The sequence below is a fragment of the Alosa sapidissima genome, chromosome 4 (genome assembly GCF_018492685.1).
Source record: "Alosa sapidissima isolate fAloSap1 chromosome 4, fAloSap1.pri, whole genome shotgun sequence".
In the NCBI taxonomy this organism is placed as follows: domain Eukaryota; kingdom Metazoa; phylum Chordata; class Actinopteri; order Clupeiformes; family Clupeidae; genus Alosa; species Alosa sapidissima.
Genome location: NC_055960.1, coordinates 12,249,815 through 12,319,365, shown reverse-complemented (window position 1 = coordinate 12,319,365; position 69,551 = coordinate 12,249,815). Strand labels below are relative to the sequence as shown.

General features: G+C 42.0%; 7 protein-coding genes and 1 long non-coding RNA gene across 17 annotated transcripts in view; 5 read left to right on the top strand and 3 right to left on the bottom strand.

The window, feature by feature from the left end:
• col7a1 (collagen, type VII, alpha 1) overlaps positions 1 to 7,316 on the top strand; it is a 77,638-nt gene extending 70,322 nt beyond the window's left edge. For 2 of the 3 annotated variants that reach the window (XM_042089573.1, XM_042089574.1), the window contains exons 113-119: positions 61 to 109; positions 1,763 to 1,771; positions 2,243 to 2,332; positions 3,301 to 3,426; positions 4,921 to 4,977; positions 5,326 to 5,493; positions 6,809 to 7,316. In XM_042089573.1, the coding sequence (XP_041945507.1) occupies positions 61 to 109; positions 1,763 to 1,771; positions 2,243 to 2,332; positions 3,301 to 3,426; positions 4,921 to 4,977; positions 5,326 to 5,492 (498 nt within the window). In that variant the 3' untranslated portion in view covers position 5,493; positions 6,809 to 7,316. The remainder of the gene's footprint in view (positions 1 to 60; positions 110 to 1,762; positions 1,772 to 2,242; positions 2,333 to 3,300; positions 3,427 to 4,920; positions 4,978 to 5,325; positions 5,494 to 6,808) is intronic. The other variant, XM_042089575.1, reaches the window with a different exon arrangement.
• A 2,683-nt stretch (positions 7,317 to 9,999) lies between these two features.
• krt18b (keratin 18b) lies at positions 10,000 to 15,352 on the bottom strand. Its single transcript, XM_042089576.1, has 7 exons — positions 14,826 to 15,352; positions 13,427 to 13,509; positions 12,850 to 13,006; positions 12,151 to 12,315; positions 11,753 to 11,878; positions 10,745 to 11,022; positions 10,000 to 10,178 (listed from the first exon to the last, which is right to left on the bottom strand). Exons 1-7 carry the CDS (start codon positions 15,249 to 15,251, stop codon positions 10,136 to 10,138), a joined length of 1,278 nt encoding a protein of 425 aa, XP_041945510.1. The 5' UTR covers positions 15,252 to 15,352; the 3' UTR covers positions 10,000 to 10,135.
• Positions 15,353 to 21,332: 5,980 nt separating this feature from the next.
• On the top strand, positions 21,333 to 25,783 carry c4h1orf159 (chromosome 4 C1orf159 homolog). Of its 3 annotated transcripts, none has more exons than XM_042088925.1 (9): positions 21,333 to 21,678; positions 22,207 to 22,283; positions 22,558 to 22,642; positions 22,801 to 22,896; positions 23,046 to 23,087; positions 23,383 to 23,517; positions 23,653 to 23,681; positions 23,826 to 23,856; positions 24,085 to 25,783. In XM_042088925.1, the coding sequence occupies exons 2-9, from the start codon at positions 22,218 to 22,220 to the stop codon at positions 24,186 to 24,188; spliced, it is 588 nt and encodes a 195-aa protein (XP_041944859.1). In that variant the 5' UTR covers positions 21,333 to 21,678; positions 22,207 to 22,217; the 3' UTR covers positions 24,189 to 25,783. The 3 variants fall into 3 exon arrangements, with proteins under 3 accessions (XP_041944859.1, XP_041944861.1, XP_041944860.1); XM_042088927.1 differs by having other exon boundaries at positions 23,036 to 23,087; XM_042088926.1 differs by lacking the exon at positions 21,333 to 21,678 and adding an exon at positions 21,740 to 21,973.
• Positions 25,784 to 27,451: 1,668 nt separating this feature from the next.
• Positions 27,452 to 29,610, top strand: LOC121706865 (RING finger protein 223-like). Its single transcript, XM_042088924.1, has 2 exons — positions 27,452 to 27,967; positions 28,478 to 29,610. The coding sequence occupies exon 2, from the start codon at positions 28,482 to 28,484 to the stop codon at positions 29,190 to 29,192; it is 711 nt and encodes a 236-aa protein (XP_041944858.1). The 5' UTR covers positions 27,452 to 27,967; positions 28,478 to 28,481; the 3' UTR covers positions 29,193 to 29,610.
• A 536-nt stretch (positions 29,611 to 30,146) lies between these two features.
• Positions 30,147 to 36,780, top strand: LOC121706864 (PPARGC1 and ESRR induced regulator, muscle 1). The gene is made up of 4 exons (XM_042088923.1): positions 30,147 to 30,426; positions 32,067 to 34,765; positions 34,994 to 35,110; positions 35,342 to 36,780. Exons 2-4 carry the CDS (start codon positions 32,074 to 32,076, stop codon positions 35,425 to 35,427), a joined length of 2,895 nt encoding a protein of 964 aa, XP_041944857.1. The 5' UTR covers positions 30,147 to 30,426; positions 32,067 to 32,073; the 3' UTR covers positions 35,428 to 36,780.
• Positions 36,778 to 51,168, bottom strand: rereb (arginine-glutamic acid dipeptide (RE) repeats b). Of its 4 annotated transcripts, none has more exons than XM_042088919.1 (17): positions 50,742 to 51,168; positions 48,213 to 48,261; positions 47,400 to 47,524; positions 46,869 to 46,968; positions 46,591 to 46,689; positions 46,378 to 46,458; positions 46,043 to 46,190; positions 45,106 to 45,198; positions 44,491 to 44,693; positions 43,948 to 44,169; positions 43,529 to 43,639; positions 41,895 to 43,156; positions 41,341 to 41,548; positions 40,477 to 41,218; positions 39,476 to 39,637; positions 38,886 to 39,066; positions 36,778 to 37,612 (listed from the first exon to the last, which is right to left on the bottom strand). In XM_042088919.1, exons 1-17 carry the CDS (start codon positions 50,765 to 50,767, stop codon positions 37,579 to 37,581), a joined length of 3,846 nt encoding a protein of 1,281 aa, XP_041944853.1. In that variant the 5' UTR covers positions 50,768 to 51,168; the 3' UTR covers positions 36,778 to 37,578. The 4 variants fall into 4 exon arrangements, with proteins under 4 accessions (XP_041944853.1, XP_041944855.1, XP_041944854.1 ...); XM_042088921.1 differs by having other exon boundaries at positions 39,476 to 39,616; positions 50,742 to 51,167; XM_042088920.1 differs by having other exon boundaries at positions 44,497 to 44,693; positions 50,742 to 51,167.
• Positions 51,169 to 51,452: 284 nt separating this feature from the next.
• Positions 51,453 to 61,224, bottom strand: eno1b (enolase 1b, (alpha)). The gene is made up of 12 exons (XM_042089786.1): positions 61,083 to 61,224; positions 59,518 to 59,606; positions 59,075 to 59,170; positions 57,577 to 57,635; positions 57,303 to 57,372; positions 57,031 to 57,164; positions 55,955 to 56,177; positions 55,503 to 55,700; positions 52,851 to 53,052; positions 52,535 to 52,643; positions 52,091 to 52,149; positions 51,453 to 51,904 (listed from the first exon to the last, which is right to left on the bottom strand). The coding sequence occupies exons 2-12, from the start codon at positions 59,600 to 59,602 to the stop codon at positions 51,838 to 51,840; spliced, it is 1,302 nt and encodes a 433-aa protein (XP_041945720.1). The 5' UTR covers positions 59,603 to 59,606; positions 61,083 to 61,224; the 3' UTR covers positions 51,453 to 51,837.
• Positions 61,195 to 68,496, top strand: LOC121707318. 3 transcript variants are annotated; one of them, XR_006031299.1, is made up of 6 exons: positions 61,332 to 61,436; positions 64,577 to 64,697; positions 65,179 to 65,664; positions 65,791 to 65,993; positions 66,945 to 67,352; positions 67,525 to 68,496. It is a non-coding gene; the product is annotated as an uncharacterized LOC121707318 (long non-coding RNA). The 3 variants fall into 3 exon arrangements; XR_006031298.1 differs by lacking the exon at positions 61,332 to 61,436 and adding an exon at positions 61,195 to 61,276 and having other exon boundaries at positions 65,179 to 65,993; XR_006031297.1 differs by having other exon boundaries at positions 65,179 to 65,993.
• The last annotated feature ends 1,055 nt before the right edge of the window (positions 68,497 to 69,551 follow it).

Here is a 69,551-nt window from a genome sequence, read left to right as displayed (position 1 = left end):
CCCATTCATAATGCCAGCCTCCTATTAAACAGGGGATGTTCATTACTCTTTTCCCCACAGGAGGATGAAATACGCACATATGTTCGCACTGAGATGAATCAGCACTGTGGTAAGTCTACTGAGGCCCATTTCAATATTATACCTCAATTGCTAAAGTAAAAACAATGGGCCAGACTCACTGGGCCAGATGTAATAATGCTTTTGCGCCCACTTCAGGCGTATTTTCTTCGCAACGTGCACATAAAAACATGGCGTGGTATGTACAAACAGGTCACAGACTGCCTGTCGCAGGAGCTGAGAATGGCAATTTGCACTTTACTGTGTCATGCATATGCATAGGAGGGTCAGGGGAAAGTGGGAGTTTTGTGTAAAAAGATGGGAGGAGAAGCGTAAAATGCACCTAATTAGATATTCCCCTGTATGTACCAAATCTTTCCATGAGAGCGCACATCTGTTTTGTGATGAAATATTTCCACCTTGTAAAAGCAGGTGTTAAACCAACTAGCCTACGTGCGCAAGTCTTTGGAGTAGAACTACTGCTTTTCATTATCTTCCTGCTTGTTGAGGGCAACTACACGCAAAACTGTCACATCCATAACACCAACTAAATACCATGGCATTGTGTTAGCATTATTGATGTGACAGTTTTGCGGGGAATTGCCCTTGACATCTTGTCATCTATTGTATTATTTTGATTCCGTTTGATTCCTTTTTTTATTCCTTTTAATGTTAACTAAACATTTGATTCCTTTTAACGTTTGATTCCTTTTAATGTTAACTAAACGTTTGATTCCTTTTAACGTTTGATTCCTTTTAATGTTAACTAATGTTAACTGATTGTCATCAGTTAACTTCATTCAACTGCGCTTGTAATTGCGGTAGGGGGTGAAAAAGGCACTGATTACCCGATGAACTCCAGGTTTGATAAATACCACGTAAATTGAAGTATCACAGCACTCGCTTTCTGCGGGTTGGCCATAGAGCTGATAACGCTGTGTTCGCAAATGTACATACATCTGGCCCACTGAGTCATGTTTAAAGGAACACGCGAACCTTTCGGGAAATTTGCTCATTCGCTGTCTCCCTTCTCGTCTCTGTGCGTGCAGTAACTCACCCTCACCATTAGCCTAGCTTAGCATAGTTCATTGAGGTGATCAGAACCAACTAGCCTATAGCTCCCTAAAGTGACAAAAGAACTTGTTGTTGTGACTTGTATAATTACAAGCACCAATGTAAAATGAGACACACTGATTTTCTAAGCATATATACTTGAAACTATGTTCTCATTCAGGCGAAGTACTGCTACTTAGGATGAATGATTTGGGATGAATTGATATGCAGCACCTGAAAAGCTCCATTTTTACTTCTGTAAATCCCAAGTAGCAGTGCTTCGCCTGAATGAGAATATCGTTCCAAGTGTGTAGACTAGTTGGTATGTATCATCTTATCTAACTCTGTGGGAAACGGCGAATTAGCTAATTTCCCAAAATGTTGGCATGTCCTTACCCCTGCTGCCCACTGACCAAGTATCAAGCAATACAACCAACTCCACCAGCGAACCATTATGCCTCAAATACCACTGGGCTGTTCAAATGTCAAATGTTGGGCCATACATTTAATACATTTAATGTTACTGAAAAGTCAGTAACTGCTAAAAAAATCCAGATATTCATCTGCAATAAAGATTTTACAACATATTGGGATACATCTAATGAATTTCATTTTTATCCTCTGAACCCACCCACCCCTTTCCCATCTCTAGCGTGTGGAGGTAAGTACCACCGAGTCCCTGTATATGGTTGATTTTCAGTCATTTCAGTCATTGACATAATATTACTCATTTAATTAACATTAACAATAGTAACAATTACGTTACTGAAAGTTTGAGACAGTGTTGGTCTCATTATAACATTGGTCACAATGTAGTTGAGACATTGTGTTGGTGTGACTGAATGACTCTTTTTCTGCAGTCACACCATTGTGCATGCATACACTCAGAGGGATTGACAGGTGTATTGTCTAGTCCAGTGTCCATGTGTTGTGAGGACCCCCCTAACTGACTAATCATTGTTTAATGTTGCTAATTTACGTGTTTGTTTTGTGTTTACGTAACTGTGTCTGTTGTTGGGTAACTGTCAGTGGGCTCTGCACTGTGCCACACCGAGGGCAATGTGTGTGTGTGTGTGTGTGTGTGTGAAGTTCGGTGGGTGTTGTGTCTAAGGATGGGTTGTGTTGGACTCAGGTGGGTTGGACTCTGTACCCCTCGTGCCGCCTCAGTCCTATCGGGCTGGCCGCATGCCAGACCACACCCGGACTCGGCTGGGTGACGAGGGTGAGTTACTCTGGGTTCCTCTCCTAACCCCCTAATTGCTAACGCCTGCCGTGTCATAACCCACCACTCTCCTCCATACCCCTCATTCCACTCTCAGGGGACAGCGTCCCTTCCATTTTGACCATAGATATTTGGGACCCATGCCATAAGTTAAGTGTGTGGGTTTCAGGCTTGTGCAAAATTCCAGAATTTATTTGAAACTGCCTCTTAAATTCCAATTCAATTCTTGAATTTCACTTGCATTTTAAAGGGGAACTTGGCAACTATTTCAACGTAATAAACCCGTTTAGAAATCATTTGGATGGTTAAATGACCTGTTCCGGTGAAAATGGTGACTTTCCCCGCTGCGCCTAGCGTCCTCAGGCGAAAAACCAACCTTGCAACATTGAGACTACCGTCCCGGAAAGAGAAGTGAGAAACAAGAAACTAGTTTTAAATCGTGTTTCTTACCTTGTAACATCCACATAGTTCTGCCAAACTTATGCTAACCGTTCGCTAGCTTGTAAACAAATCCATGTGCTTTATCGTTACCTTTTCCCACAGTTTGAAATAGCATAATGCACAATTTCTCCAGCAGAGGGGGAAATCCTGCCAAGTTTCCCTTTAATTGAGGTAGCAAACAGGAAGCAGAATTGCAATTCGAATTGTGCACAACCCTGGTGGGTTTGTATGTGACTTACACCCTCTCAATGAGAGAACGGTGGGTTGGGTTAACAGTTTCAAAATGTTAACTGTTTAACATTATTACTACTAAACAACACATATAACACTGCTGCTGTACCACTACTATAAATGTGTGTGATTATGTGTCTCCATGTGTTTATTTTTGTGTGCTTGTATTTGTGTGTTTGTGTGTGTGTGTCCCATGTGTTTGTATGTGTGTGCATCCACTTCTCTGTGTATGTGTGTGTTCATGTGTGTGTGTGTGTGTGTGTGTGTGTGTGTATACTTACATATTTACCTGTAAGGCCATGAGCTGCGTGTGGTGATGAACACTAACGACCCAGACTATCAGCACATCTACTCCATAGAGAGCTACGACGACCCACTCGCAGAGGTCGTCGACCTACCCCCCTCAGCCAATCAGAGCAAAGGTACACCTCACACTCTACCAATCACATCATTGCCGAGTCACACACTAAGCGCTTTCAGATATAACCTCCGGAGTATATGCGGAGGTTTGTCAAACGGAGCTCCTACCCTTCGGATGATTCAGATATGATGCTAACCTGCGGACCTTATACTGACCTTATACGGACCTATGTGTGAACGACATACACGCACATTACAGAATATCCGTGTGGTTGTCGAGTGAGGGGTGGGGGCTTGTAGAGTTCACAAGAGGCGAGATATGACGCAGAATATATGCGGCCGCTGTCATAACTGCTGTTTGTTTATAAAGTGTATGCATTATGTAGGCTAAAGAAGAAAAATCTATTGTGTGTAGGCTAATACTTGAAGTAGTCACGTAAATGCGCACTTGAAATTGACCTACATGTGTGCTTCGAATAAACACATTTATCTGTTTTCAACGTTATGTAGCAGAATTACTTGGCTATGGAACCCCAAATCTGGTTTGCGTTGGAGAGCATGCACAAACTTTATGGTAGCCTACCAGCCAATTCAGACTAACTTCAAGGCCGTCATATACAACGTTTTTAAGCAACAAACAAAATACTAACATAACAGTGAAATGGTTTATTTTTCCAAAAGCATCCTCTCCCCATGTGTCTATTGCATTTACGTAAGGAGCTTGGAACAAAGTTTAGTTTTCTTCGTTTTCATTTTCTCTAGGCATATTTATGCTCAACAAATATCATCAAGCTCAGCAGTGGTCATGAGAAGGCTATCAATGAACAGAAAAACTGACCGTGTTGGCTAACAATTTATTAAATACTCCTGTTATTGTCGTCAACGACGTCGCTGTAGGCTACTGCCTTTTCAGCGCCTTCTGCTTATGATTTGGTCTTTTGAATTTCATTTGGCCTTGCGATGCATTTGTAGGCTACATAAACGTGTATCTTGCCGTTCCCTTCATGTGTTCTATCACAATACTGTCTGCCCTCATGGACAGTAGCTCCGTGATGTCTGCATCTTTCCAGGTCGGAGATTTTCTGGACAGCACTAGTCTATGACACTCCATTATAACACTGGCATTTAAGTCAGATTTAACCACATGGACGCACGAAATTAAACGTCACCGACACGCCCTCTGAAGGTGTGACTTTTAACCGCATGTTCTACGCTTCGTTCAGACACAGTACATTTACATAATGTCCGGAGGAAATACTAGGGGGGGAATAGTAGAACAACCGGCTAAATTCGGACTTCCATATGACCGGTTATGTCATTCAGATATACGGCCCCACCGTTTAACATCCGCAGAACCTCCGGTTTTACACGTATGTCTGAAAGTGCTTAATGCTGCTGTGATGTTTATTTGTTTGTCTGTTTATTCAATTGATTAAAATGGTGTCCTGTTTATATGTGTGTTTTCTTTGTGTATTTGTGACTACTGTGTGTGTGTGTGTGTGTGTGTGTGTGTGTGTGTTACCGTTTGTGTGCGTCTGTGTGTGTGTGTTTGGTAGGTGAAGTAGTTTCCGTTGATCCCTTGAAAGTTGTGAGACCCAAGCGGGAGGCAGAAGGTGAATGTTTTGTTTTAAAGTTTTGGATTGTGGATGATGCACACCATCATCTTGAAATATTTATTGTATTTTATGTTTCCATCCTTCTCCATTTGAAAGTGCATTTATTGCCTTGTAAGAAACACTTACAAGGGTAGTTTGGTGTTGGTGGTTGGTGGTTGGGAAGCCCTGGTAAAAGGAACAGTGCACATGTGGAGGTCCTTTTCTGCAGATCTTCGGTCTGCTTCGGTCTGCCGCTTGTCATTTTCTTGTCATTTTTAAACCCCATGCATGTAAATTAAGTAACGCCCCTCTCTCTCTGTATCTGTGTGTGTGTGTGTGTGTGTGTGTGTGTGTGTGTGTGCACAGACCCTTGCCTGCTCCCTCTGGAGGAGGGGAATTGTTCCCGCTTCACACTGCGCTGGTACTTTAACTCTGCCGTCCGTGCCTGCCGACCCTTTGTATATAGCGGCTGCGAGGGCAACGCCAACCGCTTCACAGAGTTAGAGGAGTGTGAGGAAAAATGTCTGCTATGAGGTAAACACACACACACACACACACACACACACACACACACACACACACACACACAATCACACACACCAATCATAATTTGCCGTTATTTTTGGAAATCATGGACTCATCTGGGCTAAAGAGGAGAACCCAACAGCTACGATGATGTGGAGGAGCATTAGTGCCTACAGCATGGGCATCTTGTAAATTTGGCAAAGCACAATCAATTCTGAGTCTATCCTAAAGACTATTTATATCGTCCACTAAAAGATACTGTATATCCACGTATAAAGTTGAATCTACTATTATTTCAGTCATAATCGGATGCTATACCTGAGGAATTACAGCTAATGTTATATATCAGTTTGGAGTGCTAGTCACCACAACAGACTTTTAAGCGCAGCAACACTTAATTTGCACTTGACAAACTGATCAAATAGCGACTGTCAGAACAGCACACAATGCCAGTAGACATGACATGAAGTTGATGACCGTGAATCCAAGTCCATTGACTTGCAATACTAGGTATAGTGGACAAACAAGAGGGCAGATAGCGTCACACTGGTAGTAAACTTTTACAGTAAACACTTTTAGGGCCCTATTTTCGCGATGTAAAACCTGGCGCAAAGCGGATTATTATCCCAACGCAAGGTTTAAAATAGGGCTGTTAATGTCCTTGGGCCCTATTTTAGCGATCTAAAATGCATGGTCACTAGCGAATAGCTTAATTAAATTTAGGGGTTTGTCCAGTCCACATTGGGGGTGGTTTTGTTATCAAACGTTATCAAACGTCGGCCAAAAAAAAGCTCACCGAAAAAGAAGAGGGGGTTCGCTGGCCTGGTTCGCTGTTCGCTGGTGGTTGTTGTTCTTCTTCAGTGAGTTTTTTTGGCAGTATGCAAACGGAGTGCATTACCACCACCATCTGCTGGACTGAGGTGTAATGGCAAGTGTACCCTGTAGCCTCGTTCTGGCCAGCGGGTGAATAAGGCGAATTGCCACACCCCTGAGCACATTGTCCAATAAAAGAGACGCGCATGGCACAAAACTCGAGTGTAAGATAGGAATAAACTTTGCGTCAGGATAATAATCCGCTTTGCGCCAGGTTTTGTGTCGTGAAAATAGAGCCTCTTATCTCTGTTTGTTGGTCAACATGCTGTAAGTCAGTATTCTTATAGGCATCATTTGGAGCTTGTTTTATTGTGTTGGTCCTTTATGACCAAACACAATAAATAAAAATTGACCCATACGATTTGTTTCACCATGGAGGGCCACATATAAAAACATATACACATAGGAGCATAAATGTATGCATTTCTTATGAGTATGTGTTGTCTTGCAGGGGTTGAACAAAAAGGATATGGCTGATAACTGGCTGCTTGTACATGAAGTACTTCTTTCATCAAGGTGCTAAGGAGTTCCACATCAGAATCCTCAGAACCTCCCTCAAGTTTTCCTATCTTTATTTATTGTATGATGATAAACATACCGTATTAGGAAGAGTCAATAGCATTTCATATAAATACAAAGAAACACAGTCGTGAAAGACCTCCAAATACATGTCAGAGACTTGCACACTTTAAAAGCTAAACTTCTGAATGGCCATTGATGTAAGTAATGGGTTTGTTGTCTGGCCTCCATACTTCTGTTAAAATGGAACCAACCTAATCTTAACACTGTTTTGGGACACAGTGGGTCTATCAAAATAAAAAATGAGGCAAAGTGTTTTATGTATAGAAAGGATCTGTAATGTACATAATCAGAGAGAGAGGATATGCCTCATGGGACTCACATTTTTATAATTGCATGAAATTTTTTATAATAAAGTATCAGATGTTTTTCAGATGTTATTTTTTGCAATGATGTTGTGTGATAATTTTGTGCTCAACTTTTAACTTTTAAAGTTCATTATGCATTTAAAACTGGTACAGAATAAATGTATGTGTGTGTGTGCCATGCCTGTAAATTGGTAGGCTATAGGCATGGGCTACTCCTGGGGCCTATTGCACAAAACTAGGATAAGGGATTAAGCCGGGATATCTTGGTTATCCTGGCTCAATTTATCCGTGATCCAGTTGCACAAAAGCGGGATAGGGGGCAGCAGGATATGTTATGGTATAAGTTACCATGGCGATTTATTCTGTGGAGCTAGCCTGCTCCAGACCAGGCTAAATTCCAGGATCTATTTAATCTCATCCCTTATCTCAGTCAGCAGTCACCACAAACGGAAACCAATAGTTATTCCACTGCCCACTACACATTGTTATCACATATACCTAGACCCACTGTCATTATTTAAACGTTTGTGATCATTAAATAACTTTTACATACTCGCCATTCCCGACCTGTCATGCGACAATGTGACGTCACGGGAGTGCCTAACCATTTTGCGCGTGGTGGTCGTGGCACTAGTTGCAATATTCTCCTAAACAGAGGTGGTGCTGTTTGTTGCTGTGGTGAAAAGGCTATCGCTACCTACTTCACACCGTAGAAGAAGCAATGAAGCCCCTCTAGTTGCCATGGTGAATCAGTGAATCTGTGATCGGTGGCGGGGTCTATTTGAGGGAGCCGTGAGCGCGCACTTATCCAGGATAGGTTTCACCTGGCTTGGTGAATCCGTGTCTGCTCATCCTGGCTTGCTCGTTGTGCAACCAATTAAGCCTGTACGCTCTTGTTTTGGATTCATTGAGCGCAGCTCAGTAACTTATCCCGGATGTCTTAATTCTGCTTTTGTGCAACGGACCTCAGGTATTATAGCAAGGTGTTACCATTTTAGACAGTAATTGTTGCTAAAATGGCCAGATTCTCTAGCATTTCTGCAGTATGCCTAAGGAATTTCCATTGCCCACCATGGAGTTTGTCAAGTCTGAAGTATCACCTCAATGCAAAAAGTATTTTTATCTCCTCTTTACAAGAAGTAGTTTTATTATACAACAATGCAAACTACAGAAAAAGAACCAACATATAAAGTATATTCTAAAAATAATTACAGGAAAGAAATAAAATGAAATGTATAAAATACAATAAGGTCCCTACTCTAGCTCTGTCCTAAGCTCTGCAAAAAGCTGACAGACAGAAACTAAGGTGAAAAACGAGGGGAAAAAAGGGGAGCTGTGATTACGTCACTTGTGCTACTATATGTGCGTCGCGTTTGTGCTCTGCGCTTGTATGGGGGCAATCATTCTGCCGGTTGCTGTGAAACATGGCATGGATTGTCACCGATTTGGGTAATTTCCTAATAAAGTAGGCTAAGTGGAATGGATTCAATATGACAGTGCACATAAAATGACTGGATGCATAAATGGATTGTTACAGTGATTTCAACATTGGGGGGTCGGGGGTCCAAACTGGTAATATTAAAAAAGTAAGTGGGTCCTGTCCCACCCTCATATAATGGCTCCGACGCCCATGATCATATAATATGATTATATTACACATTTAGGGTAAGCCACGTCAAAGTATAGTAAAAGTAGATGATTTCAGATCAGCTGCTCTGTCAGTAAGGTTAAGCAAAGGGGCAGAAAGCAAATGGAGCCCGCTGAGAAGATGCCTAAGAAACTTTTGACTAACCTTACTTTTGCTAATATGCTAACAGTTCTGCATACTTTAACTTCCTTTCAAAAGCTTCCTCCATTGCATCTTCAAAGGGAATAGTCATCTTCACTTGGGTCCAAGTGCCCACAGGGACCCAGGTTTGAGTCCAACCTGCGGTCATTTCCCTATCCCACCTCTCTCTCTCTCTCTCTCTGTTTTAAAAAGGGAATACTTAGCTTGGCTTGCCCGTGCTTTGCCCCATCTTCCTGAATTTGCCCAATGTCTATTACTGCACTACTACTTTCTGCACAAAAGAAACACGACTTTCCCTGTCAAATTTGAACTTGAATTTCCCCATGGGGATCAATAAAGTATCGATCTATCTATCTATCTATCTATCTATCTATCTTTCTATCTATCTATCTAAATGTCATTATGTGTCCAGGTAGCGGCCCTGGGTTTTACAACCAGATAGAATATTAAAGAGCCAGGTTCATGCTACCAGCTTCCATCTTCACCAACCCATTTACTGTGGTTCTGTGGAGTAGGAAGAACATCATAAGTGGCTCCTACAATGAATTCATTGTGGTTAGCATCCATGGCTCATAGTTCTCTCCAGCTGATCTTCCTCTTCTCAATATCAAGCCAGTTAATCCAATGCCAGTGTTTTGCTTGAGACACCACTGTTGTTCATCAAGCTTCCTCTTTTTGAATTGCAAACAAAGTCAGTTACCATCTGTCACTTCTCCTGTGCTGTAGCATTGCCCAATGCTTTACCCATAGAACCCATATTCAAGATTGATGTAATACAGTACATCAATATGTCAATACAACTATATGTATATGTCAGGCCTATAGGCCTATGTGCAATCAACTATATGTACTGTAATTTGTAGGGGGATAGGGAGAAACAGATAAAGAAAAGAAGAAGGAAAGTAAAAGGATATGAATTGTAATCAAATGATTTTGATGGTCAATAAAACAAAACACACACAGTTCTACCATACAGAAATTTATTGTCTTCACAGGACATTACTGATTTGGTGGCTCTCTTTGATGTAGCAGTGGTTGTCTCCTCTCTTAGGCCTACTGTATGTGTGTGTGTGTGTGTGTGTGTGTGTGTGTGTGTGTGACTTCACTCCTCCAGACCTTCCAGCTCCCCCAGAGCATCTGTTAAACTGAAACAGATTTGCATATGTTATAAAGTTTCTTGATATTTAATACAATCTTTACCACAATATACATCATATGTCCATGTAATCATAAGGGCTAGGTTTAAAGTAAAGGTTAGTAATGTATCATAATGTGAACATTGCATATTAAAAGTCTTTATTTCTGAACATTATACCACTTTCAATAAAGTCCACTATCACGAAAGTGCCTATTTGGCACGGTAATGAGCCAGACATCTGAAACTAAGGATTAGAGCAGGGTTTCTGAAAGTGGCTGACGTGGCACTCTGTGGGCAATAAGGGGTTAAGGATTCCTATTGGAACCCCTGCAGGAAGCACAGAGCATATAAATCATCTAAAGGATGCACCTGCACATCTGTTGAAAAACAACAGTCAGTGAAAGACTTGCTGCTTTTGGTAAAGTTTTGGATTGCTGTCTGTTTGAGTTTGTTTAAGTAGATTAGGTTACTTTAGGAGAGTTCAAAAAGAGACTGTTGGATTTCTTTGGGACTGAGGACAGTGATCAGAAACAGGTGAGCCTAATAATAAGTGGATGTAACCAGCCAACTCACTTAAACTTGGACTTGCCCTTGCCCTGTTGTGGCTGAGAGGGCTGCTGAGGGGGAGGTGTGGTGTCTCCCCCGTCCAGAAGGTGGCGGTAGGTGGCGATCTCAGCCTCCAGCTTCATCTTCATGTTCAGGAGCGCCTCATAGTCCTGACCCTGCTGCTTGACGTTCGTCCTCAGCTGTGCCAGTTCTGCCTCCAGCTGACGGAGGACGTCGTTATACTTCTCCATATCTGCATTGGAGCGCAGCTCGGTGTTCCGCAGTGTGTCGTCAAGAGATGCTTTCTACAGTCACAACACATGGAAGACAATACTATAATGTTGTACCAACTTTAAAGGCGCTGTTCCTAATCCGGACACAAGGTTGTTGATATTACAAGGGCAACAAGGTTGTTGATAAACAGCCTATTACAGCATTCCCTTCTGGGAATGTTACTGATGGCTGGAAAAAAGAATGACTGTCCGAGCCACTTTCTTTGTTTCCCATTCACTGGGCCAATACTGTTCCCTAACAAAACACAGTTTTGTGAGGTTTTTGAGAGCACATAGTGTAATGTACAGACACCTACAGAAAAGTGAGAAGAATGTTACGGATTGTGAAGTGTGATGGATCACAGCCAATTTCGCGTTTAGAAAGCTCATAAAGTATGACATTTAATATGTTTGACATATACTGTACTGCAGTAAACCACATTAACACAGAAAACCTTCCACAATGGGCTGATCATGTATCCATATCCAATGTGTGTGTGTGTGAGTGTGTGTGTGTGTGTGTGTGTGTGTGTGTGTGTGTGTGTGTGTGTGTGTGTGTGTGTGCGCGTGTGTGTGAGTGAGTGTGTGTGTGTGTGTGTGTGATTGTGTGGGAAACTCTCTCTTGTTAAACCCCTAGAGGTTTTTTTCTTCTGTGCACATCACCTTTTGTTAGAGTGCCTCCCTTGTCTTCTTTTGTTTTATGTGTCACTCAGAAAAATAAAGGTGTGGGAGTGGGAGTGTGTATATGTGTGTGTATTTGTACCAGGCTCTGTTGTGACGCCAGCTCAATCTCCAGCGTCTGTATTTGCCTCCTCAGGTCATTCTTCTCCATCTGTGCTCCCTGTAGAGCCTCTGTGTTTTGGGTGACCTGAACCTGCACGTCGGATATCTGAGATCGAGAAGCATAGGACAAGTGACAAAGAGAAATGGTGAGAAAGGGTCCAGGAGAAAGGGTTTAAAAGCGATTGAACATGATGTTTTATGCCAGAAGATATTAGAATGAAACACAACACTGTGAAAAGAGAGCAAACATTGTGTGTGTGTGTGTGTTTGTGTGTGAGTGAGGGTACGTGTCGTGTGCATATGCGTATGCGTACCTGATCAGTATGTGTATGTGTATGTGTATGTGTATGTGTATGTGTATGTTTGTCTCATATCCACCTGGTTCTCATGCCACATCTTCAGCTCCTCTGCGTTTTTCAGGGCCATCTTCTCGTAGTTGGCTCTGATACCCTCCATGACCTGTGAGAGGTCCTGACCCTTTGGAGCGTCTACGTCCACCTGGACGCCTGACAGGGAGATCTGCCTCGTAAGGTCTGTTACTTCCTGTTGGATGCACAGGAAACATGGGTGAACATCTGAATAAACTGCTATTAATGTAATGTGTTGTTATTGTTGTTGTTGGATATACAGTGTACTGTATTACATTTATTGTACTACTACACCTCTTGAGATTAGGCAAGGAAAACTGGTCGGGCCAAAATATACTTAATATCTAGTGTATGCTGATGATGTTTCGACATTTATTTCTTTTAGCTTTTTAAATTCATGCTTTTACCAATAAAACAATATTACATTATATATTTACATAGATGAGACACTGTAGAGAAACATGGAATGAGTAGGAGAAAATGAGTTGGGTCAGGAAATGACAGCAAATCAGACCTAATCAGACCTGTAATCTCCAACCCTTAGACATGCTATTATTAGCATCTGGCTCCACAACATAAGCTATGCAAATACGTAAGCAATGTAATACTTTGTTGAGGTACTCGGATAGTGAAGATATTCCAAATGAAAGTCAAGTGACACATTTGTACCAGTAAGAGGGTTTATATCGCCTAGAGTGTTATGACTCACATTGTCATGATTCTTCTGGAGGAAGGCCAGTTCCTCTCTCACGGACTCGATCTCGCTCTCGATGTTCATGCGGCCAAGGTTTGTGTCGTCAATCACTTTCTTCAGCCCAGCAATGTCTCCCTCCACAGACTGACGAATGGCCAGCTCAGATTCATACCTGACACACACAAAACACATACTCAGTGTATCTGCACAATGGGAACACATACACAAACGGAGGCACTGTACATGCATGATAAAGGACATATAGGAACAGTATACATGGTACAGTTTGTGCAGGTTATAGTATATGTACAACTACTACACAACCAGATAAGAATAACTACCGGTAGAATTCAAATTAATTCATTAATCAATTAATTCATATCGCTGTACAATTTGAATGTGCACGGCATTGCCTCTCAGACGACGTGTGTCTCCTTTCCCAGCACACTAGAGAGATCATGTCTGCAATTAGTTTTTACTGTATACAGTATGGTCTCTAAGCATTCAGAGCATACATGCAAATACATATTGTACAAATGCATGGTTAGGGACAAGGTTAGAGAACAATATATTTGAATGGTGAGAGACTCACTTGACTCTGAAGTCATCCGTAGCAAGCCTGGCATTGTCTATCTGCAGCACCAGTCGAGCGTTATCCACAGTCATATCAAACACCTACACAACACAGTCATAGTAACACAATATCAGCAATCTACACGCTTTCATTTAGGCATACAGTAATACATATGTCGTATAGATACACATATATACATATAGACATACATAAACATACATACATAAATCAATAATGATAAAACAGAAATGTTGTGTGGTTTACTTAATATAAGAAAAATATATGTATAATACTTTATTTTGAGGTTCATTCCATTCAATTGATCTAATTCACAACTATTTCAGTTATATAGAAGTGACCTTTTTTTTATTAATATTTCAAATAATTATAGTTTTGGAATGATTTGGAGTCTCTGTGTGTGAAACCAAGCAAATTGAATCCAAATCCATGATTACTTTATAAACTTGATTTTTCTCAAACGTTGACATGCTGCAATCTTAGGTTTATCTAAGTCCACCATAAAAGCACAGTAGTTCATATCCAAACCTACTAAAGAGGTAACAAAGGAAAGAGTTGCATAACTCTGAAAACAGTGCAACTTTAAAACTGGTTTCCAGAAGTTCCTCTTAGAGATCAGATGACCAGCTGCATGGATGTGTGTGTGTGTGTGTGTGTGTGTGTGTGTGTGTGTGTGTGTGTGTGTGTGTGTGTGTGTGTGTGTGTTCCACATCTGTTTGGCATTACTTCCCTTAGTCAGAACTTCCCTTCACTTAGTCAGAACTGCATTAAACAGACCTGGCAACACAGTAAATGTTTGAGGAGCATTTTAGGAACAACAACTTTGTTTGTGTCTCTGTCACCATGGTTACTCAACCGAGTGAAGAGGAAACTGACACATTTGTGAAAAGATAGGGAGGCAAATGAGAGAGGAGGAAGAGAGAAACTACAGGGAGTTACACAAAGGGGGACCAATGGCTGCCACACCCTACATTCACCAAAGAGGAAATGTGATAGTTCACAGCTAGCCATGGGGGGAATAACCATGCCAGTCTCAGAGACACATAATTTCTTGTTAAAGTGTGGGGAGTTTTTTGGGTTTGAAATTTGGTAGGACACCATGTGCTCTCATGCTCAATGTTGCTGCCCCATGAGATAGTTTTTCCTTCTTGCTTTCCACTATTCATGCATAACCACGCACACGCACACACACACACACACACACACACACACACACACACACACACACACATTCACACACATACCAACACAAAAGCAGTCATACAAACACACACAAACACTGAAACTGTCGTATTGTACATGCACACAAGTACATTTAGGACATTCAGGAATTCATACACAGACAAGCATACCCCCCCCCCACACACACACACATACACAAACAAACACATTTCTGCACCTGCTTCCTGAGGTCGTCCAGGATGACGTTGTAGCGGCTGTAGTCTCTGGTCTCCGGGCCACTCTTCTCCAGGACCTCGCGGATCTGGGCCTCTAGCTTGGCGTTCCCCTGCTCCAGGCTGCGCACCTTCTCCAGGTAGGACGCCAGGCGGTCGTTCAGGTTCTGCATCTGGCCCTTCTCGTTGCCCGACGCCAGCCCCATGCCCCCCTGGAGGGAGGACGCCATCCCCCCTGCTCCCGGTGCCGAGCTCCGCTGGGTGAAGGCTGAGGAGGCCTTGATCCCCCCGCCAGGGGCCCCAGAGCGGAGGCTGGAGGAGGAAGAGGAGGAGATCCGTGCGCCGAAGCCCCCTGCGCCTCCGTAGACGCTGGTAGCCCGATAAGCCGGAGCTGAATGCCCGTAAGACATACGTTCGGACCTGTAGCTCATGGTGGCAGTGGTGGTTGAGAAGTGGACAGAATGCGTGAGGAGAGAGAGCGGCAGCAGAGGGTCACTCTAAAGCTGGGCTGCAGAGAGTAGGAGCGGTGTATGGGAAGGGCAGGGGTTTTATACTGGAGCATTCCCTCCCCACACCCACTACCCCCCGGCTCTCTCTCAGTCTCCTCCCCTCCCTCTCTCTCTCTTGTTCTCTCTCTCTCTCTCTTCCGCCAAAATACTCACAAACTGCCCTGTTGCCAAGACAACAACTGCCCAGAGTCTCAGAGTTTGGTGTCTCCCCCTCCTGATATCCCAGAGTGCCTCTCATGGCCCATTCCTGTCTCAACTCTCTGGAGAGGTTAGGAAAATTACTGGTGGTCTAAAAACTCCATAGCCTTAGGCTGGACGCAGCAAGAAGAGGTGACCACATGGACATGTGTGTTATAAAAACTTGAGGACAAGCTCACTGTCTCTGTCTATGTCATTTATGCAAGTATGTAGATGTTAGCTTCCCTCACTGAACTTAAAACTTATTATGTAGGAGAGAGGCTGCAAGAGTTTGTAACAGGTCTCTTAAAATTGATTTACAGTACTTTCTCTGCAGTGTGTGTGTGTATTTACGGTAATATAATTATAAATAACATCACAAACACATTGTTCTTTTTCTGGCATTGACCTTAATTGTTCCTTTGAATTCTATTTTTTTTCTTCAAAATTTCCAATTGCACTGAGGTTAGCCACCAAGTCTACCATTTGCTTGCATGCACTCACACACACGCACATGCACACGCACACGCACACGCACACACACAGTTAGTGACTCATACCCCTTGTGCTCATGCCATTTGTGAAAGTAATACTGAGTAGCCTACAGACACACACGCAATCAAACTCACACTTTACTGACTGTACCCATATCCCCACTGTTTGCCAACCTTACAGAGCACCAACACACATCACATGCTCTTTGTAACATGTCCCTCATAAAACATAGGCCACACTGTATACTGTAGACAGACATCACCCACACAAGCAGTCTCATATCAGGTTTTCATTATTAGCTTTTCATCACAGAAATCACCCACAGCTGTGTCACAGTTCCTGTGGCATAACCATAGCAACGCCTAAAAGGCTTCTTGTAAATACTGCCATTCACATTACATGTTGGGAGTGTAGAACTTTTCAATAAATATGCAGATGCATTACAGTATTACAAGAAGGCTTGAATTTGACTTATCAACAACAGAACATTTCATTTTTTTGAATAACACAAAATAGTTTGAATGACAAATTACAAAAGACAATGTAAAGAGAAAATAGCACACATAATGTGCTTAGTAAAGCATTCCAGGAAGACCACTTTTGACTCCTCCCACCCAGAGCCGGGCTCTGCTCCCACCCATCTAACGGTCCCCACAAACTGACCTTCAATCCCTGTGCCCCCTATCTCCTCCTTGTCTCCATGGTTCTATACCATTACATCACAACAAGCCTTCTTCCTAAAACTCGTCATGTGTTAAACAGAACCTCACAATACTGAGACATGGCACTGTTAGTCCCAGTGCTACACCCAGTTATTTAGATTTAGAACCTGAAAAACTGCACAGCTATTCTTTTTGCGCTTCGTTCAAAGAGCAAGCTAACCCTGCATACCTCTAATTCTGTAATACATTGTGTCAATAAATTCCCTGAATCTTGAATCTTGTCATCGAGTCTGCATTGGATTTAGTATCTAAATAGATAAGCAGCACAAAGAGGTACAAACTGCAAGAGTTCAGAAGAGTGAGGGAAAGATAGGGAGAGCAGAGAGAGGGGGAAGACGACTGGGCAGAAAGAGCCATTTTTTCCACACCACAGGAATTCCAGCTGCCTTCCCCCACTTCAGCCCACTTTAACATCAGTGCCGTGATGTCAGCTGAAGAATTTGCTGTCTGTCTGGGGCGACCCTTTTGGAGAAGATAGATGTCCGTTTGTGTATTGAGATGTAGTACAAGGAGGATTATACCAAACACACATTGTGGGTGCATTTTTTCTAACTTTTCTTACGTTTAAGTTCATCTTTAATTCAATCTATCTATACTCAGCACAGAGTCAGTAATACGGTTATGGAATACAGATTTCAATAAAGTAATAATACTGGATGTCTGTACAGAAATGCAACTTAGATGATATGTTCTGAGAAATACAGTTCCACTGCGCTAACATAAGGCGAATTGATCATTCCCAGCTGAATCGCTGCTGGGTTTGGACAGTGGAATTACTTAATTAGCATTTTTTGAGGAATGAGGACAGATGTAAGCAATTTCCTCATGCTTCATAAACCATTAAACAAGAACTGGTCAATTATAAACTGGTAACATGCAAAAATGGACTGGCACAGTTACTTTAGTCCTTGGGCTCAAAGACAAGTGAACTGAACTCCTCCTTCAATGTGCTTTTAGACATTGTGGCTGTTGCTGGTTAAATTTTTAACTTTTTGATCCATTTTTCTTCTCTGTCTTTTGACTTGCACTTCTACAGTTGGGGGGCAATGAAATTACAATAAATACTAGTAGGGAAAGAAATCAAAAGCATGAGTCACACATCCTATTTTTCTTTTTTCCCCCAGCTGCGAACATTCCTGCCACATAATTTGATGATTCCCTCATGACCGTATGATAGTTCCCAGCTCCATGAGGAAGACGAGAATAAACACTTACTATTCAAAGCCATACATACTTTCATAAATGTCATTATGAAGTGATAAAGTATGAAAGGGTTGGCAATGAAACAGTTCACTGATTTATGTGGCCATTCACACAACAACTAGGGCTTTCAGGGGGCTTGGACACTGGACTATTACAACAATCTTATCAGAGACCAGTAGGCAAGGGTGCCTAAGGCTTTAGTTTCTGAGACTGGGGTAGGAGGCAGGGATGTGGTCAGTGCAAAACTGGGGTGTAGCTGGCGCAGAGAACAGGAAACTGTCATAGTTCAGGACATTAGTAGTGGCGGTAGGAGGCCAGGAAGGATGTAGGAGTTAATGTGAAATGTGAACCAAAGTGAGTGAATTTTTGAAAGAAGAATAGGATAGGAGGGAATCCTGATGACAATCACAATCAGACAACGGTGATTAAAATGGTGGGATTCACAAATTGCTGCTACTGAATGTGTGTTTTTTTTTTTTCAATCTTTGGATCTTCACCTTGTTATATTCTAAATGTCAATATAATAGGCAGTGACAGACCAAAGAAGGTCAATCTGCAGCTACATGAACACCCATGGCCAAAGCAAAGTTAACATGAAATTAGACATTTACTTGACACTCACCTATACTGTATAAAACCTTACACCATCAACCTTACACATCAACATTGATTCTCAGTGCATAGCAAAATAGAACCAATGAGGTTATAGAGGGTGCAAAGAACTTCAGAAAACCCAAAATGACAGGCCCAGAGATAAAGACTGAATGGAGAAGTGGGACAAAATGAGAAGAGAGAGACATGTTGGAAATATGTCTCCAAAATGAAACACAATGCATGTGTGTGTGGGACGGTACTCTAGAGGGTGCTGTTGCATTTGATAGGCCTAGGCCTACTGTCAAAATAATTACCCCACTGTTAATTTGCAGTTCTGGACTGATACACACACAAAACCATCTCTGGTGACACCTGTTGCCGTCCCATATTTAACCAAACAGCTCTCATCACTCTTGTGAATAGGTGGACTTCAGCAGGATAGGTCACATATTTTGATAGGCTTATTTTCAAAAATATTGTCAAAATGTGTTACCCACTGTTAGATAGATAGATAGATAGATAGATAGATAGATAGATACTTTATTAATCCCCAGGGGAAATTCACGGTCTCAGCAGCATACAGACAACACAAACACATTCTTTAACAGCAGAAAGAGTTAGAGAGAATTAAAGTATATAATATAAAAACACAACTAAGCAAAGGACAGTAGAAGATAAAGAATATGCTAAATATACTAAAATACAAATGATACTAACTAACACTTAATCTAAATCAATTCTAAAAACAGTATCCACATAGTGGTGATTAATCAATCAGAGGCGCTTGCAATGACTGAGGCAGGGACTGAGCCTGTGATTCTCTGTGCATAGTAAGGTAAGGTAAGGTGCTCTGTGTGAATGAGTGTCATGGTGATAGTGCAATAGTGATAGTGGTCATGGTGATAGTGCGAATGAGTAAGTACAACAGTGCAACAATGCAGAAATAAAGTAAAGTAAAGTCTATATATCTATATATTTAACTATTTTAAGAAAAGGTATAAGTGTGGCCACAGTTCGGCTGTGGCATGGAGGGAGGGGTTATGCATATGTGCTAATGTGCTAATATAGCACGCAAACAGTGAGGCAGAAAGACAGTGGTAAAAGTGGCTAGTGGACAGACAGTATCCAAACATGGAGGGGGTGAAGAGGCAGACAGACTATGCAGAGAAGTCTATCTCTCCTCTTCCCTTAAGTGAAGCATTGAACAGTTCAATGGCCCTGGGGACAAATTACTTTCTCAGTCTGTCTGTTGTGCAAGGCAGTGAGCGAAGTCTCCAGCTGATCAGGCTTCTGCTTAACAATAGTGCTGTGGAGTGGGTGACACTAATTGTCCAGGATGTTGATCAGTTTGTTCAGGGTCCTTTTGTCAGATAGTGAAGTGATGCACTCCAGTTCAGCTCCCACTACAGAGCCAGCTTTCCTTACCAGCCTGTCAATTCGCCCCGCATCCTTCTTCCTTGTGCTTCCTCCCAGGGATGGATTACTGCACAGGCCTACTGGGCCCAGGCCCAGGGGCCCAAGGGGTCAGGGGGCCCTGAAGCCCAAGCCTTTGCATGGAATCATTGCCTCAATATCAACAAATCAGGATGTAGGCTATGAATCTGATTGAATTTAGTATTGGCCATCCCCAAACCCCCTCTCCTACATATACAACAATTATTGGGGGGCCCTTAATACATCTGGGCCCAGGGGCCCGAAAGTTCATAATCCGCCCATGCTTCCTCCCCAACATACTACTGCATAGAAGAGGACGCTGGCAACAACAGACTGGTAGAACATGAGGAGCTTGCTGCACACATTGAAGGACTGCAGCCTCCTCAGGAAGTACAGCCTGCTCTGCCCTTTCTTGTAGAGTGCATCAGTGTTGGCTGACCAGTCCTGTTTATTGTCCAGGTGGAGACCCAGATACTTGTAGGTGCTAACCACCTCCACATTGACCCCATCAATGTGGACTGGTAGCAGAGTGGGCTTAGACCTGCGGAAATCCACCACCATCTCCTTGGTCTTTGAAGTGTTGAGTTGAAGATGATTGAGTTTGCACCATTGCACAAAGTCCTCCACCAGGCTCCTGTACTCCTCCTCCTGCCCGTTCCTGATACACCCCACAATTGCAGTATCATCAGAAAACTTCTGCATGTGGCATGACTCGGTGTTGTAGCAGAAGTCAGATGTGTACAGGGTGAACAGGACTGGAGAGAGCACCGTTCCCTGGCGCTCCGGTGCTGCTGATCACAGTGTCAGAGAGACAGTTCTTCAGTCTGACGAACTGTGGTCGCTCGGTCAGGTAATCAGTAATCCAGGTTACCAGGTGAGCGTCCACACCCATCTGCAATCTCCCAATCTGAGGGGTTGGATGGTGTTAAAAGCACTTGAGAAATCAAAGAACATGTTAATCAGCCATAGCCTAGACTCCAATGCAACACTGCCCTCCAGTGTCACAAAATTCGACAGTTTCATCTGGTGATAGCTCCTCTGCCTTTGAAGCTGTAGCCTACGACGGTGAGAATAAATTAGCCTAATTCAAACCCCTGCTGTAATGCAATGCAGCATTTCATGTCCAAAATTGTGCATTTCCTGCATATGACCAGTACATAATTCCTCCAATTGCTTTGACACTTTAGTGCATTTATTTTTTGTGAAGAAAGAAAAATGAGGTTTGCTTTTGAAAATGTTACTTCGAACACACTGTCAGGTTACTCGATTTACTAGTGCTAAATCTATTTGCCAGACCAGTGTATCTTCGCAGATGTTTTTTCATCTGTTTTCACTGTTGTCGCGTGTGTGTATCTTTGGTGTATCCTAGCAACTCGGCGACAGGAAGTTTGATTTCATCCCCCTGCGTAAAAGTCCTGTTTTTATTAGTATTAGTAATATTATCTGGGTGTTTATAATATATCCATTATCTGATTTTCATGACTGCAAAGATACATTTTAAAACAACTTAACAGAATCGTGTTCAACAAAATTGCATATCGCTAAGCATTTGGTCACAACTGTTAGTATGCCGCATAAAGTTACTTGACAGGCGAGAAGGAAGTTGATAGCTAACAAGATATGTTAGCAAGGGAACTTTAGAGCTAGTAACAGCGTATAATCTTCAAACAGTGGGAGTTGTTGTCCTGTCAGTAAACTTCACTGTAGTTTGCTAGCAAGCTAAGGTAGGATAACGTTATTTTATTAATGATGGTAACTTCCATTATATTTCTGTGATCGTTGTCTGCATATGCTTAGCTGGAGTTGTCAGATGTGTGGTTGCATTAGCCTTGGGTTTATCATATCAGTGCCATAAATTCTGTTACCACCATCTAGCCTAGTTAACGACAGCTAAGCTAAGCACCACTGTGCTAAGTCAGCTACCTTTGTAAACAAAAGACCCACTTTAGTCAGTCGCAGTCTCATAATTATGTCTTTATTCCTCCAAGTTGTATTACAACAGAAAACGTTTCACTGATGGTAAAGTCAAGAAATAAATGAATGCTTTTTGATGACTGTCAGATTGTGTTAACGTTAGTTTTACTCTGGTTGAACACGGCTAAAATGAATCTAGATAGATAGATAGATAGATACTTTATTGATCCCCATTCTAATCTGCTGAATGTAGGAGAAGAATTAATGGATTTGGCTAGTTTACAATGTATTGTGTTAGGTTGAATGTTTCATTCTAACATCTATTTTTTCATTTGTAGGCAGGTTCGTCATGACATATTGTAACATCGTTACTGGAGCTGCACTTCTAATGATTTCGGAAAACATTTTAATAAAGGTGTGTAAGCTGCATCCTTATAAATAAGTAGATGCTCTTTCATGTAGCAAGGATACAGTTCTCTATATTCATCTTTGCTAACGTGTGTGTCATTTAGTTATTCTCATGTGTATTGTTTATCATTTCGTTAAAAAGAAAAAGCTACAGGCATGTATGTAGGAATCGGTCTTGTGTGGTCTTAAGGGGCTCTCAGCTTGTTACATATGCTTGAACATGCATATTCAACACGCCAACCTCTATCAAGTCTAACTGTCTTTGCCATGGTATTTTTTAGGCTGTTCTACAGAACTCCATCACTTGCTGTGGGTCCATGCTGAGAAGCAATGAAAGCTGTATGAATGCCACTCATTGTGATTCAGGTACTGCTCTTTTGTTACAGACACCATAACCTGTGTAATGAGTGTGTTGTATGGTGTAGTGGTAAGCTTTGTCTGTGGTAAGGTACTGTTAGGGTCACTGTTTGTTTGTGTTGAGGGATAGAGCAGTAATCCTCATATGCCTTGTTTGGTTCTCTCAGGCTGCCATTTACACATTCTGGAGAACAATACCTCAGTGTGTTTATCGTGTGACTCAGCGGTTCCAGAGCAGGGCCCCCCTACATCCTGCAACCACAGTGAGTCTGGAACGGCACAGTTTAGGCCTAATCAGTGATCAAAACATTTTTTATTTACTCTAAGGCTTTCATGGGTTTTAAACGAACGAACAATTGCACATTAGTTATCATGGCTTGTCTTTGTTTTGTTTTTTTATTGGAACTTACAGCAAGAAGCAATGTTACCACAAAATCTACAATTATTAATCTTGGTAAGACATTTCTTACACTTTATTGTTCACACTAACGCAAAAATGAAAATAAAAGTTAACAAAAAAGTAATTAACAAAGATTGAACTAAAACCACACCCAAAAGCTATGTCCCATGTTTGATGCACTGAATTAGTGAAAAGTGTGTACGCGTGTAATGAATTTGTCGTGTGTGTGTGTGTTTCTGTGTGTGTGCACGCACATACAGTGTGTGCATGTGTGTTCATATGTGTAATGAGTTTGGTTGTGGAGCAGTCAGGTTTTTGTGTGTTTATCATGTATTTCAATGTGGATTAGGTGGGCCAGGTGTAGCAGCCTCTCTCCTCCTTGGCACGCTGTTGATCAGCCTCTTCCTGATCCTGTCGGTTGCCTCCTTCTTCTACCTCAAGCGCTCAAACCAGCTGCCTGGGGTTTTCTACAGACGCAACAAAGGTGACTTCACTAAAGAGAGAAATATCATTCTAAAATATCATTCTTAGATTAATGGTTGACTATTGCATAATGGGTACACAAATAGGCTTATTGAAGACTTGTTTGAGCTCAGTGGAGTTTTGTTTTTAATTTCAGCGGCATTCATATTCCAGCCCAGCGAAGCAGTGAGTAGCAGAACCTGTTTTCATTCTTTACAATTATTATAAACATGGAAATCACTCTGCTATGAGCCAGCAGTGACTAAAGCACCATACCAGTTGTCTAACCTGTCAGCAAATACCTAACACATTCTTTTCCTGTGATTCAAGGCGGTCATGATGCCTTCTGCTGGATCCTCAGGTAGGAAAAAAGTTTACTAACATCATTGCCCTCTTGTGGCCTCTTTGAAGCTGGAGTTGTACTGTAGCATTTGCATTGTACTGTAAATCAGGCCTAAATAGTTGAATACCTGCCCTAATATGACAATAGCTTTCTGAATGATTCTTTCAATGTACAGAACCTGTCCATTTAAATTAGACTGACATTTCCTAAAGACATGAACTAAACAATAATATGCCTACTTCGCAGTAAGGAAACCCAGATATGTGAGAAGGGAAAGACCCTCTGCTGCCTCAGCCCCGCACAGTGCAGCCATGTCCACCGGGCCGATCACTAGGATTCACGACGTGTGACCAGCCCACTGAAGTCTAATGGGAGGTCCTGATAGGAAGGAGCTCTCATTTCAGGGTTTTCTCAGAGAGATGTGTTCCTCTCTTGTCTAGTTGCTTTGTTGTCCTCATCACTGTTAAGAATGTCCCATTGGCACTTAATTTTGACCAAAACCTAAGCTAAGTCGTGGACCGGTTCTCATTGTCATGCTTGTGCTTGATTTTAACGGTCACAGATTCATAGGAGCTGGAGTTATTTATTGATATTTATAGTGTTTCCATTCCTGTCTATGTTTGTATGTCTAGAAGAAGCAACACCATTTGATTTGGGTTTGGGTTCAGTTGTTGCATGTTGAGCTATTTATCTTGTGATTAGCAAGTGATTGTGTTTCTGTCAGTAGCTTATTGTAACCTTTTGTTGTATATTTTGTTTTTGTAGCAGTAAACCAAAATTAGTTATAGTACCAAGTTTGCACATTTGAATCACATATGCACTGAAGTGACCAAAAACTGTCCCTCTGCACTGGATAACAAGAAATCTCCATAGACCAATCATGAATGCTCATAGTGCAGTGGGCAAAATGACAAATTATGGCCAAAATAGACAAAAAAATCAGTCTTGATGGAAAGATTCCATACATGCATGGGTCTGAGTGGCAATTGAAATGAACACGTTTCACATGTATGCCCATAAGCATGCGATTCCAGGTGGGAGCAGGGAGAATGCTATCTCTTTCTTCCACTGTATCTTTAGCATTTAGTCCTACCCAGATGTGCCTATATTATTAAGCCATTACATGTCCACACCAGCCTTACATGCATTTGAAGAAAGGTCTGCTTTTCTCAACTTGGGCTGCCTAGTCAGATTGCCTAAAACCTTTGACATATAACAATGACCAGTGCCCCCCTCCCCCCCAGCTTAATATCTCCATAATCTTGAAGGCATTTTGTCAAAGAGCTGTCAGTCTCATATGAATGATGTCTATCAGATGGCTTTTTTTATTTGTTGTTAATTGAAAATAGCACTTTTAATGAATGCCAACCCTGTGCCAATGAAGGTGATATGCACTGTTTGACAACTTCATGGAAGGGTTGAGTAGGCTCCCGGTGCGAGTACTCCTTGTGTTTGAGTAGGCTCCCGGTGCGAGTACTCCTTGTGTTTGAGTAGGCTCCCAATGCGAGTTCTCCTTGTGTTTGAGTAGGCTCCCAGTGTGAGTACTCCTTGTGTTTGTATACAGAATCATTTTTCTTAATTCTTTTTTTTTTTTTTTTTTAATCTTTGAAATGTGATGATCAGCCTGTTATGTTTGGTTCACTCAGTTGTTTTTCTCGTTAAGTTACGTATTTTTATCAATAGCATGAACAGGATGTACCAACCAAACTTTACAGATTGCTTTTCACCAACATTTAGTTTGTATCTCGTTGATCTTTATCTTAGCTGTTGTACAGCCATTAGGAATCTTGTACAATTGTACATAGTCTTTTTTTAAATGCGGTGAAGTATGGGTTTCATTTTTAATGTCTTTAATTTTGTATGCTTAAATGCTGATTATGTGGATCATTATATGACAGAAGATTGTCACTAGCAAGGTATGACAAATAAAATTCTTCCATGATAATGTGGTGTATTCTGTCCATTACATTTGTATGCCTTTCTTGCAAAAGTTGCATTTTAGGAAGGACATGGCTTTAATGTTTGACAAGGTCACTCTTATTGCCGAAGCCGTTATTGTACAATAAATTCGGACATACACACATCAATAGATTTTCATAAGAATAATCTCTCTCTCTCTCTCTCTGCCTTGAAATGGTCATTTTGGCTCGGACTGAATAATAGTTAATAAACAACCCACAGTAACTGGAATAGACGTCAGATTAGAGATGTTGATTATTTACAGACCCGCCCTAGTGATCCACTAACAGGAGAACGATTTACTTCCTTTAGCTGAGATGCCCATGAATCATAAAACAGGACAATATCAACACAGCCACCCAGACAAAAGTTCTCCCACAGTGACACGCTTCTCTGTATCAATGTTCAAACAATGACAATGGTGAAAGACTTTGTATTTTGGAAGCAATTTTCATTCATTGAATCCAAAAGGTTAATAATTACCAGCAAGAATTCTTTCCTTAAATGAATTACACTTTTAATTACGGAGTAAGACTATTTTTTAGATCTGCTTCCTTTTACCTTCCAGGGGAATGCATGGGGCATTATTTATTTATTATGACCGCCGCTATATAGCGGTCATATAATGATTGTCAAAGTTTTTTTTTTCCCCCCGTCATCTACTTCCTGAATTTTTGGTCAATGATACCCGGGACACCGAAACACCGGTGCACATGAAATTTGGTGGGTATGTAGCCCCACTAGACTTTTACGGAAAAATTTTGTTTCGTCCCCGGGGGCCACCAACTGTTAGTTACAGTTTTGGCATAACTCCCTGATGCATTTTTGCATTTTGGCATATCTACGTTCCCGTCAAGGAATCAGGCCTGTTTCCGTTCCCATTTGACTCTAAGCCAGTGTTTCTCAAAGTCTGGTCCAGGGACCACTGGTGGTCCACAAGCTATCCCAAGTGGTCTGCGAGCAGACGTGATAAAATATAATATAGATGAGTATGTCACAAGGTAAAATCAAAGCCATTCAACAATGAAGAGAGTTCATGTGCCAGACTAGAAATGAATATCACTAATACGTTGGCAAGACGAAGAGAGTGCAATGATGACATTTGTGAATCCACTAACAGGGTGGGGAACAATGTGCTGGAAATATTTAGGACAAGCCAGACCTCAACGGTTTTACTGCCAGAAAGTCACGTTGTGTCTGCTGTATGAAGTGTCCAGTACATCCAATGCATCCTCATAGATATGGGTCAAGAGATTAGTTTGTCTTCAGCCTTTGACAGAATAGACAAATGTAATCATTATGTAATAATGGCTTGTTGTTAGCAGTCCCACATATACCATACTGTATATCCAGGCAAGTTTGGTCACTTCTGTAGATGACATCCTAAAATGGCACTACTTGGGCAGTAGCACTTCTGTTATCTATTTAATTCACTGATGTCCATGCTGACAGTTGCCTTTGGATCTGCACTTCATGTTTCATACCCCAACAGTCTCAGTCTGAACCTGTTGAGTGGACGGGCAAGCTCTCTGTTATCAAAAAAAAAACACTTGATATCTAGTTATTTCACTTTGTGCTGTTATAGATCTGACTTTGAGGATTAAATTCGAAAGCCTGTGGCTTCATGGTTTTATGTTTATGTCATAATATCCATCGCAAGCATAACAACCATTTTTTTCCAAATGTGCTTTCAGCAGGAGACAGAGCCTGCACTAAGTCCGCTGGCATTGTTCATGGGAAAACAACTTCTAAAGGGCAGGATGTATTTATTGCATTTTCAGTTGGCTATTACTTAGCAGGAACTTCCTGCATGAGTCCTATTTTCCAGAAATTCCTTCCTTCTTTGCTTTCTCCGCCTCAGAGGTGCATACAAAGGTGTGGCTGTGGGGTTTTAGTTATTCATGGACAGACAGAAGGATCACTACACACACACACAGACTGGGATCACTGTACCTGACAGAGACTGAGGATATCAAGGTCTGCATGTGTTTATAGCAACGTTTCTTGTTAAAACACATACTGTACAAAGGGATTGACAAGAAACTTTGTTAGTTAGTGTTTTGGCAAACGTTCATAAATATTCAGTGACCGCTGGAGACAGAGAAACAGGTCATGTCAACAAACAATTAAGACAGGAGGACAGTGGGAGGACAAACACAACTGAATTCAGGTAAGAAGGATTCGCAACTTCAACTTATCTCTCTCTCCTAAGTGACTCGGACAGGAACATAAGACTATGTTGTTAGACATACAGACATACACATTGAGAAACTAATTGGTAAATATTATGTTGTTTTTTTTTATTTAAGAGTAATGAGGAAGCACAATAAACAACTCTGGGCTGGAGTGAGTGCAGTATATGCTTCAGAGAACCCCACACGTCACTGTTTACTTCTCTGTCAGTTCAGGAACAAGCAGGAATGAACGATTCTCCATAGAAACAAGAAACTGTTTGTAGAAACTGTCAAGAATCTTAGAGGGAAAAATAATGATTGACTATACCAAAAACGAGATCAATGCTCAGCTTTATAACTACCCGATAACTAACTTTTTGACATGATACTACTGCGTCTTTATTTACACTGCTGATGCACTGGACAATATTGTTTTCCCCTCTTAATTTGAATTGTATTGTTGATAGCCATGCAGTATTTCAGATAGATGTTTTCTTTCTTTTCAGGAACATGTCTGTAAGGCAAGTACCCATCATGCCCACCAGTACAGTTTGGCACACGCAGGGGACACTAGGTCCCTCTGGTTACAGTGAGTCAGCAGAGAGCCCTGCCGACAACCAACCTGAGTGCTCCATCTGCTTCAGTAGATACGACAATGTCTTCAAGACTCCCAAGCTCCTGGACTGCACTCACACTTTCTGCCTTGAGTGCCTCGCACGCATCATGGCCGTGTCAGACGACTTTAATAAACCGGTAAAGAAGCCAGGGGAACCCGGCACCAGAATCTCCTGCCCCCTGTGTCGCCACCCCACCGCGGTGCCCAGGAGTGGTCCCCCAGCTCTGCTGACCAGCACGGAGGTTCTGCAATGCCTGCCGCAACACCTTCAGCAGGAGGAGCATGTGAGTATGATGGGCCGGAGGCTGTGCTACCTGAGTCCGCAGCAGCCCACCCGTATCTGCATCGATATCGGCGCCAGCAAGCCGGAGACGGCGGGGGAGGCCAGGCAAGATGGTGCGCAGCAGGCTGGACGGAGGTGTCCGCCTAGCTGCACCGACTGGAGGAGGCTGCTGATGCTGGTCATTTTCACACTGTTGCTCATCGCCGTGGTGGTATGGCCACTTCACTGCATTGTTACCAAACACTCTCTCTCTGACTGCTTAACCTGCACCATGCCACCTACGCAAACACCGATGACCTCTACGCTCAGCAAGTCACAGTGAGGCAGGGCAGAGACAGACACACGTGCCAAGCGCACTGAGCCCTTCCTGATAGTGTCATAGGTCATAGGACTCACACAAGGACAAATGGAGACAATTCCCTGTCAGTCCATGACAGTTGATGATTTTACACATTAGACACCACAAAGCCACCCACGCAATGGTGGCACACGTGTTATATCTATGAAGAAAGGTTTGTACCTTACCTGTGTTTGAAGTGACAAATGTTATGTTGAATCCTCCTGTCAGTAAATATTGTCAGCAATCTTTCTTCAATGATCTACTGGATAAACAAGATTTACAAACTGTACATTTGTACAGATTGAAAACTAATCTGATACACTGTTGCAACCATTTTTTATATATAATTTTGTAAAGAGAATATGCAAAAGAACAAAACAAATAAAAACTGTAAATATCACTATATACATGCCATATTGCCTGCACTGGACACACTTAAATGTGTGTGTCTGTGGAACACAAACACGTTTGAATCATGGTATTTTGAACCTTAGTAATTGTTATGATTATATGTTTCATGTATTGCTGTTAAATAGAATGCTAAGATAACAAGAGCAGTCAGATGGCTGAATATGAATCTTTATACTGATCCTGATCATCATTTAAAGTGGTGCTCTGAATATTCTTGTGTTTTTCCACGCGATAATATGAACTGTTGATAGAACAGGTATTGTTAAATTATGATTGAAATTAAAAGCACCTGTTGCCAAACAGGCATATCTATGGTGTGGTGTGGTGTGTACTCAGTAGGTCTCTTAATGTGGCACATGAGCAGGCCAAACTGTTCATATCTTCAGAAATGCCATCAAATGTAATGTATCCAACAATCTCACTACTCCTGACAAAATGATCTACTTCTAGCTCAAGAGAAAGTCCGGGGTACTTTATCTGTCCCTCTCACAGAAGTGACAGGTCATTTGGTGATTAGGGATCAATGCTGCCTGGCTGGCAGCACCTGGGACGTCTATTTAGGGGTCCTGAAATGGTACTCCTCTGGGGAGAAGAGCAGTGGAGCAGAGCGCAGTCCCTTCCATGTGATCGGACACAGGACTCTATTTATATCATGCGGACAGATAGGCCCCCCGACCACCCTCATGCAAGGGCAGAGGGACGCCAGAGGACATAGCCTACTCCTGCACATATACTCACCCACACAAACATACACTATGCCAGAGGGACACTCACACTACCTTTTGAACTACTTTTAAAGATTAAGGTGAGTTCATTATGCACTAACAAGCAAGATTGAAGTGTGGATGTGATACATTATTACTCACACGCTGTATCCACAGAAGGACTCCCTCTGTTTTCCGAGTTGATGTGTTCGATGACTTTGAAGATCTTAGGGCAGTTAAAATTGTTTAAAATGACCTTGTGGAGACTCAACTGCCTGATTTAATTCATCATTATTTTCATGTGTTGAGCAAACAAACAAAAACAATCTACTTTTGGAATAATTAAACTTACTAATCTAAAATTGAAGGGCATATCCATCATAAATGTGTATTTCTTAAATGTGTTAGATGCAATTCAAAATGCACTGTACCTGTACTTTAGCATTTAGCATTTTATTTATTTTTTAACAATAACTGTTGTTATGTATCTCCTAAGCATTGAGCTCAACTGAGGACATTGATTTGGTTTTAAACACTTATTTGTCAAACTGCTGGACATGTGCATAATACCAACAGCATAAGCCCAGATGTCATGTCACATTACCAGACAGAATCCTGAGGAAGTGTTGTTACTTGTTTTCCCAAGGGAGTCAGGACATGGGGGGGTGTTATGGCATGGGTATTTGCTGCAGTGTTGTCAAGTGTTTCAGCTGGGCACCGCTTGGTCACCCAAATCCAATGTAGTTCTAAAAGCGACAGTCAGCGGTCGACTGTATGTTCAGCTGTCTATTTTGACAGACAGCACCACCCAGTACCGATAGTGTGTGATCAGTCTTTAAATGCTCATCTTTATTTGATTTGATGTTTTTTGCAGTGTAGCTTATGTTTGAGTACTATTATGCGTTATCTTGAGCAGGCTTATGCTAGACGTGTTGTGAAATAATGACCTTTAAATGTCAACCTTAAAGTGCTGATCATTTGACATGCAGTATATGTACACACATGGTGTGGTGCAGTTCCTGTACACCGGTACATCTCATAGACTGAATCCTACAGCAACTAAAAGCTTGTTTATGGCTGGTTGGGATGACTGGAAAATACAAATGAGTGACCACCAACTAGTTTGAAACATCAGCATTTAAAATTGTAATGATGATTTTTAAAAAGCAAATGATGAAAGCAGCAATAAATAATGGTCTAAAACTAGCAAACTAGCAACCTACAAGGCATGGAAAATCTTGTAAAGACCAACAACAGCTACGTTGGCACACTAACTAGTGCCTTTTGCCAAACGAGTTGGCAATGTTGTGCAATGAGAGATTATCCTTCATTTTCATGGGCGTGTAGTTCTGGCCGACAGTGCTACATAGGCCACTGCCAGGCCAAAGGAAACAACAGGTGTGTTTCTCTGTCCTTCATTTGACCATACCTTCAAAATGAGATTGAAGGCAGACGGCAAACAGCTGCCCACAATAAGTCGAGTTGAGCAGATACCATGCAGTGGAAAACACCTCGGCTATAAACACCTCAAAAAGGAGCAAATTACTGAATATCATATAAGTACAAAACCCAGTGTCTTAAGAATTCTAAACACTTTAAGAAAGCAAGTTGACTAATTAGTGAAACATTGTATTTTTTCCACACATCTATGTTCAGATAATCCTATAAAAAGATAATAGTAATTGATGTTAAGTGTACTATAAAACCTAATTAATTGTCTTGGAATATCACATTCTCTCAGATGCTGGATGAATTTCCCAGCCATGGATGACTTGGACCACAGTGTTCACATTGCTGAGCGTGACTGGAATAGCTTCTACGAGGAGAGCGAGGAGTGTAACCTTGTCCAGGCAGAGCTAGCTGGAATAGATGACTCCGGCCTCAGTGACGATGATGAGCCTGCAAATCCACCCCTGGAGGTGTTCACCACAAAGTGTGCAGAGGATGCGTGCCTGGGTTGCAGCACTGCATCTCCACTAAACCACGAGGAGGAGGAAGGAGCAGCAACCGCAATAAATCAATCCCAACACGACATACTGACCTCCGAACAAGAGTCTAGCGTCAGCCTTGAAGAGGAGACACAGACACAAGTCTCTCATCCTGTCCCTGTGCCTTCAGAGGTCCCTAAAGAGGTAGATGGTGTGGATCAAGAGGATGTGGACGTGTGGACGTGTAGTCCAGACGTGACCCAAACATCAGAAACACAGAGCGAAGCGGAGAAGCGTGGTGGTGAAGCGGACTGTCCGGCCGAAACGGACCCCACGGCTGAGAGGAAGGAGAAAGAGCGCTGGTTTGTGACCGTGAACGACAGTCCAGTGCAACTCCGGTGCCGTCCTGGCGCCGCGTGTCAAAAAAAAAAAAGAAAAAAAAAAACTTCTAGGAGGACAGCCCGCAGCGTTGCCGGGTGGGAGCCATACTTATCGCAGTCTGAGACAGAAGCCGAGACAGAGAGATGTGAAGAGAGTAAATCAGACCTAACAGAGATGACTGAGAAGTGTCGTTCCACAGTTTCACAGCTCCCAGAAAGACTTGTGTCATCAGAAAACATTCACATTATGCCACAGGATCAAGCTCTTGATCTAAAAACATTTGATTTACCTGATCAGCAAACATTGTGCAAAAAACAAGAAAATGACTGCAGGTCAGCCAACCTAAGTGTTGACCATTTAAACCAGAACAAACAGTTCACTACCCAATCACCTCTTCTTTTCTCTGCCTCTGAAAATCCCCCCTCTATCCAAATTTCCAAATTATCTTCAGAAAAACAAAACAACCCTCTACCCCAAACACATAAGTGCATAGCAGATAATAGTAGCCCCAAATGTCCTGTAATTAGGTTGAATGAAACCACATCAGCTGACTCAAGCAAAACAGAAGAGAATCCACTAGGGAATCCATGTAAGACATGTGCCGACCCTTTAGATCCTCCTCACACTACTGACCCGCTTCCTAAGCGCTTAGCAACCTTCAACACTGACGGAGGCGAAGCCCCTTCTCCACTGCCAGAGGATTCTGAAACCAAAGCCTGGGTCAGCGAGGAGTCACTCACTGAGGCACTTAATCCTGCTCGCCCAGTCTTTGCTATTTCCTCATTCTGGGATGAGATGGAAAAGCTGACAATCAACGACATACTCCATCTGCGATGTGGGGATGACCAATCTCCATCAACAGATGCTTACCATTTGCATGAAAGTATAAGTCTCCCCAGTACATACAACAGTAGCCCTCTTGACCCTACGGATACCTGTGAACAGGACATGGATGCTTTAGACAATGCCGATTCCGACTATTTCACGCACCTGGATGACTCCAAACCAGACCGCTCGAGCTGCGAGTTCTCCACTTTCTCTGATTTTGACGAGGACCTCCTGCAAATGATCAACACCAGCTGCAGCGCCAGCCCTGAACCACAGGAGAACCTGAGGGAGCAAGCTCAAACCCTGACGTTCTCCGACTTGCCATACTCACAAGCAGCCCTGGCTGAAGAAGACATGGAGCTCGCTAGGCGGCCCGAGCCCGAGTCTGAGTTCCCACAACTCTACTTTGATACGGGCATCCCGCTGCTTCTATGTTCAGACGCAGAATCAAGTTCACAGACCATAAGTCCTGCTGGAAGTGAGTACAGCATGTCTGCTCTGGAGTCAGAGATTGTGAGGGAGGCTTGTTTTACGAATGTCCTGCAAGACGAAGGGGGAAACCAAATGCTATTTTTCCCCTATGAGGAGACCCAGGATACTTCCTTGCTCTTGGCAGAATGTGACATTATGATGGCAACGCAATCACCTCTATCCACTTCCAGTTTTCTGGAGGATTCCCACGTGATCTCCTTCACTGAGATGACTTGTAAAGATGCTAGTATATTCAACAGACCCAGTTCGGACGACTCCCTTCAAACGTACTCAGAAAAGTTGTCAGTGCCAGAAGCTTATGACTATTTTTTCTCAGACTTTGACGAGAGGAACCTTTTCTTCCCACTAAAGCATGGGCTAAAGGGAGGGGAAGCCCAAACGGTCCCCATTTTCTCCTGCTCACGCTCTCTGGTCAGAGACTTAACATTTCCGGAGGTGGAACAATTCATCGAATCAGAGGAGGAGGATAACTGGGCCCCGATACGGGTGATATCTCGCTTTAGCGTCCAGCAGGGCTCAGGAAGCTCTTCCTCGGCGGCTGCAGGCGTCTACCTCTACAGTGGACGGAGCTGGAAGAGCATGCTATCTCTGAGGAGGACCAGGCTTGCTAGGATGAGGAGCAGCTGGTGCCAGAGGGCCAAAGCCTGGATGTCTCCAGGGATGTTCTTCAGGGCGCTTCGGCGCTCCACCTCCGTAGCTGATGTGACCCGAGGCACCTGCTCCTCTCTTCAGGTGTTCCATCTTGGTGATCCCATCCTCAGGAAGCTAGCACTGGAGCAGATACGACTCCCAGACCAGCCTAATGCATTCAGTAAGTGCACAGCAGGATAAGTAACGGCTGCACTAACTACTAACAAGCCTGGAATGATAAAAAATCGAATGGGCCTGTTATCATACTCATCAAAGCTTTCAAAATCAAGGCATCTTGTTGCACCACAACATGATTTTACAAGACAAAAAGCAAACTATAACCTGAAAGATTGAAAAGGCAACAATGGCAGGTCATCTTAAGATAATGCTCCCTCTCTCTTCCTCACAGAAAAGAAATGTTTCCTTTTCTCTATGAGGCAATCGGACATGTGTTTAGTTTGCATTGCCTTTGCATCTTGGGTGCTGAAGTCTACAAATCTACAAAGCAGAGATACCTGGAAGGCAGGTAGGTGTCCATAATGTCCTCTTCACTAAAAGCGACTCAATAGCATCATGATAATTGGTAAACAAGCCACTGATTTTGTTCTTTCTTAGAATGAAATTATAGATCTTCATAACACTTACAATCAACCTAAAACCACTGCTGGCACTCCTGTATTGAAATGTGACCTGTGCTAAGGGAAATGGTAATAAGGGTATTTGAGAATAACTACTAATTCATCCACTTATATTTCAGCTCTTCTGGCAAATGTGAGTGCAATATCAGCCATCCAGTACTTGAGGCGTTATAAGCGTTATAAGACTGCTGAAGATGAGCCGTGATCCAGCAAGTTTTTTTTAAAAGGGGCCAGAACAAGGAAATCATTTTTCACACATTCGATAACTTCAAATCCACAGATAACTCCAAATCCACAGAAGTGCTGTACAATCATGTACAGTTTTTTAAAAATATAACTTTCTTATTTTATCTCAAGGATTCCCAGAGAATAAAAGAAAGTGAATCTGTATCTGCATTTACAGTGGAAATTGTATGGTCGCAAGTGTAATTTCCATGTAGAAGGTTGATTTGGACCACATTACAGCACGGTGTATGAGGGTAAGGTTGTGTGTCTGTCAAAAATGTTCAGGGTATGTCTAAGGATGCAATGTCAAATAAATGAAACACAGATAATAATGTCTGAACTACATTAATATATAATTAATATAAATATTAATAAATAATTCTATATAATAGAGTTTTTACAACCAAGGTTCCTGACATTGGTTGTAAATCCAGTATTGGTTTGTACACAAGGTCCAGGGAGCATAATTACAGGAGATGATTGTGTCCAGATTAAAACATAGCTGGGCAAGCTGCAAAAAGACAAATGAATGTTTCTGACTGATGAGTGGTTTTCACTGATCAATCTTTGTAGTCAATGACAGACTTATCTTACGGTTGAAGGTAACTTTAAGGTTGATGTGTAGCTGGAAGGTGTTACAAGTGATTTTAACTGGCTTTATGAAGCGTATGTTTTCAAGGTAGCAGGCCAAGGTTGTGATGTAAGGAATGCTTAATGGGTGTCTGGATATACTGTAGGAAAGACAAGTGAGTTATCTGCCTTGTTATCTGTTTTGCTGAAGGTTGTTAGTGGTTTTATCAGAAGACTAGTGTGTGATTGTGAGAAACAATACATTTATACTTGTGTCTTTACAAATCGTCCCCTTAGAATTATAAGGTTGTCATTTTTTTCAAAACTGAGTTATTGAAATATTCTTATTCTGTGCCAACTTCATAAGGCGAGGCGAGGTGTTTCTTGAAGCTGAATGCGTTTTTGGCTTGCTCCACTTATCAATATAACTCTATGGAACGCCAAGGAATTTGAAAATTCAATATCTCAGAGCTACTAAGAATGCAGATAGAAGCCTATAATTCCAAGGGGACAAACTATATTGACATTTGTGCCAATAATTGTTATTCAACTGTGAGTGACTCAAACCCTTTCGGACATGTTTTCTTTAAGATTTATGGTGACTAAATTGTGACAAACAATGCATTTACATGTGTCTCAACAAATACAATGACATTTGTGTGCACAAATATGATCAAATTATAGGCAACAACGCAAGAGCACCCATGTGTTGTTTGAGATGTATGTTGACTGAAAATAAATACGTACTGTAACTGCGGAATCACTTCTTGTTTTAAGTTTGATTTTTATTGATCACGTTATGACGCATCAAGAAATTAGGTATGACAAATAAATCTTATTTGTAATGTATTTTAACAACCCTCTTCCAAACCGTGTCTACTTTCAAAGCACATTATTTTGAAAGAACAAGAAAGGACATGTATTAATACTATGGTAAATTTAGCTTTCAGAAATATAGTTAAGAAAGCAGGAAGAGCAAGGGAAGACAATACAGTATTGGTGACATGCCATGTTACGCACAGGTGAACTATTTTTATATCAAAAATCCATTATTGTAATATTTAGTCATATTTAATATTTCCTCAGTTAATATATTATTTTATACATATATTATTTACAATCTCAAAATCTGGTCTTCACAACATACAGGAGGTCTCTATAAACGCAGAGACCTGTCTATAGTGTTATACTTAGGGAGTTTGGACAGCACCTTTGACTCTAGATACATTTCTCTCTACTGTGCTTCTTACATGATAACAAAGTTAATTCCTCACCTATGAAATCTGAGAGTAATATTCATGCAAGGAAAATAAAGCAGGACTAGAGTTTTGGAGTTAACACTGTACAGTAAAATATAGATCAAACATGTAAAAAAAAACATAAAGTAAAAACCTTACAGTCTTTAGCACCCTTTCTACATCACAGACATTACAGACAGGATCTCCTAAGTGTTGCATTCCTTGGGGAGTGACCGGGAGGAACAGTGTTGGATAACATACCATGCCGAGCCATATCACTCACTGACCTGGGCATAACATGTGCATGTCCACAGGCACGTGTGTTATGACTGCTTATCCCCCTCTTTCTTCAGACGACTGAAACAGAACAGAAGGAAAACAGTTTTAAGGTATATGGAACAACAACATTTTATGTGTAAGACATACTACACAACTAGTGATAAGTAAAAATCATTTCACCATCCGCATAATATGATATTTGTCAGTGCAATATAGTGCGATAAATATCCTATACTATGGGCTCCGTGCACTAGCTTACTTGAAGTCGGCAAACCAGTTTCCTGTTCGCTGGCATTGCTGTTAACAAGCACCTGAAGAGGAGTGATTCAGTTGTACCACCGAAAATCCTTCCCTCCTTATGTTGTGCAGCCACTGCATGTAGGCTGGCATTTTTAGGAAAAAGGTGGGAGCTAAAATTGCTTTTATAACGGCTGGTAGCCGGGCTGCACACAGCAGTGCTCCTTAGAGCCCACGGACATTAAGACTCACGTACATCGTATTTCTTAAGTTTTGGTACAACAAAAACAACCAGACACAAGAACAGCTTCTTTCCCTCTGCCATCACTGTACTGAACTGCAGTTAAGTGGGGTCATCCCCTCTTTGGCCATTCACTTACTTATCCCTCACATTACATACCTATCATCCCAATATGCATCTTGCACACATTACATGCATACATTTGCACTATATCTTCTGCACTTTATATCCACTCCACTCCATGTGTACTTGTCTTGATACTATGCATTATTGTATATTGTATTTTGTATATTATGTTAATATGTTGATATGTGCCTACATGTATATTGTTGTCTATATTGTACAGTATGTCTCTTTATTACTATTGTCTATAATGTTTTACTGTACTACTACATGTATTTGTACTACAACATATCTATTTGTTGAATGTACAGAGAGTTTAACACCTACCGAAGTCAAATTCCTTGTATATGTATACAATATGTATATCTTGAATATGTATACAATAAGTATACTTGGCCAATAAAAACTGATTCTGATTCTGAACTAAAACACTCATCTTTAGGTGCTTGTTGACAGCCATGTCAACAAACAGGAAACTGGTTTGCTGACATCAAGTAAGCTACAGTAGTAGCCATATTGACATGAAATAGTAGGGCAAGCACAGGTGTTACTAAATACATTAATGAAGTCTCTGTTCAGTTTAAGTGTAGCCGAATCACAACCTTAATGAAGTCATTAGTAACACCTGGGCCAGCCATATATATTTCATGTCAAAATGGCTGCTGTGAAAAAGGTCCATCAGGCGACCCGTTGAGAGTCTGTGTGACTTTGGCCTAACACGTGTGGTGAATACCGGTCAAATATACTTACCTGTAATAGTCCTCCTGGCCAGGGAGGGGCCCTCCGTGCAGGTGGTGGTGCCCGTGCAGCCACTGCTGCTCCAGCGCCAGCCTCTGCAGCTCGGCCGACTGTGCCTGCATGGCCTGGAGCTGGTGCGCGGCCGACATGCTGGGGGGCAGAGGGCCCTGCAGCTCCCGGGGGTACGCCACACCTGGGGCAACGACACCAAACAGGTAAGTCACTTTGGACTAAAGCGTCTGTCATATACCATAACTGTAACCATAGAGAGAGCAGCAACACACACTGCCGCCACTTCTCCTCTTACTCACACACATGCACACACACACACACATACACACACACACACACACACACACACACACACACACACACACACACACACACACACACAGGGTGCACAAATGTATATTGATTTATTTACTCAACTTTTTACTCAATAATATTAGATGACACTATTATTCATATTTCACCCTTAAAATGAAAAGGCCACATACTTAATGTACAGAGTTTGTACATGGCGGCAAAGTGCTCAGTACGGAGTTCAAACTCAAACATGTAAGGCTGTACTTGGTGGTGACAGAAATGAAATGGTGGCGTACCGAACAGCGGGTGACGCAGCATCTCGTGCTCATGGGGCAGCTCGCTGAGGAGAGCGTTGGGGACAGACCCTGGGGGGTACGGGAAACGTGCAAGACCCGGGCCAGCCGCCAGAGGGTCAACGAGAGGATGCGGCCCTGAACCTAGCAAACACGCACACACACCAACACACACAGACACACACAGCAAACAAGTAAGTTGGGTCTGTAATAATAACCAGCGGCTTCAGACAAAGTTCTACACAACCCGACCAGCCCCCTCATTATTGAATGTAAAGTACTACGGAGGCCCCAAAGGACCATAGTGCACCATCTTTTTAGAAGTGGGAATTTATTTTTAGAGCCCCTTTGTGTTCTCTTGCAACAGTTTTGTGTTCCATGCCAATTCTTTTGCATTCCCTCGCAATAAGTTTTGCAATGGAAAGCAACAGTATTGCGAGGGAATGCAAAACGTATTGCAAGGGAAATCAAAACATATTGCGAGAGAACACAAAAGAGGCTCTATATAACATAAATTCCCACCTCTAAAAAGATCATTCCCACCATGGCCCTTCAGGGGATCCGTCCAGTCCACTGTAAGTCAAGGGTCTCAAACCTTTTTGGGAATGAGGGCTACCTGAAGGACCCGAAATCATATGCAAACTTTTTTTTTGCTCTTACTATGCGTGTGAAAAGTGTGTATGCTTTCCGCTTCCGTTCTTGTTTAAAGAATGAATGGGAAAGGGATTCGAAGCAATTTGTAAGGTATGACCAATATCAAGTTAATGTTACAAATGTATGGCGTTTTTAAAATGGTTCTGGACTACAATTAAATATCTATTAAAAAACTTCACAATGGTGGGTGTTTTTAGGGCGTGATCTGTAGGCATTTTTTTTTAAAAGGTGCGCTGCGGGCACCTCATAGGCGTCCCGCGGGCAGCGTGTTGGAGACCCCTGCTGTAAGTTGAGCTGAATGGTCAGTTTTAGCTACACATCAGCTGTGCAGTAAAGTGTGCTGCTTTCACCTTGTGCGAGCGAGTCCTGCTGGTGCAGGTGGAGGTGTGAGTGGATGTGCGAGTGCTGGTGGTGATGCGGTGTGACGTTGAGCATCTGCAGCCGCGCCACGGGATCGTTGGCGGCCACCGAGGCCATGCGCTCCGCGTGGAGCCTCTCCGCGGTCAGCCGCTCTGCGTAGCTCATCTCGGGCCGCTGGGAGAGCCGCTCGCGCTCCAGCGCCGCCCCCACCGCCGGGTGGAACGTGGCGAACGGGTGCGGCTGTCCGGCGGCGGCAGCGGCGGCCGCCGCGGCGGCCATGTGGGGGAGCGAAAGCGTGCCGTGACGGGCGAAGTGCTCCATGGCGCTGGCGGACGCGGCGGCCGCGTGCAGACCGGGCGGCGGCTCCATCTCCGGCGGCTTGACCTCGAAGCCCGGCTTCATGCGCTCGCGGATCTCCCTCTCCCGCATGTCGCGCAGCTCGCGCTCCCGCAGCGCTGGGTCGCCCGGGTACAGGCCGGGCATCTGGTAGGCCAGCAGGGGGTCCCCGGGGCCCAGCTGCATGAAGAACGGGTGGCTGCGGTTGGTGGGTGACATCACGTGCGGCCGGGCGTACTCGCTGAGCGTGCGCAGCGCCGGGGTGTCCGGTCCGATGTAGGGGGGCACGGCGGCCACTGTGGTGGGCGGCGGCGCCTCGAAAGGCGGGCGCATGTGGACGTGGGCTGGCACCTGGGACTCCATCACACGGCTGTCCAAAGAAGAGCTGGACGCTCTCTGAGAGAGGGACACAAAATGAGGAGATTCAAATGACTGAATATCACAGACAGTAACAAACCACACAGAGCATTACAGATCGTTATGGGTCGCTCCAGTAAGCTAGTGAATCAGACTCTTACGGAAAGCTTCTCCGTGCTCCTCTCTCTCTCCCGCTCTCTCTCCCTCTCACGTTCCTTTTCTCTCTGCCGGGCGTTCTGTTCACTCTCCTTCCTGGACCTTTCTAAGTTTTCCTCTCGCTTTTTGGCCAGCTTGGACGAGGCCAGTGGAGTGAAGAACAGGTCAGTGCGGGAGCAAGAGTTGTAGCCTCGATCAAGGACCTTAATAAACCTGCAATGGAATGGCAAGTACATAATTAACTTAAGACAATCTTTAGCAGCAAACATATTTCTATTTTTCTCACATATTCACTTTTAATGGTCTAAATATGGATTTAGAGTACTGTAATTTCCCAACTTTTAGCCGTGGCTTATACATTGATTTTGCAAAATTTCTTTAGCTATTTAGCAAAATTTCTTTAGAGTTTAATACACGGGGGCAGTTAATATGGTATTAATATGGTTTTGTTTCTTTTAACTTGCATGAAACACGGTCCTGTGGCTTATACACAATGCAGCTAATACACAGGAAATTACTATAAGTAGGATTTAGTGTTATTGAGTATCATTGTGTTTACCTTGCTGACTGGCTGGCATGAGTGGGCGTGTTGACCACAATGGGCTCCGGCGATGGGCTTCTCCGTACAGGCGGAGGGCTGTCACAGTCCTCACAGGAGTCGTCCATGGGCTCCTCTTTGATGTGTAGAGACGGCATGGTGGCCACAGAGGAGGAGGAGGAGGAGGAGGAGGAGGAGGAGGAAGCGTGAGCAGCATGGGCAGCGTGGGCAGCATGGGCGGCGTGAGCAGCGTGGGCGGTGTAAACGGCGTGGCCGGCAGACTGCAGCGCCGGAACGGGAACGGAGGGACACTGGGAGGCGGAGGACAGCGAGAACGCGGGCGAGCCGGACGAGAGGTCCGGGTGGTGCGGCCGGTGCGGCAGGAACGGGGGGTGGTGGGGGAGGGGTGCGGGTGGGCCGTGGCCCGCCTTGACCAGGTGGCACTGGGCCAGGGGCAGGTGCGCGGGGTGGGCCTGGGGCATGATCTGCAGCGGAGGCGGCTGGGCGCAGGGCGGGTGCTGCGCGGGCAGGGAGGCCAGCGGCTTGAGGGCCGGCGGCGGGGGCAGATTGGGGGGGATCTGCAGGAAGGGCGGGGTGGCCGCGGGCATGTGCGGCGGGGGCTTGTGGGAGTGCGGGATTGGCGTGGTGGGCGGCGGCCTGATCTGGACCGCGGAGGGGGAGAGCGGCTGGCGCACGGGGGGAGGGAAGCGGGTGGGGAAGACCTGGCTCTGAGGAGGAGGAGGAGGAGGAGGAGGAGGAGGAGGAGGGGACTGCAGGCCACGCTGGGTGGTCTCGTGGGACACGTGTGATGGGAACGGAGGCCCCTGCAGCAGCTGGAAGGGGCCGGAGATGGTGTGAGTGATCCGCGGCTGCTCAGGGGCGGGCGGCGGGTGGCTAGGGGCACAGGAGACCGGGGGACGAGGAGGGCAAGCCGGGGGAGAGAGCCGCTGCACTGGTGGGACCACGACTCCAGGAGAGGGGCCGCGCTGGCATGGGGCGGGGGCCTGGACAGAGGGCTGGGCAGCGGCGGGGGGCAGAGGCAGAGGCCCTGGTGGGGGGTACGGCGTAGTGGGGGGCAGCACCACCGGCTGTGGCGGTGGGAGAGTCTGGGAATCAGAGTCACTCTCGTTGCCCTGCAGGGGGCTAGGCAGGCTGGGCGAGGAGCTGAGGTTGTCCTGGTCAATGTCTTTGGCATCGCTGCTGCCCTCGTCCTGGGCACTGCGGCTGTCCGAGCTCTCGGCCTCACCCTCACCCTCTCCTTCAGACAGAGAGTCCGGCCCTTCCTGGAAGACCGAAGAGAAAGAACACACATACTTACTCGCTGCACAGTGAGAAGTTATTCATTTCTCTCTTTAAATGAAGTAACCTGCCATGGGCACCCACGCTATCCTGGCCACTAGATGGAGATAGCTGCTATTGGTGCTCTTGCCTAATGACCTAAATACAGGAATTCAAGTAAGACTGGACAGAGACAAGAAGAGAAGGTACAACGGCAAAATATTTCGGCCAAACTGCCTAAATTCATTATCTGTGTTTCCTTCTACGTGAGAAATTCTACTTGTTCTTTGAATCCTTAACTTTTTAATCATCTCCATTATTTTATTGGAGATGACCGCTCGGTAAGAGCGACAAAGGACAGTTCTGTTTCCTCTCACCTGAGTCTTGGATCTTTTACTGGCTTTAGTCTCGTTCTCATCTCTGTCCTGCGTAGTATCCTCTCGTGGACGTTTCACCCCTTTCGTCAGCGGCGTCTCCACTTTACCTTTCTGTATGATTAAAAAAAAAACACACATCAGGAAAATATGAACATATCTAGACCAAAACAGCAATGTATGATGAACAAATCAAGTACTGTAGTCCCAGAAATTATTTTTAAAAATGTTAATGAAAACATGTCCTAGTTCATTTTCACCAATCCCAAATATGAAACATAGTAGACATATAGAAGAAGCTAATTGTAAAGTTTACATATCCTAAATGAAATGATGGTATTTGAAGCACAGGTCTCGTCATCTACATATTAAGAGTCGCCATTTTGTAGGAGGTAAATAATTAAGAAGCAGACCGTAGTTACCTTATTGGTTTTCGGTGTGTTGTTCTTACTCTCCGCATGAGAGGCTCGGGTTGCCATGGTGGAGGAGTTCTCTCTGCAGGGGGTCTGTCCTCGAGACGGAGGATACTCGCTGGGCGACACTCGCCCGTCAGGGCTCATTCTCTTGTGCAGCTCCTCGTTAGGAGACGTCTTTCCATCAGGGCTCCCGGTCAGTCTCTTCCGACCACTTCTTAGAGAAGACATCTATGCAGGAACACAGGAATTTGAAAGGAATTCATTTACATTTCGTCCTTGCTTATGTTTTGCCTGCGGTGTAAATTCCCAGGTATGCCTCATGAGAGGCACTCTACTCTAAAGTAGCCCCGTAACAGAGCGTTTCGACTGAGTAGTTAGCAAACGATTCCTGAAAATAACATAAAATGAAATGCTGCATGAAAACACAACTAAATGCACTGGGATTATAAGATCAGCTTCAGAAGCTCAGCTACAGCAATGTGAAGTGAGATCTGGTGTGAACTCTGAACTGAAATCAAAACAGGAGGAGGAAGAAGAAGCACTCCACACTCTTACAGGTGCCCTGCTTCGCCGCGTCTTCATCCCGTGCCGTCCCCCGGTACCATCCTCTTCCTCCTTCACAGGCTTGAACATGAAGGGGGGGTCCGCCGGTTTTGGGACAGGGGGCAGCCGCCGGTGTTTGTTGAAGTGGGTGTAGCAGGGGGTGCACAGCAGCATGTTATCCCTGCCTCCATGGTGCCAGTCCTTGGATGCTGAGAAATAGGAGTTTGCACAGTGCAAGGGTTAGAGGGTGACAAGAAAGGCAGATTACAACAGATAGGCAGACCTCTCTGACACACAATATTAATACCATGTCATCAATGTGCTAGTATCGTCCACAATCGTCAAATGGCCCTGAATGAATATACTATATATAAGAATGTCCACAAGGTTCTTAGTGGTCCACTCCAGCATTAGAGACATACATCCTCAATTTGAGCCCTCAAATTAATTTTGGCCTTTGAAACCCTAATCATGTTGGACATTGGATATTTACCATTTTAGTAATGTCCCAAACATTTGCATCTTGGGTTGACAAAATGGAAAATGTTTCTTGTGAGCTGGAAGGTGGATTTCTTTGAAGTACAGTATCACGGTCCGGTCAGTGGTTAGAAGTGAACTTACTTGTGGAGTTGCAGTGTTGGCAGAAGCTTCCCTTCAGACTGTTCTCGCTGTCCTCGCTGTCCAGGTCATCCTCACTGGCCGAGCTCAGCTCCACTGCACGGGACAAAGACACAAAATGATTATTGTTTTTATTTACGCATCTCTTCCCATCAATCTATTCACTTTCACTCGTGATCGTGCTATTTTAGACACAAACACATGTGTGCTTGACTGTCCCACTCAACACTGAAGTCCCCATCACATTCGTTGGGGCTCCGGAAAAAGAAGCCACATATGGATTGAAAGTGAAACAATCCTCTAACACTCTATCCTAACTGTTTCTGCTTTCTCCCCCAAAGTGTTGGCACAATTAGTCTCTACACGCACTGTATCCGTCCCCTTCAAGCTCAGTATCCTCACAGCTCCCTGTGGTTCCCTTAGACAGACTACAAGACTCTGAACAGGACAGACTGCCACACACAACACAGTCATCTGGAAAATCTTTTGCATGCCTTCCACTACTACCACCTCTATGGGCAAAGCTACATAAGAAATAACATTGTTAACACATGTTGCTGGTTTGCTCTGGTTTCACATTGTTGCTGTTGTCTCTCCCCCTCTCCTTACGATATACTGTCCAAAATGCATGAGAATGCTCCACACTTTGAGGCCAGCTTCAGTTCAGTTCTATTATCTTGGTTCTACAGGGTAAACGTGCCTTGTGGTAAAACAAATACTGTAAGCAATTGTAATTCACACATGATATTACATGATAACAAGAACATAAAATACACACACACATTAGCTATGCCTAATGTTCTAAGAAGAAGTACTAATGTTAATCACAGTGAAAACTGATAACCTGACTGTCATATATTTGATTGTAAATGGCCCTCCGTTGAGCTGGTCCACCATGTAGCAGTAAGGCTACAGGAAGCGACAGGATGCTCCAACTCACTGGATGGAGTACGAGACGGGGTGTTTGCGGTAGAGTTGCGGGTCTTGACTCTGCGTGATGCTGGTTGCCTCCGATGCTGCCGATAAGGTCGCAGCCCTGCTGCCTCTGGAGTCTTCTTCCAGTAGTAGTAGAACGTGATCAGTTCACCCTGCATGAAACACAATTAAAAATATGAAATATAAACCCTAACCATAACCATTACCAATAGAACAATGGCAGAGAAAAAACACACACACATTGGAAATGTCTTTACAAGAGAAGTGACTAAACTGGTCACCAGATATCCCATAATGTTCTGACCAACAGCAACCAGACAAAAGTCTAAAAAAGCTAACCGTTTTTTTGGTAGGCAGCAGCTCCTTCCGAATCCTGAAGAAGTTTTTGCCGTACTGCCGCAGGCCCTTAATGAAGCGTTTCTGGTCAGAGAGAGGATGAAGTGTCAGGCAAGAGACCACATTAAGCTCATGAAGAACCTTTGTGTATCCTCTGAGTCACTACAGTGTAATGGATGAGCTGGCTATAAGGATATGCCCAGGCAGGAGTCTCACCACTTCGTCCTCAGACCAGCACTTCTCAATCAGCTTGGGCACTGGCTTCTTCACCAAACACTGAAGGGCCTTTGCAGCATCGTAGTGGCTCTCATGAAGCTAGACAGAGAATATGAGCGACAGGAAAGGTGCAATCAGAGGGAGAATTCAATGACAGGACAATGAACAGAATATTTTCTCCACTTAATGAATTATCCTGCGTTATCCTTAATGGTTTGCTTTATTTGACTTCTGACAGAGCAGTATGTCAGACTGATGCGAGTGTGTCCTTCTCATACCGTATTCAAAGCGTTTAGTGTCGTATCATCACGGGAGGCTGCCAAGCAGCCGTCTTCAGTGGAGCCGCCATCACACATGCCTGCAAATGCTGCCATGCTCCTAGTATGGAGAGGAATACATGGAGGATGGGGTGAACAGAGAAACAGGGGAAGATGATCGCTGGACATATAATAATAACAACAAAAACAATAATAATACATTCCATTTTTCAAAGCGCTTTTCTAGACACTCAAAGACGCTTCACATGTTTCCACATAGATACATAAGTTACAAACAAACACACAAGGTATATGGACAAAGATACACAACCAGGAAACCCACAAGGTACATATAGACAAAGCAAAAGACAAAACTAGAGAGGTGGGCAATGAGAAAAGAAGGTCTGGGGGAGTCAATTAAAAAGTGAGTTTTGAGTGCCTGTTTGCAGGATGGTAGGGTGTTTTGATTAGTTTGATTGATATGGAGATGGAGTTTGATGTCACATTAACGGTGAGGTAGGTTGAGGATTACATGAAGACTAAAGGCCTTACCTGGCCGCTCTCAGGTACATGAGTAGGTCACAGTCGTTGACCCCAGGCATCCATACCAGCTCTTCATTCTCAGTCACAGCCTCAGCAACAGGAGTGGGAAGTGGCTGGAGTTCTGGAAGCTTAGCCTGAAGATATATAACATGAACATGTTATGGCTTAAAACTGTAGACGAGAAAGGTGACATGGTTTTAAAGTTCCATGTTTGGACAGTCAATAATGATACAGTTATGATGAGCAATGATTTACCATTTCAATAATCAATTTCACTCTATGGTTTCTGTCCATGTTATGATTTCATTACAAAATACTGAAGCTCAGAATAGACGAGTTCAGCGTATATCATTTCAGTTGTTATTGAAGAATTGGCATTTGTTAAAACAATGACAAAGTTATCTTAATTCACTTAAACATACATGTAACTATATAAAGGAATTCACAGTACAAAGCAACTATGCTTACATTACCAGTCAAAAAAGAGCCGAGGTCAAAGTGGTAAGATCTTGTGGTACATCTTCTATATGCATCCTTTTATTTCGTTGTATACCTGTACTCTCATACTCTGTGTGTGACAGCTAGATATGTACTCAGTGTCACAAACAAAAACTCTGTGCTGTGTCTACCTATCTTTTTAGTCAATCTATGAAGTGGATACTTTCAGTTCATCCAAAGTGTCTGAGCATACCTTCAAAAGGGTAACATGAGGTTCGGCAGTGTATCCTTGCTTTATGGGAATGGAACTGCCAGTACAGACATGTATGCTATACTATATCTGACATGCTGTCACTGATGTCTCATAGAAGCTCTGCTACTAACCTGGTGGCTTGGTCCCACTCTGATCTCGCCCTGTGTGCTGTTCAACTGCCTGCAATAGAAACAAGTCCACATATCAGAGGTGCCAATAGGATTTTTTCTTAAATATGAAACAGTACAGAATGCCCTATATGTTGACAGTATGTCATGTGCAGAAACACACACAAGCATACACTTCCCTTGACAATATTTAGTGGTCTTTCCCCCTCAACTTACATACAAGTTAATATACATACAATAGACATGACTCCATAGTTCATTTAACATATTATGAAACTCCAAAAAGGGCATCTCCCATTTTTTTAATTCACTCATGTTTTCTAATACTCACAAGATACACAAGAAAGCATACTGTGATCACGCTGAAATATATCAAATAAAACGTAATGCAAGTCCATGCAACAGCATTATACAGACAGGTGCCCCAGTATGAGAATTTGAATAAACAATCCTTAAGTGGCTCTGTAACACAGCTGTAAACTGTGCTCTAAAACATGAAGGCCTATATTATTCATGCAATGTTTTGAATCTGATTAATCAGTAAGGCTCAGATTTACCATGAACACTACAATATGCTTACTCAATCCTGACATCTTGAATTTCCCCTGGGGATCAATAAAGTATTTATCTATCTATCTATCTATCTATCTATCTATCTGCTTTTTCATTACAGTGCATACTCAAGAGTAAAATGGCTTGCATGTCAAAAAGAGGCTTTAGAATGACATTGTGCAGACTACTTTTTTGCAAGACAGAATAACACCCTTGTGAAGTTAGTTCAGAAGACTAACTGGCTTGGAATGAAGAAAATAATTGTGTAGCAATATATGCAAATGTAATGGGGACCAGTGTCATTAAAAGTCTTTAATGCAACATTTCAACAACAATAATAGATATGAGATATCCATGTTCCAGTTCGGTAAAGTACCACGATATCCTTGTTGATACTATGTAGGCCACCACCTTGTTTTCATACATAGCAGGTCAAGATATGATGCTCCTTTGATGATTCAAGACACTGGGTTGTTCTACTGGGCAGCCCAAATAGGCCGGCAATAATTACAGAAAATACACAGGCGTAAAAATATCCCAATATTTGAATCATCACGGTATTTGAACAGGAACAGGCCATGTTTTAGATCCAATAACATGCAGGGTATTTCCATATGCATCTGTCCAGCAAACAATTTGTTCAAGTAGGCCTATTGCCCTGCTGAGTTTTGTGGAGGTCACAAATATAGTATTATTGCGTATTTACCTAGTAACCCTACAGCCTATAAATTATGAGGAATCTCTGAATTTCAACATTGGAGTAACAATGCATTTCACATTGTCCAAAAAGCGTGATTGGGTATAATTCCATAAGACAGGTATAGTTAGTGGTAGGGCAGATTTCATAACTCTAATGACTTGACTCTAACAATGGTCCTAATTTATCCCTGTCCACACAACAGGTCAAATAAACTGTCAACTGTTTGTGTTTTTTACCAAATAGCACATCCTGAACCCAATGTCTGATATGAACACAATCATGCAAGGTAAATCAGATGCATGCTGCATAGGGAACAATTACTATTTATCTGATTGCCACAGGATCACAATTCTGTCATTCACTCCACTTAATTTATTAAAACTCACTTCAATGTCCGATACATCATTACCTTAAATATGATAACCTTCAAAGTATGTGATAAGGTCAAATAATTAATTATTTTCCTTCAACATGAATAGGCCTATATGCAAAGAGGCAATTGGTTTGCAGACATCCACAAAAAATATAGGCCCACATGCAAAAAATAGACATTTGCAATTGTCAATTCTGCTACAACTGAAATACTACTAACTATAAAAGAATAAATGCAGGCTAACTGCTTTCATACCAAATGAATGCCAAAATCATGAGTTGAAGCCAAAAACCGTATCTGCCAAACCCATATCTTAACCATCTAATCGCAATAATCACTCTAAAAGCCCTACTACTGTAGTATTTAATATGCAAATCCCGCCCACTAATAGAGAGTAACCAATCCACACACAGTAACATCGTTCCCTCCAAAGGTTACATAAATCGGGGCTCAAACCCTTCTTCAAACAAATCAATCAAATCGACGACGCAACCAGCTGAAAACACCCAGAAAAGTTGTATTACGGGCGTTGGTGGCTGTATTTCGTCAGTTTAAGGCTGCGCTTAGCTCTCCACAATACAGCCCACTCCGGAAAGGACCGACAACACACATCGTTTTTAAAGACAAAAATAATAAGAAATTGTTAACACCTAAACACATCGATGACAGCTTCATCTGCAAGGCAACATAAATGACAGACGTGACACTATTACTATAGCAATATAGCCTATATACTGCTTCGCTTCCAAAAGCCTGGTCTTCTGGCCTTGGCTAGTAATATGCAGGCAAAACAAGCTGTCAAGTAGGCAGCCACAAATATTTGCACTAAAATGCCGAAGTACGCTTAAGTATGAGTTCATGCAAGAGGCATTTAAACGACACATCCGATAAGAAAAAGTAAACAAACCTTCGAGGACTGAACAAGTCGTCCATGTCGAAGACTGTCGTTAGTGTTGTCAGTTTGTTTAGTGCAGCGAGAGCTTAAACTATGCTATTCCTCTATTTCATACCACTCAAAATGGAGGATACGCTGACTATTTTCCCGAGCTCATGCAATGACCTCAGTCCTCACGCACAGCCTACTAAGATCCCCTTTCTACAGGCATAACTGAGCATGTGCCGCGACCACTGTAATGGGATCATCCCTGAATATCCGGCCTCACCACGAAGAAGAGCTCACGCATCGCCGCTAGGCATAACATACAGAAGCCTGTGCAAATACAGAGAAAAACGAACGCAGGAACACGGAATGGCGACAACCATTCAGCTTCGTAGCGTAGGATTTTCCGCAGGCAGGGCATTTCATTGTAGCCGACACCGTACGCCCTCTGGGTTATATCGCATTAAAAGTAGACACTGCTTGCTCTGACGATGCATGCATGTCTATACGATTTAAAAAAAAATAATAATATATATATATATATATATATATATATGTAGAATTACTAAGATACATTAAAGTCTAGAGCAATTATTTGCAGCGTAATGGATATGATATTGAACATTATTTTCTCTATTATGGAGAGACACTTTAACAATGACAGTGAAAATAAAAATTCTCTTTTTAGTAACCGAAAGCGTCAGTAATATTCAAAATGATTAAAAAAGGAGCCATAACTGACAGTTCCATAAGGACGTTTTATTCAGCCAATCAAACCCAGTGCCACAGGTCATACACTAGCCAATATTTTAATTTCCACAGTATTACTTATAGTGTACACAATACATTTCTTTTATATCAAAATACAATATAATTGATTATTTATTACATTCATTGCATCACTAGCACATATCCTGGGCCCACAACAATGAACCAAAGGCAATGGCCTAATTGCAGCAGTGGTTATACACCAAATGGCTGAGTTGATACTAATCAGTCTGAAGTTCTAGTAGTCACACACTGCCATAATGACTGATAAAAGTGCTATAACACATGGTCAGTACTACAAAGTCCCCCGTTCTACACTGAGGTTATTACAGTTTTACAAGAGATCATCCTGCATTTAGACCAGAGGGTTTCTGAAGTTTTTTCCAGCAAAGCGGGCCTTGTCCCCCAGTTCTTCCTCAATTCTGTTTAATGGGAATAAGAAAAAAAATATTAACACAAATAATTAAAAATGCCATGTACATAATGTGTGCATGTAATATGAATGATTGGAATTTAATGTGTATACTGGCTTCAAATACTGGCTCTTATTTTGAAACTGCTATGCTGTACAGTAATTCAGTGTAATCAGGAAATATACCAGGACAAACCTGAGAATCTGGTTGTATTTGGCCAGACGCTCTGAACGGCAAGGAGCACCGGTCTTAATCTGGAAAAGAGGCAAAAAGCTTAGCGTAGGGTTCCTTAACCACTGGATTAAATAATGGATAAAAATTGTACGATACAGTACATTTGTATAATGACAGAAAACGCTGATACATGCATGATGTATTCTTTTTAATGAAACACATCAACTTTATGGGAAGTGGATTAGACCTACCAGTTAGCCTATAGCTCAGTTTTAGCTACAGGCCAGCTATAGGCTAATTGGTCCAACCCACTTCCAGTGAATTATGCTAAGATAGGCTGGTGGTGTCAGACTAGGTTATTACACACAGAGAGAAGAGAAGACTGTGCAGCCTCTTATCTAACTCAAACAAAAGTTGGCATGTTCTTTTAATGATGAACACTGCTACATGGACATGTAAACTCACCTGGCCCGTGCAGAGGCCAACCACCAAGTCAGCAATAAAGGTGTCCTCGGTCTCTCCAGAACGATGGCTGACCATCACCCCCCAGCCACTGGACTGCGCCATCTTACAACTGTCGGGGGGGAAAGGGCAGATTCAGTCACTCATTCTGATGTCAAATAACTTTCAATATGACCAGAAACTGTGGGTTTGTTGTCAATTTTGAGGCAGAAAATAATTTTTGAAGGAGGAGTTTAGCACACAGAGGCTTGCGAAGCACATTAGTGTAATAAATGTGCCTATTAAATTCATTAATGTGCATAGAAGACCAAATACATACGCCTGCATGGACTCGGTGACGGTGCCGATCTGGTTGACTTTAAGCAAAAGGCAGTTACAAGCCTTCTCCTCTACAGCCTTGGCAATGCGCTTTGGGTTGGTGACAGTCAGGTCGTCTCCCACTATCTGAATGTCAGTGGTGCCCGTCAAGTTGGACCAGGCAGCCCAGTCATCCTGGTCAAATGGGTCTTCAATGGACATCACTGAGGATCAAGACAAATGTAGTTATTCTCTTGACTTGTATTAATTACTTCAATGGACCGTAGGGCACATAAGTTGCTCTTTTTTGATTTTTACACAGAAACAATAATCACATTGCCATTAAATTATTCTAGGCTGTCACGGCAAACATGAATTTTGCTCAATTTCCCCCTTGGTAAGGTCAGGACACTCATGTAAAACCATTAATCATGTCTCAATACATCAAAACAACTCAGTTTATGAAAACTTCACAAAACTTGTATGTATAGGATGTATATCTGACAGCACAATTATTCATCCTCAAGCAGTGTTCTGGGGGTATTCCAGAAAGCAGATTTACTGGCTTAACTGGGTATGTAAACAAAATGATCAGGCTCTGTAAGTCACTCTGGTAACATAGGCTCTGAACTTAACCTGAACAAAACCTACCCCCTACCAGGTTATGTTCGGGTATTTAAGTACATGTTCAGCCAGGCCGCTGTTTTGACATGTCACACAATGGCATTTCCTTCTGAGGAAGGTCCGACTGACAAAGCAGCACAAATCATTCGTGCTATTCACCGTGAGAGGGTGATAAGACCACGACATATCCTTTCTTTTCCAAACAAGTTTTTGTGAGAGCACTACCGGAATCCTTAATATAGGCCTACTTGAATAATATTCTCCATCCCTACATTTCTAACTTTACACATTGTGGACAATTAGAATAGAATAGAATAAAATAAAAAAATACATCTTTAATGTAGCCCACATCATGGTGGGCATTTGTCTTTGGCTCACCAGACATAGCCTAAGACAGATGGACATACAGACAACATATCAGACACATTGAAGATATCATTAAAACGGTAAAAAAGGGAAAAATCCCTCTCTGACTGGGAGTTTTTGTAGAGTGTAGACGCAGAGCATATCAGCAAAGCAACTGTTTGTTGGTGGGTAAATTTTGCCTTGCACTGTGGTTCCTGCGCAACTTAATTTGTTTTCCTGTCCACAAACCCGCGAGGATAATTAAAGTGTAGTTTCACCAACTGGCAGGTCATCATCACTTACTTGAAGTTTTCCAAATTTGCACCGAAAATATATTTGCTGGTGAGCTTTCAATTAATGGGCCTTGCGTATTTCAGGCTTTCCGAACATCATCAGCTTCATGGATGGGATGCAAGTGCCCATTAAAGAGTCATCCATAAACGAGGCAGATTATGTCAATAGGTTTCCACAGCATACATGTCCAAGCAGGCCAGATGGATAGGCCATAGGCCACTTCTATTTTTGGATGCTCTCTTAATGGTGTTGGTGTTTAAAACACATTTTAATTTTAATAATTGCCAGATGATATGTGACGCGTCAAATCTTATCATAAATGGGCTGAGTCAATACATGATGCCAGGATGTACCGGGAATCTAATTTGAGCAACACATTTCAACAGGGTGTGTTAGGCCTATACCTTATTGGAATATTATCAGATCCGCTACAGGCTAATTAATGCATAGGCTCTAACTTGTGCAATATGTGCAATTACTACTGGGGGATAGAGGATACCTATGCCTTCCGACACTCATCAACCCGTAACCCTGATTCTGATGCTGGCCCACAGCACAAGTGCAAAATAGAAATTACATTTGGGATTCTCAAGGAATCTATGACCCAGTCAATCTGTGACAAGGTAGGCTAGTTTAACAACGCACCATTCAAAGCAGTAAATACGTAATGTCCACTGAATTATTTAATATATTGTGCTTTTGACATTAATTGGCCATCCTAAACTTATGCATTTACACGGTCAGTTAGGCTATTCTCTGCAAAGCAAGGTCTTGTTCCTTGGCAGATGCTCAAGTATTGCTCTTTTTTGTTATTACAGTTCTCCCATCCTCATAAGCCTAGAGAACTACTCCGTCTCTGGAAAATACGGTGCTCTTCATTCCGCTGGTTTCACTCATGGTTTTGACTCTCAATAGATGATGTCTTTATACATTCGCCGCGAACCCGCACAAATCTAGGTCAACACGGGGTTGATTGAACTTATTGGTAACCAGTGTTTTGGAATCGACAGCTTGGGTTTAGTCGCTACAGGTTCAGACAACCCAGAGGTTTATCTCAGTGTTTGTTAAACCCACGACAACTCTTCAGAGCGTTACACAACACAACAACAATCCTTTTTGACAACAACATTGCTGAAATGTGCCATTTAGTTTTTTAGCAGACTTAATCAGTTCTGTCTGTGCAAATTAGGCTGTTGATGATGGTTGTAAAAGTGTATGCCGTAAAATTGTAAAGTTTAGGTCGTTAGCTTGGCAGTTTTAGATCAAAACTCCATAAAGCTGCTATAACATTCATTTTATAGTTCAAACAGCTATGTTAATCATGCTAACAATTAAAAGTGGCTGGGCAGCATATGCCGCTGGCCTATGAGGAGAGCCATCTGGAGATTTTGGGAGAGAGGGAGGTAGGCACCTGGGTAATCCTGCACAAAGCTTTTGTAGAGGTCAGCCAGCTCATCAGGGGTGATGTAACGGCTAGGGTCATCGGGAGACTTGAAGTCCAGATCATACTTCCCATCCCTGTAGAACTCAGACGCAGCCACGTCCATTCCGATGACAATCTCATCAGTGTAGCCAGCCTTGCTGATGGCGTTCCTCAGAAGCTCAAGTGCTGATGGACACAGAAACGATAAGTGACCCCAAACAATTAAAGATCATATGTACAGTATTTTCAGGTTCATAGTTTGGCTTATCATATGTGCTTTTCGAGTCATATACCGGTCCTTCTGGTGTGCTAATTGATTCTACAAATTTGAATGGACAACAATTTAATCATGACATGCCATGTAACAAATCCAACTGCGCTGCAATAACCCTGTGGTTTAAATAATACTAAACTAAAGAGAGACACTCGTCTGTCTCTACCTTCTTTGTTCTCCAGGATGTTTGGGGCAAATCCTCCCTCATCCCCCACATTGGTAGCATCCTGGCCATACTTGGACTTGATCACGCTCCTCAGGTTGTGGTAGACCTCAGCACCGATGCGCATAGCTTCTTTGAAGCTGCTGGCCCCTACAGGCAAGATCATGAACTCTTGCATGGCCAGCTTGTTGCCAGCATGGGATCCTCCATTGATTACATTGAAGGCCTGAAGAGAAGACAATACTTTACCATCATTTACTTTTGGACCATTTTATTTAACATCAGACAATTCACAGTGACCTTAGAGTTGCTGAAACAGTTAGCATAGTAGGTTAGGGTGACCAATTTTAATGACTGCATACAATAATAAGTAAGTACAGTAAGTAAATAAAATCCCTGCACTGGCCTCTGTCCTATAGTCTATTCTTAGAGGCATTAAGAATTACAGCTCATCACATTTGAAAATGTATAAAAATAAGCACAAGTTTTAAAACAGACTTTAGCCTATTGATCCTTGTGGCGTTAGGAGAATAAAACAGTTCAGTTAGGCAAGCTGTATTCATCACTTCTCTGCCCCCTTCTTTGCCCTCTCTAATGAGGCTAAACACAGGCTTGTTGTGCCTGACCTGGGCCTGACCTGGGCCTGACCTGGGCCTGACCTGGGCCAGTCTTGCTGCCAAAGTTTCAACAAACCACAATACTGCCATACCAAGGTCAGGGGTGGCACCAGATTATTCTTCAGCCAATAGATTATTCTTCAGATGTAACTCTTTTTAAACACCCAATCCCCCCCCCCCCCCCACACACACACCACCACTCTTTCAACTTCATCTTCTAATACAGAGGAAGGCATCACAGAGACTTTATATCCAATTGTATTTATTTTTTGCTTGTATGTATATGTGTGATATATGTTTATATTATTAATTGCTGCTGTAACACCATGATTCCCTTTGGGGATTTATAAAGTAATTTATCTATCTAGGACACTAATCATCATTGTCTACTTTTAAGCCCCTCTCCCCACAAGAGACAAAAGCCATTTCTGAAATGTTGTATCTATTTCCACTGGAACTTACCGGCACAGGCAAAATGACCTCTGGATTTCCAGCCAGGTCAGCGATGTGTCTGTACAAGGGGACACCCTTCTCTGCAGCACCAGCCTTACACACAGCCAGGGAGACCCCAAGGATGGCATTTGCCCCAAACTTGGCTAGATATTAAAAAAGGGTAAAAGCACACCAAACACATCAAAAGAGCTTCAACAACATATGTACAAATTATAATTAAGATATACCCAAAGACAATAAAAACAAATCACATTCTTCTTCCCCATTTCAACAAAACTTACACTTATTTTCGGTTCCATCCAAGTCCAGCATCATCTGGTCGATCTTCTCCTGCTCCACCACAGACACTCCCTGAGTGGGAAGAAAATGTTTGCTTCATTTGAGTGGGTACAGAATTCTTGCTCAAAATCCAAGACTATCCCCTGATCGATCAATTGATCGATCATCCGATTAGTCTGACCCAAGTTCAAGCTGATGGGAATAGCTGAGAAAGGAGGACTAAGAAAGCACAAAGAGCATGAAAACCAATTAGTTTATGCATGTTGACGTTCCTACCTGCTCGACAAGATAAGGCCCAATAGACTGATTGACATGCTCAACTGCCTGTGAAACACCTGCAAGGGGGAAAAAAAATAAATAAATAAATAAAAAAATAAAAAGTTTTTTTTTTAAATACATCAGTGCTCTTATTTATTTAAACACAGGAGAACAAACACAGAGCGCCTCAGGATCCACCAACAAAAAGCAAGGTGCAGAAGACAACTGTGAGGAGTTCGGTCATACACTCAATGATATTGTCTGGAACATCTGAATTTAGGTTTTGGATTTATTTGAGGACTGTAGCACAACATTATAGATGTATGTTTTGCCTTGGAAACATTCTTACAATTTAAGCATTAAAGAATCCTGTTATGAAAATGATCTGGCATAAGTACCATCATCGGAGGTGTTTTAGACGTCACATTCAGATAAGCACTTTTCTAGTGACAATTGTGCCATTTCTTAAAACAATAAAACTATATCATAGAATAGTATATTTGAATGCAAAAACCATGCTTACTTGTAGAAGTATATGAAGTTAATCACTACCAATTATTTAATGGCTCATTTCTGAACTTTTCATGCAAAACACTGTTTGCAACTTTCCACTGGTGCATATTAAGTTTTGATGCATACATGTTATGAAATCATAGTAGAACAGCTAAAAAAACAAACATACATTTTTAATGTTAGTGATACCCACTTTTTCAACCATTGCATACAATGCGTACAACAGTGTAGTCTACATGACAGCATGCTACAAGCCACGAATCATGGGCTATTTGACTAAACCACACACAATAAAAAAATATATCATGCTCAGTGACTTGCAAATGAACATGCATCAAATCCTCATTTTGTTCATCGCCCCACCATCTCATCTTCTCTAAAAGATATCAATGACCAGAGGGTAAAATGATTAGGTTTGTTAGTCTGAAACCAACATGCTGAAATTCTATTCCATTCTCTTCTGAATAGTATTACCTGATATAATGCTGGGACAAAATCGCATTAGCTAATTACAGTTCACTCCTGATGGGTAGAAGGAAATAACAGAACAAAAGTAGTGTGGAAAAATTAAATTAATTGGTCATCCAGGACTTTAACTGAAGCAGTCTACTGTAACACACCCAAAACAACCTTATAAATGAAGATTGTGTATGTAACCTCAATACCCCTGGGTAGTTAGTGTGGAACTTCAAATGTTTTTGTATGTGGGAAAATATGTCCCCCTACAAACTAGGGATGTAAAGCATGCAGTGGCCTGAAAAAAGTTGTGGGTTCAATACTCGGCTTCTACCATTGTGGCCTTGAGCAAGGCACTTGACACAAAGTTGCTCCAGGGACCCATGAAGTGTAACTGACATAATAAATCACTTTGGATTCAAAATGTCTGCTAAATGAATCAATGTAAATGTACTTAAACGGTTTGGTGTAATAACATGTACCTTTACACCCCTACTACACACACAAAAACACAAGGCTTTGCAGTGGACAGATGATAAACACATACCCTTGCCCAAGTAGCGGCTCTTGTCATTGTCGCGAAGCTCCAGAGCTTCATAGATGCCAGTTGATGCTCCGCTAGGGACAGCAGCTCGGAAAAGACCTGTTGCGAAAAAAAAAATAAAAAATGAAAGGATTAGAAAATGTGCTTTTTTACTACAATTATACTCTGCAGAAAATGTTTTAACCAGATATCACTTTTCAAGCATTATTAGGTTGTAAAGAAATTCTCAATGAATTCTAAATTAGAGTACGGATGAAGAGTTATGAATCAAAAGGATCACTAAGCTGTAAAAACCACTGTGATATGCAACACTAAGTTAATCCAAAATTTGCTCATGATCTGTAAAGGACTAAACAGCAATTTCAGATATACACGGCAGAGATGTTAAACCCCTAGTGCTATATGAACACTAGAAGTCGTTGAACTTGATAAGAGATAACAGTCACCTCGGTCAGTGAAGAGGTCAACTTCCACAGTAGGATTCCCTCTGGAGTCAAAGATCTCCCGGGCATGAATCTTCAGGATAGACATGATTCTGAAATTACACAAAAAGGAATTGTTTTATCATTAATTTACATCACTTTTACACTAGATTGATTTAACAACACCTTTTTTAAATGTAATGTGTGATCTGAATGCTTCCCCCAAAATTCTATACTATACTATACTATCTATACTACTAGACTAGTCATAAATATTCTCATTCTTTTTAAGTCTGACATTCTCATGCAAGTCTGGGTCTGGTGATGTCTACTTTAATAAAGCATCTCTGTCAAGTCCTCTGCCTGAACAGCATTAGCAGAGGGCACGCTGTGGGAATCCGTTCGCCTCAAATACCTGGGGCACACTGATCCTTGACATTTAAGTCACAAAAACGTCTCCATAAACCACACAGCTCAAAATGTGCAGTTGTTTGTTATGAATGCATTGCATACATCCCTCATTTATGATAAAAATACATCCTCAGTGTTCAGCTATTAAAGATATTTCACTCTCAGGCTATCTGAGAGGACTAACAAGATAACTGGATTATGATCTGTCAATCTTTATCAGCTGACAAGCTGTAGTTACACCACTGGCTTCACGTAGGCTTCCTCCACGAATAACCAGGCCAGGCCATTACTTCAGTTGTCTGATTTTGTATCCCAGGCCTAGAGATGAATACTGGTGAATATAAACCACTGCATTTGTTAATTCAAACAATCCCTTTACTGAGAATGTACTTTGTACTTTGAATGATCTAAGGGGGAAACAACATGTAAATCCATGTAGGGTCTTCACTGCTGCCATTTCGAGTTAACGTTAAAATATCCAGGGGATTCTAGACCGTCAATGATAATCAAACAGTCAAAATGACTATTCGCTTTACATTCTGCACGTCTTGATTCTTTGTTTCGGCTGTGTCGAAACAAGCTGGTTACATTTTAACATCCAGATTACTATTTCATAGCGCGTTTGTCAACTTTGATTGTGAAATTCTAGACTCCCACCCCTCACTGCAAACTAGCACGTGTTCCAACCCTATGGTTCCAACGCTGTGTGACTTCCCCTGTCACAAAGTCAGAGCTGACATGTTACATTATATCATTAGTAGGCCTAAACTCACATCTAGTTGTCGTTTTCCCTTTCATGATCAAACCGGTATCTTAAATACGGTTCCTTCCAACCAATTTGGTTTGAAAGAATACTAATGGTTAGGATTTTCTTCAAATCCCAGCATCAATTATTACTGAACGTAATTAAAACCAAGGTAGTTGATGGTCCAGAGTAGAAATACCAGGCATTCATAATATAAACCTAACGTAACGTTAATATTAAATCTCCATCTCACCAATTTGCAGAGGTAACGTTTGCCAACATTAGGCTAACGTTACCGCGACTTTAATACCGTTGGATTAACCGACCCATACTTCTACAAGTGGCAATGAGACTTTGTTAAAACAATATTACAATTAGCATTAATTTCACAAATAGTTTAAAAGACATAATAAGTAAAGAAGCAATGTATTACCGTTTAAGACGAGAGACGACCGTCAAGGTGAGCAGAGAAGCGGTGTACGTGCCAGACTACTTGTGAGCAGGACTGTAAGTAGCTACCTAAGTAGTATTAGCAGCTAGTTAGCCGACCCCAGCTAAGACACGGAAGAGGCCCTACCTCCCCTTCACTGCCACCTAGCCTGATGGTCCAGTTATGCCATATTTTAGGTAAACCTGATTTTGTGGGTTCATTTTTTTTTTTTGTGCTGTTTCTTGTTGCCAAGAGGTTAGGTAACTCAATAAGATTTAGAGAGAATGCCCGGTGATATCCCTTCCCTCTATAAGCCTTTCTTTTTCAATGTGTTGAATATAAGGCGAGGCACTACAGGTGGGTAACACAATTAACTAGCTGATATCTATGAAACTTCCCTAGTTGAACATTAAATATGAAAATGTAGGCCTATTAATTAGGCATGATCTAATTAAATATGTGCTGATTTGCATAAACTTTAAAAAAAGCTAAATCTGAACATTAGATAAACCCAGGTTCAAAATTACTTTTTCATTGTGTTGACATATTGGGAGTCTTTGACACAGGTCTTATGTCGGGAATGGCGAGTAGGCCTATGTAAAAGTTAATTATTGATCACAAACGTTTAAATAATGATAGTGGGTCTAGGCATATGTGATAATGTGTAGTGGGCAGTGGAATAAATTGATTTCCGTTTGTGGTGACTGCTGACTTAGATAAGGGATGAGATTGAATAGATCTTTGAATTTATCCTGGTCTGGAGCAGGCTAGCTCCACAGAATAAATCGCCATGGTAACTTGTACCATAACATATCCTGCTGCCCCCTATCCCGCTTTTGTGCAACTGGATCACGGATAAATTGAGCCAGGATAACCAAGATATCCCGGCTTAATCCCTTATCCTAGTTTTGTGCAATAGGCCCCAATTGGCTCTGAATGTTTACCAACATTATTCCATCAAAAATGGCTGCTGTAAAAAAGGTCCATTGTTGTATGCCATTATTTTTCTCCGCCTAAAGGTATGTGTGTGTAGCAGGGTGAGGTTTTGGAGGACAGCACTAAGAGCCAATCACTGTAGCCAGACTACGTCACTCTGGGCCTAGCACCCAGGGAATGAGTTAATCGAACACATAATTGCACCATTGCACACAGGTTCTTATACACGAGGCAGAGACGTGAATTCCAGTGAAAGCATGACCCAAGTTTATTCAACTGAAGCCAGGGAAAAGGAAAGGGGAATAGCTGCAAAAAGACATGAAGTCTGGGTTAGGAAAGTACAAAAATATTTATGTTTTCTTGTTGTACTTTTGTTTGAAAATGATCACAACTAACAGACATTGGTTCCATAGGGGAGGCACAATGGAGCCAAATGAGCAAGGCAGGGGTTTACCTGGGGGAGGCAGACTACTGATAATGTGCCCTAGAGCCCACACACATGCACACACACAGCAAGAAAGATCAAATAGTAACACCGCAGACCACAGGAAACATTCTGATAATTCACACCAAAATGTGCATCTTAACTGCACCACCAGTAGGTGACTGACTAGCTGACAAATAATTATCCAAACAAAACTTTAGTTTGTCAAACCATTAATAAAAAAAAAAACACTCGATGAACAATATAAGGAAGTGGCTCCTTATGACTTTGTAGCCAACATCATGCAAAGGTCGCTATATGCCAAGTCCTGTGTGTTGTGTGTTGTTTTTTGTATTGGTGCTTTTATTTTGATGTCTTTGGTTAACATACAAGTCACATGGGCATAGGTAGTAATGAATGGATGGATATGCACCATCGGTATGGCGGCATGGAGAGGGGGTGAGGGAGATCACATTTTTTGTTGACCGTTTCGAAACGTGTTGCAACACATTGAACACATCCTATGGGTATTAGTGGTATTGCAACGCACTGTATGCATCTTTCACTGCCCTCACACTTTATGTCTGATGTTGCCATGCCCATGCTCAGCTGCTTGGATGAAAAAAGTTTTACAAATCTCCCTCCTCTCTGTGACTATTGTTTGTTTGTAGTCGCTAAATTCACAACATAACAAGAGTTCAAAATCAGTACAATGATCTTTGGACACTTCCAAAATTCAGTCAAATTTCAGAAAAATATGCTTACATTTTGACAGTATGTACACATGAACTTTCATATACTCTCATACTCAGACATAAACTCTAAGCTGTTCCGGTAAGTCATCCGCTACTCACCTGAGCCACATTGTGACTTGTTTAACTTAGTAGCTAGATTAATACTGCATTCATGATAACTGTAAACTCGGAAGACCCAACTTTAAAAATCCCAACTTCCAAAAAGAGTGTCTTCATGAGTTTAGCTTGAAAAATATGGATTCCTGCTATAACATGATTGCGTTTGTGTTGTCTTTACAGGGAACGCCTAAACAAGTTATTAAAACTACTATGGTTGAACAAGAATGAGAAAATAATAGAAAATAAATGTCAATGATTGAATTAGCCACACTCACTATTCTGAGATGGCCTGACCTTCTCAGGTAATACATTTAAACCGTGAACAGACTAGCTGAGCCCTGGAGCTTTGGGCCCTGGAGACCCTGGAGATGTTGTTATTTCAGTATGGAGTAGAATTTCAGTTAATTAATTAATAAAAACACCACGGTATAGTCTATAGGAGTCTACGTCTATGTGAAAGATGCAGCATAACTTTTAATATTCCACGGAGCCTTCTCTCAGCCTGCCCTGACAGTTGCTCTGCGGCTATTGGCTGCAAAACAATTCATTATTCATGCCAGAAAACCATGATGGGGGCACTAGATATCTGCTAAATTAACCATTTTATTCCCCAGGCTAATTATAGAGGGCCTTGTAAATGGCCTTGTAAAATCACATCACATTTTATTTTGATAGACCAAAGTTGCATACCTTCCATGCTAACATCAGAGAACAAGATAAAATACCCTGTTCATCCATTCTATGACTCCTTTAAAAATGATATAGTTCAACTGACGCCAACTGTGCCTAAGTTGATATGTCAACGTGATCTGCAAGTGTCAGACAGAAGGAAAGATGGCAGACAGCCCCTCACACTCCAGCTGCAGTCTACCTGTTAAAACACATTATTTTTGTCATGGGAGATTTTAGCTAATGAGAGTGATGCTTTGATGTCATGAGCGTGAGTTCTAGCTTGTGTAGTTAAAATGCAGACTAAAAACATGGAAGCAGTCTTTCTATTGACATCAGTGATTAAAAAAAAAACAGATAGTGTGGTGTAAAAAACAAACAAAAACAAACATACATACTGTACATCACATTTTGTGTATGAAAAAACAGGAAAAGATGTCAAATTCCTTGCTATTGGATACGAATTGAGGGGCTGGAGAACAATGACTGGACACAGATGAGACGATAGTAAACTGCTCCCTGCAAATGTCTGAAAATACAACAGCTCATAGACATCAGTGTGTTTTATTTTGTATGCCTATATGTATGCGTATGATTATTTTGTATTTTAACAGAGAAGTTCAAGTCCACCCTGGGGTCCCATCCTATCTCTCTATCCCACTATCCCACTCAGCTCCTTCGTGTCTCGTTCCTGTCTCTTCACTGCCCTATCGGGACAAAAAGACACATAGAGGGGTGAGAGATTGTAACACTAAGGAACCTGGTGTAATGATTGCTATTGCTTTCAATGCTTTTGACTAATGCACCTCATTCAAGTCAGCTTTTTTCTACAGTAGGTCTGTGCATCTCAGCTCTGCAACCATATCATGTAACCGTAACCCTATCTAATTCTAACCCTATCATGTAACCGTAACCCTATCTAATTCTAACCATATCATGTAACCGTAACCCTATCTAATTCTAACCATATCATGTAACCGTAACCCTATCTAATTCTAACCCTATCATGTAACCGTAACCCTATCTAATTCTAACCATATCATGTAACCGTAACCCTATCTAATTCTAACCATATCATGTAACCGTAACCCTATCTAATTCTAACCATATCATGTAACCGTAACCCTATCTAATTCTAACCCTATCATGTAACCGTAACCCTATCTAATTCTAACCCTATCATGTAACCGATCTCCTGAGCTTTATTCTCTGGCAGGTGAGAGAGGTCCCAGGTATCATCAAATTCCGACCTTCCACTACAGTGTGCTTCAAATGCTGAACTTTATTCGGAGGCCCGAAAGAAAAAGGTCAGAACTATCTCTCACATTACCAAACCACTAATATTTTAACAGCATGTTTTCTGCCTGTTGGATTAAGCCCATGGGTCTTGAGATTGATTTTTCCTTATTCTACCACAGGAACACATTGTAGAAAGACAAATGTCATATGTTCTTTATATATACAGTATGTCTTTGTACTTGGATAAAGTGGGTTCCAGAGAATATTTGTGCCAAGTTTGATGCTTGTATCACAAAGTGAACACTAACTAATCTGCTACACTATATTTTGAAAATGGTTATGTTGAAATTCAGTAAAAATCAAGCCTGGTCCTGGATATTTTCAAAATCCTCCCTCTTGTCCGGACTACTTTTCCCTTCCAAGAGCACCAGTGGTTTGAGGGACACCAGTAGCGTCCCTGCTGGTAAGTGTAGTGTAAATGTAAGTGACAGGTCATCTGCTGTACCTGTGACTGCCACTTCCTCTCTGGGTTTCTGTAAAGAGCAGTGCTGGTGATCTGTCACATCTGCTGCCACACCAACATCTACAGGAAGGACCAGAGTATGAGTGCAAAAGCAATCCGTTTCAAACAACAAAATGAGATGGCGATGACTAAAGTTGTTTACAGAAATGTTCAAACTTTTAACCGTGATGTCCCTGCTGGCAGCGATGACGAAGAAGTATACACCAGTTTGGTGTTCAGAAGAACAGATAACTCTATCCTTGCTCAGGATGGCCAAATCCAACACTTTGGTAAATATGAACATTATCACTACTTATCACTACAAATACATTATTCATAGTATTTATTGTACATGACTCTGTATTTACCACAAACTATACATCTGTTAATGTTGCCTATACGTCAATATTACTTATAGGGCTTTTATATGTCACTTGAGTATTTCCTACATAATTTTACTCTTTAACTCTACATTTTTAAATTAATCATGTGACTCCTGACATACCTATACAATCAATGGTCACACAAATTGCACAACCCAATCTAAAGGCTTCATAGGTTTTTGCATAATTTACGTCACCAAAAATAGAATTTTAACGCACCAGCAGAAAAGGGCTGCTGGCTACCGTAAGATACATCTAATCATTCTGAATTCATAAGAAAAGGTTAGTCTTGGTCACAAAAATGGTGGATGACATTGGTAATGGCTGCTGAATCTTTTGAAATGTGATTTGTGTGACATTATTTTGCTTAGATTTGTAGATGTGTAGCGAGAAATAAACACTGTACTATCTGATTAAACCATTGTTGTAACCATTGATAGCGTCTGGTCTGATATATGTGCCGCCTGTCAAACTAATTTCTACCGTTAGCCTGCTAGCTTCTGTAAACTAGTTTAGTTTAGTGTTACGGCTTTTGCTAACATCATACCTTCGTGTTGTTAACCAAAAATTCTAGAGTGCTACGCTTTCTTAAAAGATGCATTCAATCCAAAGTCATGTCTAGTGTGACAGCTCTCTATTTAGGCAGCGAGGCAGCAGTCTTCCGTTTTGAACAGAACCACAGTATGCTCTGCATCACGCTTTCAGTGTAGCCCAGAGTTACATATTTTGGTTAACTACATTTGAAGGCAAGCATTACTGCAAATTCCTCTTCAGTTTGTAATGGAGAAGGGTAAAATACTTTAAAAGTGTATAAATACTTGTGTATGGTGTTTTCCTTTTTTTTCTTTTTATCTGCAGGTCTCTACAAACTAGCGGTGGTGTTTCTGGGCCTTCTGTGTGCTTTTCTCCTTGCCATCATCACAGGACTCAGCATCATGATCACTGAAGGGGGACAACAGTTACAGGACTGTTACATCAGCCAAGCAGAAATCAATGCAACTACTCAAGAAAGGGATGAATTGTATAAAAGTTTTACAAACTTAGTTAAAGAGAAATCACAAGTACAGGACAGCTACAATCAACTACGTGAAGAGAAATCCCAGTTAGAGGCCACATGCAGTACTACAGCAGAAGAAAGAGATGAGTATTTAGGGTTCTTTTTTTTACCTGTAGGCTACATATACCACATGTAATCACAATCTCTTCCCCAGGTTGTAATTAATATATGTCTTTCAGAGTCGATGAAGAATGTAAAACGCTATATAGGTATGTGTGGTGGTATGTAATCCCACAATTATTATTTCATTTAGCATACAATTACTATAGAGCAATACGTACTAAACATCATTGTTGAATAAGTGCAGGATGATTACTTCAAAGGATTTTAATAATTGCATGATGAAATTGTCTAAACTTATTGCACCCACCTGTCTCACAGTGAGGGTCACCCTGGATCCTGACACAGCACACCCTAACCTCATCCTCTCTGCTGATGGGAAACAAGTCAGACTTGGAGATAAACAACAGCATGTCAATCACAACCCAAAGAGATTCAATGCTGTGCCATGCGTCCTTGGAAAAGAGGGTTTCTCTTCTGTGCGGTTTTATTATGAAGTTCAAGTCAGTCAGAAGATGTGTTGGGACATAGGAGTGGCAAGAGAATCAATTAAGAGAAGGGGCAATATTAATTACAGCACTAAAAATGGATTTTGGATAATATTGATGAGCGGGAACGAATATTTTGCACCAGAAATCGTTGCTAATCCCCTCTCCCTGAAAGAGAAGCCCCAGAGGGTGGGGGTGTTTGTGGATTATGAGGCAGGTCTGGTCTCCTTTTATGATGCAGACAGTTGGCACCATATCCACTCCTTCACTGGTGTCTCCTTCATTTCTAAGTACTTGCGCTATTGTAAACCAAATTCCAATGACCATCTCCTCACCAGTTAAGAGTTACTGCTGACAAACCCTCCATATCATATCATACTGTAATAATGCAATTTACATATATTCATAAACCATATTCTTTTATGCAGTGACGTAGAGTACCGAACAGATATTTTCATCAGCATGTGTTCTGCCTGGGGATCAAGCTCATGGTCCTGGTACTACTGTATATGCATCTTACTCTACTACAGGGATGCATTATATAGAATATGAAATGATGAATGATTCTCTCTCACTGTCCAAGTATGTTATTTTTCTGTAAACATAATAGGTTATTTAAAAATTATCATGAATCTATACTCTATTATTTCTCTATGTTTACTTAAGTTATGCTTTAACTTAGGACATCACATTATCACCATTTTTGTTATGTGTATTTTGAAATAAAATTATCGGATTGTCTATTTACACCCCTGGTACGAATAGCCTTGGCCACACAGCTGAGCTATTCACACCCTATGACATAACAACAAAAAGACGTTGCTCACGTGCACAAAAAACATGGCGGACATTCGTTTTTTCGTCAGCAGAAAGTGAAGAATTCTGAAAGGTTTCGGCACTAATATCTGTTCAGATTAAGTTTTAGATTGAAAAGTTGTGTTTTATTTTCATAATCTTGGTTCAGTGAACACATACAACTGTCAGTTTGTTAGTTAACAGAAATTTCGTGAATATGACGTTCAAGTCTATAAACTATATGTTTACCTGCAAACACCATTTACTTGTGGAAGAAGATAGTGCAGTGGTCGCAGACCTGGGTTAGCATGCAGGAGACTGGGGTTCGATTCCCGTGTGATGTGTTTTGGCAGAGTGAGTGTGCATGTGTACCAACGTCTCTGGAGAGAAGGCGCGCAATTTGAACAAGAAATCGGTTCTTAAACGGAAGTTTTGATTGCAACAATTAGCTAGTTCATGCACCAGGGTGTAAATAGCATACAGTACTATAAACACCAGGGTACGAATAGCATCCACTTCTAACTGTAGGCTACATTGATGCAAACAGCATACCTTATTCAGAGTGTCTATTACACAGCTGAGCTATTCACACCCTGTTACATAACAACAAAAAAACATGTTGCTTGTTTTTAAAAAAAAATATTATTGCATTGTGTGATCAATATGCCAGAATAAATGCACAGGGATGCAAATAGCATACACTGATATTTGTACCAGACGGGGTATTAATAGAACACATTGCTGTGTGCACCGGGGTACGAATAGCATACATTGATATTTGTACCAGACGGGGTACTAATAGGACACATTGCTGTGTGCACCGGGGTACGAATAGAATTCACTTCTTACTGCACCAGGGTACGAATAGCATACACTGCTAATTGTACCAGGGGTGCAAATAGCCTTACCCTAAAATTATACATTTCACAAATAAAATGTTTCTAAAATATATCTGTCATATCTGCACCACTCTATTTAAATAGTTTGCTATATTATTCATATAAAAGGTTAACCCTACTGTATCGCTAGTGTATAATATCTAACCTTAGTATATATAGCGCTTTG

Excerpts from the sequence above, each read along its gene's own strand:
- rereb (XM_042088919.1), bottom strand. The coding sequence starts at position 50,767 with ATGGACGACTTGTTCAGTCCTCGAAG. Across the intron at positions 45,199-46,042 it reads CCCGTCTCGTACTCCATCCA|TGGAGCTGAGCTCGGCCAGT; the intron begins GTGAGTTGGAGC and ends TGTCCCGTGCAG. Across the intron at positions 44,170-44,490 it reads GAAGCAGGGCACCTGTAAGA|ATGTCTTCTCTAAGAAGTGG; the intron begins GTGTGGAGTGCT and ends GTTCCTGCATAG.
- krt18b (XM_042089576.1), bottom strand. The coding sequence starts at position 15,251 with ATGAGCTACAGGTCCGAACGTATGTCTTACGGGCATTCAGCTCCGGCT. Across the intron at positions 13,510-14,825 it reads TGGACGACCTCAGGAAGCAG|GTGTTTGATATGACTGTGGA; the intron begins GTGCAGAAATGT and ends TGTGTTGTGTAG. Across the intron at positions 13,007-13,426 it reads ACGGATGACTTCAGAGTCAA|GTATGAATCTGAGCTGGCCA; the intron begins GTGAGTCTCTCA and ends TGTGTGTGTCAG.
- LOC121706865 (XM_042088924.1), top strand. The coding sequence starts at position 28,482 with ATGTCTGTAAGGCAAGTACCCATCATGCCCACCAGTACAGTTTGGCAC.
- c4h1orf159 (XM_042088925.1), top strand. The coding sequence starts at position 22,218 with ATGACATATTGTAACATCGTTACTGGAGCTGCACTTCTAATGATTTCG. Across the intron at positions 22,897-23,045 it reads CCCTACATCCTGCAACCACA|CAAGAAGCAATGTTACCACA; the intron begins GTGAGTCTGGAA and ends TGGAACTTACAG. Across the intron at positions 23,682-23,825 it reads TATTCCAGCCCAGCGAAGCA|GCGGTCATGATGCCTTCTGC; the intron begins GTGAGTAGCAGA and ends CTGTGATTCAAG.
- eno1b (XM_042089786.1), bottom strand. The coding sequence starts at position 59,602 with ATGTCTATCCTGAAGATTCATGCCCGGGAGATCTTTGACTCCAGAGGG. Across the intron at positions 59,171-59,517 it reads TGACCTCTTCACTGACCGAG|GTCTTTTCCGAGCTGCTGTC; the intron begins GTGACTGTTATC and ends TTTTCGCAACAG. Across the intron at positions 57,636-59,074 it reads GAGCCGCTACTTGGGCAAGG|GTGTTTCACAGGCAGTTGAG; the intron begins GTATGTGTTTAT and ends TCCCCCTTGCAG.
- LOC121706864 (XM_042088923.1), top strand. The coding sequence starts at position 32,074 with ATGAATTTCCCAGCCATGGATGACTTGGACCACAGTGTTCACATTGCT. Across the intron at positions 34,766-34,993 it reads AGACCAGCCTAATGCATTCA|AAAAGAAATGTTTCCTTTTC; the intron begins GTAAGTGCACAG and ends TCTTCCTCACAG. Across the intron at positions 35,111-35,341 it reads CAGAGATACCTGGAAGGCAG|CTCTTCTGGCAAATGTGAGT; the intron begins GTAGGTGTCCAT and ends CTTATATTTCAG.